This window comes from Gracilinanus agilis, chromosome 1 (assembly GCF_016433145.1).
Source record: "Gracilinanus agilis isolate LMUSP501 chromosome 1, AgileGrace, whole genome shotgun sequence".
Taxonomy (NCBI): Eukaryota; Metazoa; Chordata; class Mammalia; order Didelphimorphia; family Didelphidae; genus Gracilinanus; species Gracilinanus agilis.
In genome coordinates, this window is record NC_058130.1 from 719,678,449 (window position 1) to 719,744,518 (window position 66,070).

At 43.3% G+C, this 66,070-nt stretch overlaps 4 protein-coding genes across 10 annotated transcripts in view; 2 read left to right on the plus strand and 2 right to left on the minus strand.

Moving 5' to 3' along the window:
• The window catches only part of UNC13A (unc-13 homolog A), a gene marked incomplete at its 5' end in the record, with an annotated part of 76,468 nt that extends 68,262 nt beyond the window's left edge, over nt 1-8,206 (plus strand). The window contains 3 exons of the mRNA XM_044685309.1: nt 6,375-6,467; nt 6,608-6,767; nt 7,882-8,206. Coding sequence (XP_044541244.1) covers nt 6,375-6,467; nt 6,608-6,767; nt 7,882-8,206 — 578 coding nt within the window. The remainder of the gene's footprint in view (nt 1-6,374; nt 6,468-6,607; nt 6,768-7,881) is intronic.
• A 24,508-nt stretch (nt 8,207-32,714) lies between these two features.
• On the minus strand, nt 32,715-47,161 carry BORCS8 (BLOC-1 related complex subunit 8). Its single transcript, XM_044658528.1, has 6 exons — nt 46,686-47,161; nt 44,838-44,950; nt 35,695-35,759; nt 34,838-34,945; nt 33,630-33,700; nt 32,715-32,891 (listed from the first exon to the last, which is right to left on the minus strand). Exons 1-5 carry the CDS (start codon nt 46,720-46,722, stop codon nt 33,667-33,669), a joined length of 357 nt encoding a protein of 118 aa, XP_044514463.1. The 5' UTR covers nt 46,723-47,161; the 3' UTR covers nt 32,715-32,891; nt 33,630-33,666.
• Nucleotides 47,162-47,731: 570 nt separating this feature from the next.
• On the plus strand, nt 47,732-60,243 carry RFXANK (regulatory factor X associated ankyrin containing protein). 6 transcript variants are annotated; one of them, XM_044671413.1, is made up of 8 exons: nt 47,732-48,304; nt 48,894-48,977; nt 49,415-49,480; nt 50,269-50,369; nt 51,648-51,773; nt 52,954-53,020; nt 54,101-54,181; nt 59,634-60,243. In XM_044671413.1, the coding sequence occupies exons 1-8, from the start codon at nt 48,097-48,099 to the stop codon at nt 59,672-59,674; spliced, it is 774 nt and encodes a 257-aa protein (XP_044527348.1). In that variant the 5' UTR covers nt 47,732-48,096; the 3' UTR covers nt 59,675-60,243. The 6 variants fall into 6 exon arrangements, with proteins under 6 accessions (XP_044527348.1, XP_044527326.1, XP_044527333.1 ...); XM_044671391.1 differs by lacking the exon at nt 59,634-60,243 and adding an exon at nt 55,660-56,212; XM_044671398.1 differs by lacking the exon at nt 59,634-60,243 and adding an exon at nt 55,660-56,212 and having other exon boundaries at nt 48,897-48,977.
• Nucleotides 56,312-59,681, minus strand: LOC123243227 (nuclear receptor 2C2 associated protein). Of its 2 annotated transcripts, XM_044671451.1 has the most exons (6): nt 59,299-59,681; nt 58,699-58,777; nt 58,518-58,608; nt 57,668-57,773; nt 57,502-57,569; nt 56,312-57,203 (listed from the first exon to the last, which is right to left on the minus strand). In XM_044671451.1, exons 2-6 carry the CDS (start codon nt 58,740-58,742, stop codon nt 57,087-57,089), a joined length of 426 nt encoding a protein of 141 aa, XP_044527386.1. In that variant the 5' UTR covers nt 58,743-58,777; nt 59,299-59,681; the 3' UTR covers nt 56,312-57,086. The 2 variants fall into 2 exon arrangements, with proteins under 2 accessions (XP_044527386.1, XP_044527378.1); XM_044671443.1 differs by lacking the exon at nt 59,299-59,681 and having other exon boundaries at nt 58,699-59,278.
• Nucleotides 60,244-66,070: the final 5,827 nt, after the last annotated feature.

Genomic DNA, 66,070 nt, shown 5'->3' on the forward strand with positions numbered 1-66,070 from the left:
GTGAGTTCCTTGTCAGTGGAGGTATTCAAGCAGGGGATAGATGACCACTTGTCAGAGACACTATGGTTCAGGCAAGAGTTGGAATTGCCTTCCATGGTCCCTTCCAGCTGTGAGGTTCTATGGCTCCATGGATGTTAGTTCATCACAGATTCCCCATGAGCCATCAGCAAGGCAGGGCACAAAGACTATGGCTTAACCTCCAGTGCTGCTTAGGGTGGACAAAAGAGTCTGGGGTTGGGGATTCACATCACTCTCGCAAGGCCTGCCCTTTAGCAGTAAGCATCAGCGTTAAGAGATTTGCTCAAAGGTGAGGAGGCCCTGCAGGGTCTAGTCAAGACACTTCCGAAAAGACTGATTGAAATACCAGACACTAAAGAGCTGGAACTACTGCCCAGCACAGCAGAATGGCCCGTCTGCTGGTTAGTGAATCCACTTCCTTTTTTTCTTCTTTTTTCCTTTTTTAAATTTTTACATTGCATTACAAACATTTATAAGTTACCTTACAAGAGATCTCATGTGACAAAGTAATAAAACAATGGCCTCAACTGAAAGGGCATACACCATTTCATATCTGTAGCATCCCCTCCACCTTTCTCTCTTAAGAAAAAATGGGGGCAACTAGGTGGCTCAGTGGATAGAGCACCAGGCTTAGATTCAAGCATTCCTGGGTTCAAATATGGCCTCAGACACTTCCTAGCTGTGTGATCCTGAGCAAGTCACTTAACCCCCATTGCCTAGCCCTTACCACTCTTCTGACTTGGAACCAATACACAGTATTGATTGTAAGATGGAAGATAACTTGTTTTTTTTTAATAAAATTTTTTTTAAATTAACATTTTCTCTCCACCCTCACATTGGAAAAAGAAAGGAAATACACATTTCATGCAGTAAATTCATGTAGTCAAGCAAAATTTCCTCAAAGACCATGTGTGTATCTATACGTATATCTACACACATACACACACACACACACACACACACACACACACACACATATCTCATTCTGCATCCTAAATCTTTCACCTCTCTTTATGGATGGTTCATCTTCTCATTAGGAAAATCTTGGACAAAGACCAAGGTCAAGGTAACAGATATGGATGACCTTGGCTCTGTTCACCTGACAACCTTTATTCTTCTAGAATTTATCTACCTAGTGCGCCAAAATCTCATGCCTTCTGTGCCCAAGATAGTGCTGAGGAAAATGCCATATTCTTATCTCCAGCTGTCTTTCTCAGCATTGCTTAAAACCAAGAGCTAGAAGAATGTTGGAAATGAAAAAGACTTTGGAACATAGAAAATTGGAAAGAGAAGAGACCCTAGAATGTGGAGCACAGTGTTAGAGCTGGAAGGGACCCTAGAACACAGGAGATCATAAAGAGAAAGGACTTAGAACAAAGACCACAGAATGTTAGAGCTAGAAAATCTGACTTTTACCATGCTGGTGAAGCCATGGCACATGTGCCCCAGAGTGCTGGAGAAATGTGCTCCATTCCCTCTCCACTGCACCTGAGGACAATGTTTACATGCCCCTCCACCCAGCAGCCCAATGTCAGCACTTCCTCCCTCTGTGTCTAGGCTAATACAGGGGCCCACAGGCAGCTTGAAGGTGCAGTTTGGGCATGCAATCTCTAAAAGGTTCACCAATGCTGCCTTAGGACATAGGAAATAGTTCACAGAATGTTAGAGCTGAGAGTTACCTTAAATGAGAACAAAATTTCAGAGCTAGAAGGGACTCTAGAATCCAGAATTTCAGGTCTGAGAGGGAACCGTGGAACACAGAATTTCAACTCTGAAAGAAACTTTAGAATGCTGTTCAAGAACTGACTCAATTAACCTGCATTTTCTGATTTAAAGTCATTTTTATTACTTGTAGCAGAAGAGAAAACCTCCACTATGGACACCATGGTCAGACTCTTCATCCAACCTGAGTAGAGCTCAGATACTTATAATCTTATGAGAACAGAAAAAAAAATGAAGTGAAAGGGATACAAAGTTAGTTAGGAGAGGAAGATACAAAGTTAAGAGACTGATCAATTCAATAAACATTTATCAAGTACCTACTACGTGCCCTGGCACTGTGCTAAATGCAGTGATGAAAGCGTACAAAATTGGGGAAATTGAGGTCATGCACAATAGCGAGGTTCAGCAGATGAGTGATGGGTTTTGGAATATGCTTTTTTTTTCTTTAGTAATTAACAAAAAAGAGGTTTATTAGGCCACAAAGAGTGAAAGATACTCAACAAGGATCAGCATCAGGAGAACACTTCAAGTTAATTGAGCCGAGTAAAGCTCCATTGAATGAGTTAACCGTTGTTATCTACCAGCCAAATCTCAGAGTGCCTGGAGCTCCTCATGGCTGCTAGAAATGCCTTGGTTTGGGAATATGGTGGGGAAAAGGTTATATATTGAAAAAGAGTAGATTACAGCAGGTTAAGAGGGTCCTTTTCATGGTCCTGCCTCCCGAGAGGAAGCACAGTTTACAATGGAAAAGAGAATTTCTCACAGTCCCTCAGGGAAGCCATATCCAACTTGTCCTTAATCCTTTACAGTAATGTCAAGCTTTGTAGAACCAGCAAAATGAGTCAGGCTTCGAAGCTATTCTCTGGCATGGAACATAGAATGCTGCCTAAGAATATAGAGCAGTAAAGCTGGAAGCGATCTTGGGAATTATCCCATCAAACCCTCTCGTTTCACAGTAAGAAAAGTAAGACCAGAGAGAGAACACATGGGTGCAAAGGAGGCACTAGGATTCATGGCCCCGGATTCCCAGGCCAGAGGTCTTCCCGTTACATCATGTGGCCTTCTCTGCCCATTAAAATCCCTCTATCCCAACACGTTCATCCCAACATAACAATTTACAACCAAACAACTCACATTTCTATATTACTGCAAAGTCTGCAAAGCGCTTTCCTCAAAATCGCTCCATGTGGTGGCTAATACACGCGATTTTTATTGTTATTGTTATTCAGCTGTGTCCAACTGTTTACGACCTCCTTTGGGGTTTTCATGACAAAGATACTGGCTCCAGCTCATTTTACAGATGAAGGATGAAGGCAAACAGGGTTAAGTGACTTGACCAGGGTCTTGTAGCTAGTAAGCACTGGAGGCTAGATTTGAACTTCTTTTCCTGATCCCAGGCTGGGTACTCTATTTCCTGTGCCATCCAGCTGCCCCCAAAACAAATGTTATTATCCCCATTTAATAGATAAAGAAACTGAGGCTCTCAGTAATTAAATGACTTATCTAGGATCGATCACAAAACTAGTACGTGTCTGAACCCAAGTCTATTGATTCTAAACTCAAGTGTTTTATCCACTACCCCACAATGCTTTGCACATGACTCTAATTAAACACTGCAAATTAATTCTTTCTTCTTCAACAGAGATGTTATGGCTTCCTGATGAGATTCAGGAAACAGCCAAGTTTTATTAGTAACATATTTGCCTTCAGGAGGCTTTTCCCCAGTCAAACCCAACAAGTATATTATTGGGTGCAGGGTGATCTACTAATAAAGACAAACTCAAAAAGGATCCCTGGCCTCCAGAAGATTATAGTCTTCAGGATAAAGGGAGGGGTGTGTGGAAGGGCACCACAGGTAAACATGTAACTAAATACAAGACAAATGGAGGGAGAAAAGAGGACTAACAATCAGGGCAGTGCAGAAAGTCTTGGAGGATAGAGCTCTTGGGTTGAACCTTGAGTGAAGCTTGGGATGCTAAGAGATGGAGGGGAGGAGGCATTGCAGGTGTGGGATGTACAAAGGTACAGAAGCAGGAAATGGGAGGCCAGGTCTTTGGGAATGAGAAAAGTGAGCAGGCTCAGTGGCGGGGGCATAGAGTGTATGAAGGGAGAGTAATGTCAAATAAACTTGGAAAGTAGATGAGAGCCAGACTGTCTAGGGCTTTAAGTACCTGGCCGAAAAGTTGATATTTTAATAATAATAATAATAACAACTCTATTTGCATGGTTCTTTATCCACATTGTTTCATTTGAACCTTGCAACAAGCCTGTAAAGCAAGAAGTGGTTGGTTTTTTTTAATCTTCATTTTACAGATGAAGAAAGTGAGAAAAGTTACTTGATGTGCCCAGTTAGATACCTAGGAAGTGTCTGAGGCAGGATTTGAACTCTTGTCTTCCAACCTCTAGATTCAATATACTAAAGGTATCATAATGCAAAGCCCCCAACACTTCCATGAGCAGCCCAAACCATATTAAAATGGAATAGGGAAATATTTAACAAAATAGATAAAAATACAACAGGTCATAGATAATGTTAACATGTGGTTTTCTGTTAATATACTGTCAATTAATATAAAGTTTAGCAGCCCCATTTCTATTTGAATTTGACACCACTGTACCACCCAGTTGTTGCACATCCTAAGGGCAACAAGGAGCCACTGAAAATTCTGTCTCAGACCTTTAGTAACTATGTTCTCCTGAGAGATTCATTGAACCACTTTCCACCTCAGTTTTCTCATGTGTAAAATGGGGACAATAACAACACCTACCACACTATTGTGAGGTTCCACTGAGATACTGACAACATATTTTGGTACCTTAAAATATTATATACGTGTAAACCATTACAAATCATTAATTAGAACAATTGGCATTTATATTTTGCTTTAAATTACAAAAAGCACTTTACATACATTATTTCCAACAGCAACTTGAAAATGATCTGGGGGGCTTTAGTGGACCACAGGTTCAATATGAGGCAATGGTGTGCTGTGGAATGTGAGTCAACACTGTAATATGGCAGCCAAAAAGGCTTACTTGATCTCAGGCTGCTTGAAGAGATCTGTGGCTTCCAGGAGTCAAGAAATGAAAGTCCTTTCATGCTCTTCCTGGGTCACACCACATCTGGCATACCATGTTCAGGTTAGGATGCCACAGTTTAGGAAGAACATTGAAGGGACAGCTAGGGAGCACATTGGCTAGAGAGAGTGCCAGACCTGGAGTTGGGAGGACCTGGGCTCAAATGTAGCTTCAGACGCTTCTTAGTTGTGTGATCTTGGGCAAGTCACAACCCCAGTTGCCTAGCCTTTGATATTCTTCTGTCTTAAAACTGATACTAAAAAAATAAAAAAGGAAGAGCACTGCTAAGCTGGAGAGTGTCCAGAGGAAGGCAACAGGATGGTGAAGGATGTCATGTGAAGAAAGGTTGAAGAGCTGAGGCTATTTAACTTGAAGAATAGAAGATGTGGAAGGACACGGAAATGTCTTCAAGTTCTCAAAGGGCTGCCATGTGGAAGAGGGATTCTGCTTGGCTGCAGAGGGCAGAAGTAAAAGTAACGGGTGGTGTTGGGAAGAAATAAAAGTAGGATGGATGAAAGGGGCCAGAGGAGAAAACTTTATACTAGTTAGAGCTCTCTAAAATGAAAACAGCCATCATCATTAGGAACAAGTAGGTTTGACAGTTCAGTTCAGCAAGTTTTTACTGAGCATTTACTATGGGCTGGATGCTAGGGGGAACAAGGGCAAAATGAAGCAGCCCCTACCTTCAAGGAACTTACATTCTATTGCACGGCTTTCCCTAAGGATATTGTCTCTTCAAATAATTTATTCTTTTAAAAAATAAACCCTTACTTTCTGTCTTAGAATCAATATTGAATATTGGTTCCAAGGCAGAAGAACAAACAGTCAGGGTTACATAATGGGAGTTACGTGCCCACGGTCACCCAAGCCAGGAAGTGTCCGAGGCTAGATTTGTACCGAGGACATCCCGTCTCTGTGCCTGGCTCTCTATCCACAGAGCCACCTAGCTGCCCCCAAAACACTTTTTCTAGTGACCAGGTACTGAGACTATTCTAAGCAAAGTAAGAAAGAGGATGACAACTATTTAAAATAAGGACCACCAATGTCCGATCTTGTCACAAAGATGCTGGCTGACCATTCATTTGTTGGGCAAACTGTAGTGAGGATGTCTTTCCTGGTAGTTGTCAGGGCCTCAGACATCTCTCCCAGGTCTAAAATTTGGTGATCTCATTTAAACCCTACTACAAACCCTGTGAGATACAGATCTGATTATCCTAATTGCTGATGGAGAAACTGAGACCTAGAGAGGTTAATGGGTGCTCAGTAAGTGTTGGAGATGGGGTTTGAAGAAAGGGAGCTAGAGCTGCCTGTCTGACTTGAAGTTCATTATTCTCTGTCTCCAGGGTTCCTATACCAGGACTCTTCCTGCTCCCACTTCATTGCCTCCTTTCCCCATCCTCCCCTAAATGACCTGTCCCATTAGTGTTGTTGACCTGAAGCCGCCAGCATGGGAATGGGCTGTTGTGGGTGTGTATGTGTGTGCGGAGAACACTGCTTGTGGTCTCCAAGTAGAGGACAGAGCTCATACCCACTGTCTCCTACCCTACCACCATCAGGATCAGGAGTGGATGACCCTGTCGGTGAGGTTTCTGTCCATGTGGAGCTCTTCACCCACCCAGGTACTGGGGAACACAAGGTTACAGTGAAAGGTAAGTGTGGGCCAGAAGGCTGGGCTTGAGCCTTCCTCTAGACCACTCAGCCAGTTCCACTGGGGCCCCAGATTGAGTGGGAAATAGGACCTGGTACCTCTGACTAGAGCCTGACTTGCCCTCTCCTTTCTCTGGAACAGTTGTGGCAGCCAATGACCTCAAGTGGCAAACGTCAGGCATCTTTCGGCCTTTCATCGAGGTCAATATCATTGGGCCCCAGCTTAGTGACAAGAAAAGGAAATTTGCCACCAAGTCCAAGAACAACAGCTGGGCTCCCAAGTACAACGAGACCTTCCAGTTGTGAGTAGGGCTGGGCCTGGGAGGAAACGTACAAGTATTTAACAAGTCCTAGTGACATCTAGTTACCTAGCAACCTACTACTTACATAGGTAGTCTATATATTGGTGACAACTAGTTACCTAGCAACCTACTAGTTACATAGGTAGTCTATATATTGGTGACCACTAGTTAGCTAGAAACCTACTAGTTACATAGGTAGCCTATATATTGGTGACATCTAGTTACCTAGCAACCTACTAGTTACATAGGTAGCCTATATATTGGTGACAAATAGTTACCTAGCAACTTACTAGTTACATAGGTAGCATATATATTGGTGACCACTAGTTAGCTAGCAACTTACTAGTTACATAGGTAGTCTATATATTGGTGACAACTAGTTACCTAGCAACCTACTAGTTACATAGGTAGTCTATATCCTAGTAACGTATTAGCTAACAACTAGTAAAGGGGTAAAGGGCTGCCTGGGGTAACAATATATTCACAACTGAAGAAGGGTAACAATATATGTAAGCGCCAACCACGTTCCACGTTCCACTCGCAAGGAGCAGCCCTGTGGGAAACACCTGCAAAGGTAGGACCCTGCCCAAAAGTACCACATGCACAAGTGCATGTCCAGACGCACAGTCCCCGCATCGGTATCTGCCGAGAACGAACACTTGCACAAACACTAGAGAAACATGTGTATGGGTACAAAACCCTGCCCGGGAAGAGCGGTGCCACCTTCACAGACAGAACATCTGCAGAGGAGCAGCAAACCTGTTTAAGGGGCACAAGAATAGCAGTGGCACACAGGGGCAACATCTGTACAAATAGACACATTTGCACAGTGTAACATCTGCAGGGAAGTCCCATTTTTAATGCACTAATAACAGCCCAAAAGAGAGGGCATGGCAGAGTGACTAGATTATGGGTTTGGGGTCCAGGAGAACTGGGTTCAAATCCCCACTTCTGTGGATCTGGGGAAAGGTGCCTCCACCAGTCCTCTAGGGCTTATCTTCTAAGTCCCAGGCTGGTTGGGGGAGGGAGCTGCCCAAGACAGGTGCGCGGGGCGGGGCTGTCTGGGCGGCTGCGGGGCGGGCTCTCACTCAGGCCCCTCTCCCCTACCCCCCAGCACGCTGAGCGCAGACGCGGGCCCCGAGTGCTACGAGCTGCAGGTGTGTGTCAAGGATTACTGCTTCGCCCGCGAGGACCGCACGGTGGGCCTGGCCGTGCTCCAGCTCAAGGAGCTGCTGCAGCGCGGGAGCTGCGCCTGCTGGCTGCCCCTGGGCCGCCGCATCCACATGGACGACACCGGCCTCACCGTCCTGCGTATCCTCTCTCAGCGTAGCAACGATGAGGTGGCCAAGGAATTCGTCAAGCTCAAATCGGACACCCGCTCTGCTGAGGAGGGCGGCGCCGGACCCGGACCCGGGTCTGGGCAGGGGCCTGGGCCCTAGGGAGCTAGGCTGGGCTGATAGGGAGGGGCCCCGAGGCTGTCTTGGCCTGGTCGGCGCGGGGAAGCTCTCTCTCTCTTCGGGCGCTGGGCAGCCCGGGAGGCCCCTCCTCCCGTCGGGCGGGGTCCTGGCCTCAGTCCTGTCCATCGGGGAGAGGTGGGGTGGGGGAGGGCCCTCTGCTCCTGCCACCCCCTCTAGCGGGTAGGGGAGCTGAAGGAGAAGAGGCGCTCCTCACTTCATCCCACCCCAGGGAACTGAGGGGCAAGAGCCATTGTTTCCCGGCATACTCCATTCACTCTGCCCCGCTGAGCAGAACCTCGTTAATGAACGGAGGGAGATGGGGAGATTGGGTTCTATCTTGAGCTCCCGGAGACTTTACCTGCTTCGAGATCGGGAAGGTCGGAGTCCCGCCCCCCCCCGGGGGGGCTTGTGGGACAGACCGGGTAGGTGAACATGTTCCATGGGAGGAAGGGGGGGAGGGGGCAGCCCTAGGATATTCCCCTCTCCCGGGGAGCCATATCCACACTCGCAGAAAAGCCATACAGGTCGTCTGCCCTATTATCACCACCAGACATACCCCCTACCCCCAAGCCTGTAGCTGGGGGAAGAGGAGCAGGGCAATTACCCAGGGAGGACCTCAGAGCCCTTTTGTGGGGCTGGGGACAGTGAGTCAGGACTCTAAGCAGGGGCCCGAGGCCCTAGCCATTCAGGGATGGGGGGAGGGAGGGTACTCAGAGGCTGGGCCTTTGAAAGGCAAGCTGGGAAGAGGGTTTGGGGAGGGATCCCCAGATTTGGTGTTTGCAAAAAAAAAAAAAGTGACGTTTTAAAAGCACACAAACCCTCAGGCACCCAATTCCATTCAGGGTTCTGAGGGAAACTGGGCCAGGGCTGGTGGGGGTTGAAGGGGAGCACTGGATGGTCTGTTCTCTATAGAAATTGACAAAGCTCCCCCTCTAATCCCCAAGAGCTTCTGGGTCCAGGCCCAGAATGGCTTTCCTGGGCCAGAGGAATAAACCCAGGTTGGGCCCCCTTTTCCCCCTCCGCATTGCCTCCTGGATGCCCCTGTTCCCAGCCTCTTTACCATCAAGGACAGGGGATCCAGGAAGAAAGGAGGGACCCTTCTAGACCTTTGAACCCTAGAACCTTGTGATGACAACCATCCCATTTCCACCACCATTCCCTACTGGGCTCCAAGGGGCTGCACCTCAGACTCTTGCTTCCAGCTGCTGCTAAAAGTCCCCAGTGGGGTCCTTCCCCTCAACTTTGGAGGACTTCCACTGTTCCCTCCATCAGCCTCATCTATCACCTGGAGGACAGGCAAGAAGGGGAGACTGGCACCAGACTACAAGCTCCCCAGAAGCCTCTATCTTCTCCTCTACCCACCCCATTCAGTCTTTCCTCTTCCCCCACCATTGAGCCAGGGGGGCCTAGGAAGTATGGAAAGGCTTTGCAGGGGAAGAGAGGGAGAATACAATCCTCTTTGCTCCTGAAGGGCCCTTAAACTTACCCAGGGAGCAGATACTTCCTGTCCAATCATCTCCTACCACTTCCCATTAGAACTGCCCCCAAAACGTTAATATTCCTCATTCCCCCCCCAAAAAATATAATGTGTCAGGAGTGAAGCTGCCTGGCCTCACTGTCCCCAGCCACTAAATCCATGCCTCCACCTTTCTTTCTCCTCTCCCTCCAACTAGGGTCTCCTCTGCCTTCTAAGCGTTGGTCCTCAGCATGGGCCCCTGAAACAAAAAGCAAGAGGCTGTGCGCCTGTGGGCAGGGGCACCCATCTCTGAGCATGTCCTTTTGTCACCATAGGTGCCCATCTGTGTGTACTCATCTGTGCATGTGTATGGGAGACCGTGTGTATCTGTCTATGTCCATGCTTTACTGTGTTTGTACCCATTTGCCTCTGTGTGTGTGTGCCCTTTTCTGTGCATTTGTATTCCCCTCCCTCCCCTCTGTGTGTGGCTGTCTGTACGAATGAGCATGTCTGGGTGTGCATGAGCATTTGCCAGCACATGAGTTTGTGTGCCCATCTTGCATGTGTGTGCACGTGTCTAAACACCTAGCTGCATGTGTGTGCCTGTCTGTGTGAATGAGCAAGTGTGCACCTGTCTATCTTCCTGTCTCGCCAGACTGTCTCAGAGGACCTCCGTGGAAAGGAGAGGTGAGGGGAACCCAGACAATAGGGTGGGGGGAATCAAAAACTCACCTTGTATCAGGGGAGGGAGAGAAGAGGCAATGGAGGCACAGCAAGGATGAGGCTCTAAGCTGGAAAGAAGCAGGAAGAAGGTAAGAGAATGAATCATAGAATGTGAGTTGGGAAGACTCTTGGAACCTAGAATTGCAGAGCTAGAAAGGACCCTAGAATGCAGAATGTGGCTAGTCCAGCCTCCTCATTTTGCCAACAAGGCAACCAAGGCCTAGAGAGGAGAAGAAAAGTCACTCCAGGGTCCCAATCAGCCCTGCTGAGCTCAGGGAAGGTGTAAGGCTCCCTCATCTTTCATCACATGAGGCCTGGATGAAGGCAGCTCCAGGCAGTCTGTGCCCTCCTTTGGGAGCAGGAAGGCACTTGGGGCATACTAAGCCTGAGTCAGGCAGACCTCAGTTTACCCAATGGGAATCACCCATAGAAGTCAATCCTATCTTCAGCACAGGAGGGAAGCTCACTTATAAAATACTTCACTTTTCCCACATCATTCCAATGAAGCCTTTCAGTGAACCCCATTGTCTATTTAACCAGTTTGCTCAAAGGAGGGTCTACCTACTGGGAAGCAACTACCCAAAGATATTTGCTGATGGGTGATCCTGAAAGGGTCAAAATTGCTCCCTCACAGTCTCCTGGGCCTCAAACTGGAAGCCATCTGCCTTCTGCCTGGATCAAGGGAGGGAAGAACGCCACATGTTTGCAGGAACCCAAAGGCAGGCAGACAAAAGCCTAAGACGAGAGACAGAAAGACAGGCAGAAAAGAGAGCCAGATCAACAGAGATTAGATTCTCCTCCTACCCAGAGGAGAGGTTCAAAGCCTGGAAAATCAAATCAGGAGAGATGTCCTCTCTTCCTTCTATCCCTTCCTAACTAAAAGGTGGGGATATTCCTAAGGCCAGTTGTTCTGTCTCCCACCAGGGCCAAGGATCAGAAATGCAATATGCAAAAAAAAAAGGGTGGGGGGACATTAGAGCTGCAAGGCACCTTAAAAGCCATCTAGCTTAATTCCCTCATTTTATAGATGGGAAACCTAAGGGGCAGAGAGGCAAGAGAACTTGGCCAAGGTCATACAGTGAGCCAGTAACAGAAGAGAGGACTGTGTTGCAGTGGTAACATTCAAATCCTGGTTCTGCTATTCACTGCTCATGTTAACGAGTGATTTATCTAACATTTCTTGGCCTCAGTTTCCTCATCTGGTAAAATGTGAGAGTGGGATTAGGTTCCCTCCAGCAATAAAATTATGATCTTATGAGTGGTACCTAGGGTTCCAGAATCTTGAAACTGAGACAGCACAAAAGAGAGCTGAGGGGAGAGCAGAGGATCTGGAAGGACCAAAGGGCTGGGGGGAAGCGCCATAGATAAGCAGATGCACCAAGGGATCATATATGGGAAAGTCCCAGTTTTCTGTTACCACAAGATCATGCCCCGCCCCTTTCTTCAACATCCATTCCTTTTTCTAATACTTGCCAAGGACCAAAGTTGTAGGACATTGCACCTGTTTTCCATTCATCTTTGCCTTTTAGAGAAGAGCATTTACTCTGTCAGATGAGGAAACTTTCCCTCCCTCAACCCCATTCCCACCCACTTCCAGCCACTGCCCCTCTGTAACAAGCATTTAGTTTGCTGCCTTCAGTAACAGGATCTTAAAAGCTGGAATCAGCTCTAGTTCAAACACCTCTTTTTACAGAGGGGGGACATTTCAGCCCAAGGATAAGGGACTTGTCCAAGGTCACACTTTGAGCCAGGGTACAGAGCTGGGACTGGAACCCAGGTCTACAGATGCCCAGCCCAGGGCTCTTTGAACTGCTTCCTTCCTTCCCCAATGCCTCTCAGCCCTTTCCCTAACAACTCGGGCCCCCTGACGAGCAGAGAAGGCTTTATTGGGGGGGAGGGTGTGCTCCCACCCCACTATACCCCAACCGTTTGTCCCAAGAACAACTCCATAAACAAGTGTTTTGTCCCTGCTACAGGACTTCTCTGGCATGTGGTTGCGAAAGAAACATCTTCCACCTGGGACAGCAATGATGCCCTGGGTTCCTCTGTAAATATATGAACCAGAACAAAAGTGTTAAATCGATCATGGATGCATGAAATTGAGATGTTTTGCACTATTTTGACTTTTTGGTCTCTGTAAAAATATTTTATTATTAACGGACATTAAAAAAAAAGCACACCCTCTCAGCTCTCAAAATCCTTGACTCCTCCTTTCCTTCCCCTACCTCCTTCATAACAGAAATAGATCTTCAAATGTTATAGCTGGAAGAATTCTCAAATCTGATCTAGAATGTTTAAAAAAAAAAAAAAAAAAAAAAAAAAAGGATCCATGAAGTTCACCAGGACAACATGTTGAGTCTCCGCCAATCCCTGCTGGGTATTCCACCTTTCTTTCTCCTGGACTTCTCACAGCTGATTATTATTTCTGAGGTTCAGCGAGAGCCCTCAGCTGAGATAGCTCCTCTTACCCATAACAGTAATGGGTTCTGTCATCTCTCTTTTAATCTAGAGCTCACAGGCTAAGTTTCAACTCTTTCAATGAGAAAGAAAGGACTTTCACACACCCAATCATCTCTCCACAAGGACAGTGAGGTCCATCAGCCTTCATGGGGCAAAGCTCTTTTGTAACCTAAAACATGAAGTTAGTCCATTAGAATCCAGGAAGGAGTGGTTATTTTGTCTTTTTCTACTCTTCTGTTCTACTCCCAGGATTGAAATCTCTTCTAAGTTTCTATCTGACTCAGAGTTAAAAAATCCTTGTAATTTCTATTTAGCCCTTCATGTGGACCTAGTGTCAGCTCTTGAGTCCTTGCATCTACTTCCTGTTCCTTCTCTCCAATGCAGGATGGAGAAAACCCAAAGGTCACTTGTTCAAAGTGGCCTGTCTGCTGGGAGATAAGGAGATTAATTCCTGACTATTTTACTGTGTTGGCAAATCTATGGAATGCATGCCAGAGGGGGATGCTCCCCTCCCCCTCTCCAACATGCCTGAGGGCATTTTTCACTTTACTCACCCAGCAGCCTAATGGGATCATTTCTTCCCTCTCCTGTCTAAGTGCAATTTACATGTAGTGTGAGGATACAGTTTGGTCTCTAAAAGGTTCGCCACTACTGCTCTAGGGCAATATTCTCTACAAAATCAAAAACTTAAAAATACATATTATTAATAAAATTTATAAAATCTCTGAGGTCCCAGTTAATCCTTTGTTTGCTAGGCTAGAAATGAGGTTTCCTGGTGAATTAGATTCTATGTAGTCAATTACCCAGTGACATTCCCCCTTAATCCACATTTTCTTTAACAAAGATTAACTCAGGATGTATAAAAAATTATCCTAATCTATTAAAAAATTTAAAGCAGAAAAGCAAGCAAAATGAAACCATCAAAATTTAATATAGAAAAGTATATTTTAAAAATCAAAGAAGCATTAAATAAGCAATGCCAACCCATTGCATAGGCCAATAAAACAGAAAGGAGAAGCAGAGAATGGAGTAGATTTACCATTGTTTTAGCTCTTTATTCAAATACTGAAGATATAGTTCAGGCACATCCTCCTACATTTTTTTTCATGAGAATAATATCATTTATTAATAGGGGCATGAGGTCTATTAATAAAGGGTGGTCAATCATGTATAGCCTCTACACCAAAATGCCTATTAGATTTAATTTTTCCCGAATTTTTAAACTGTTTAGTTACAGATAGAAACAATTTTTTTTAATTTTTTTTTTAACCCTTGTACTTCGGTGTATTGTCTCATAGGTGGAAGATTGGTAAGGGTGGGCAATGGGGGTCAAGTGACTTGCCCAGGGTCACACAGCTGGGAAGTGGCTGAGGCCGGGTTTGAACCTAGGACCTTCTCTAGGCCTGACTCTTACTCCACTGAGCTACCCAGCTGCCCCCTTAGAAACAATTTTTGATAAAATTTTTGACATTTTAAAATTCAGATTTTCTCCCTCCATCCCCTTACTCCCCCCAGAGGGGGTGAATAGTCTGATATAGGCTTTATACCCATACTTACATATAATCCTATTTCCAGATTGCTCATGTCATGATAGAAGACACGTATCATACATACAATAGGAATCTCATGAAGGAAATGTAAAGGGTGAAACAGATTGTATGGTTGGACTGGATAATAATATTTAAAGGTTTGGTTGCCAAGGAATTGAATTACCCAATTCCAAAATAGAAGATCCAAGTCAGGATGACTTTTATGGTGGTTTATTTTCAATTAGGAATGGAAAAGGGAGGGGGAGGGTAGGAGGGGGAGGGAGAGACAGAGAGACAGAGAGAGAGAGAAAGAGAGTTACTCTAGCCTGGTCCAGAGACTTTAACCAGGAAGGGCTTCAGAGGTCCAACAAAGGGGGCACAGAAGTTAATAAGTTAATTAAATAAGGCTTCTAGCCACGAGGCCTCCTCTAAGAAGAGAGGCCTCTTTTGAGGCTAGGGCCTCCAGAAACACCAAGGAAAAGGAAAGGGAGACAGCCTAACTTACCCACGTGACAATTCAAAGGAAAGCAGTCTGAGGTCTCAACCTGAGCTCCTTCAAGGCCAGGTTCAAAAGGCAAACTCCCCTTCACAGGAAGTTACCTTCATATTTAAAAGATAGTTTGTTTCACCACTTCCTGCGTCCACCCTCCAGTTCTATGTGGATGAATGACAGTCTCAACCTTATTTCGGACTGCCCAGGGGGCAGTCACTAGTTTTTGATTTGTCACTTACTAGCACATGTGGGTCATAGACCTCCCCCTCCCCACTTAATTCTAAGCTGGGTGGGGTGACATATTCCTGGTGGCTAAAGTCTAAAGAATGAATAAGGGTGAGCTAATTCCATTTACACAGAAGTATGATGGAAGATGGCATGCTTTGATCTGCACTCAGACTTCAATAGTTCTGTGGCTGTGGAGAGCATTTTCTTCATGAGTCATTGAAGTTATTTTGGGGATTTGCTTTGCTGATAATGACTTATTCCTTCACAGATGATCATTGTATAATATCTCTATTACTGTCTATATTCTGCTAGATTTTAATACTGAGTCAGAAGTCAAGGGAGGAAAAGGTGCCAGCCCCTACAAAGGTTAAGAGTCCTGGAAAGCAGACTCTGCCACTGCTATTCAATGTTGCTGGGGTTTCCACTCTCTTAACCCCCTATGCTAACTCTTTGGATTCCTTCCTACATTGCTCAGAGAACATTTTATTTTATTTTATTTTTTAAACTCTTACTTTCCTTTTTAGCATCAATATTGTGTATTGGTTCCAAGGCAGAAGAGTGGTAAGGACTAGGCACTGGGCGTTAAGTGACTTGCTCAGGGTCACACAACTAGGAAGTGTCTGAGGTCAGATTTGAACCTAGGACCTCCCGTCTCTTGGCCTGGCTCTCAATCCACTGAGCCACCCAGCTGCCCCCTCAGAAATTCTAGCTACCAGTTTCAAGTCCATGATAGTTATGTCTTTTTCTAGGATGGGAAAACTATAATCCCTAGGGTTTTTAGCAAATTAGTTCCCTCACGAGGCTTGTCCGAATGATTCTTATATAGATATATTGTATACGAGTCATAAACAAATGAAATTCAAGGTAACCTTGAAAGGGGGAAGCACACACAGCTAGAAGATACTAAGAAAAGCCTCCCACAGCAAGATGAGTCTTGAAGAAAGCTAGGAATTGATCTTCCAGGAGGCAGCAGTGAGGAGGGAGAGAATTCCAGGCACATGGGAGCAATCAGTGATGGCATGTGAGGAACAACAGAAGCATCAGTAAGGACAGGTCATAGAGTGCATGTAAAACAGCAACATGTCAGAAAGAAAGGAAGAGCCCAAGTCACGAAAAGCTTTAAATGCCCCAAAGAAGAATTTATATTTGATTCCCGTAGTCACAGGAGTGATACTGAGAGCATTATGAAAAATGTAATGGATCATCTTTATTTACATTAAATTTAGGGAAGGTTGACACAGTCAGATAAAAACTTTAGGAAAACACTTTGGCTGTAGTGTGGAGAATAGACTGGAATGGAAATAGGGAGGCAGGGAGTCCAATTAGAATTATTGAACTGCAGGTAAGCAACTCAGTGGATATAGAGCCAGGGATGGTAGACTATGGTTCAAATCTGGTCTCAGACATTTCCTGGCTCTGTGACCCTAGACAAATCACTTGATCTCAGTTGCCTAACCCTTACCACTCTTCTGCATTGGAACTAATACTTACTATCAATTCTAAGACAGAAGGTTGGGTTTTTAAAGGTTATTGCAACAGTTTAAGCAAGAGGTAATAATGACTAAAACTCAATTATGATGTGAGTGTAGAGAAAAGGATATGTGCAAGAGATATTATAAAGAAATTATAAGATTTGGCAACTGATTAGATGTGTGGTGCAAAAAAGATCGAAGAATCAAGGCTGATACCAAGGTTATAACTAGAGGATGATGGTATCCTCAAAACTAATAGGGAAGTGCAGAAAAGAGGTGGGTTTTAGTAGAAAGATAATGAATTCTGTATTGGACATGTTGAATTTGAGCTGCCTATGGGACATCCAGTTTCAAAAGTCCAAAAGACATTCAGTAATGTGGGGTTGTAGTTTAGGAAAGAGATTAGGTCAGATATGGAGATTTGGGAATCATCCATGTGAGTTAATGCACACAACAAGTACTTAATAAATACTTGTTGATTGAATGACTGATGAGATTAACAAGTATAAAGTACAGAAATGGGCAGCCATTTTCTGTAGATACAAAAAAGCAGTTTGCCACTTTGGAACTCAGAACCTGGCAAAGCAGTCCTGGGCATGTGCCAAGGTGACAGTTAGGGACAGGTCCACAGACCCCTCGGGGTCTCATTTTTACTCCTTGAATAAGGGAGGCAGGAGGTGACAGACTGGGCCCCAGGAGGTGGGAAGTTTTGATATAGGCAGGTAGGCAGGGACAGCCTTTATTGCTAGCCATATCAAACACCTTTTTTTTTTTTTTTAAACCCTTAACTTCTGTGTATTGGCTCCTAGGTGGAAGAGTGGTAAGGGTGGGCAATGAGGGTCAAGTGACTTGCCCAGGGTCACACAGCTGGGAAGTGTCTGAGGCCAGATTTGAACCTAGGACCTCTGGTCTCTAGGCCTGACTCTCAATCCACTGAGCTACCCAACTGCCCCTTTTATTGGCATAGCCAATAAGCTTTATTTCCAATCAAGATTATTCAGCAAACAACAAGAATTACAACAGCATCTGACCCAGCGATTTCATAGCCCTGGGTTCAGTAACAAACAGCTTCAGAGTCAGAGGGAGACCCCCAAGGTCCCTTTGAACTCTGCATCTTAGGGAATATCTTCATTTTAAATATTTATTTAGACTTATAATACTTTAGGCAAAAATTATTCAGGGTTTCCATCACCCACTCTCCTTCTCCCAATTTACCTACCCATCAATTTACCAAATAAACCCAATTTAATATCTGAGCCTATAGTGATCCTTAAAAGTCAAACAACTTACTTTGATGACAATATCTGTAATTGTGTAGTCAGATCCTGATAACATCTTAAACTGGTCATAGCCACTTCAAGCTAGTGCTAGCCTTATAAATAACCAAAGGTTTCAGGAAATCAACATTCAACTTCCTGGTTACCTTCTACCCAACTGACCACCAGAAACTGGTTGCTAAGGCCTTGTGGTTAGCTAAAGAATTCTCACTCTTAAAGAAAGCTTAGCCCAGCTTGTGTGGGAATCAAATCTTATTCTCATATCAAGCTGTGCTTTGGGCTTCTCCTGAGTTTTCCTCAATATACTACCTTAGCCCCTTACTGGTCATAATACAAGTGAAAAAGTCTATAGAGAAGAGAGAAGAGGCTAAAGGAGAGCATTGAAGGACATCTAGAATTATTGGACATGACCTTGATCAGTGGTTCCCAAACTTTTTTGGCCTACTGCCCCCTTTCCAGAAAAAAATATTACTTAGCCCCCTGGAAATTAATTTTTAAAAATTTTAATAGCAATTAATAGGAAAGATAAATGTACCTGTGGCCATTACTGCTCCCCTGGATCATTGCAGCACCCACCAGGGGGCAGTGGTGCCCACTTTGGGAATCACTGACTTAGATGATCAGCCAATAAAGGAAACTCAAAAGGAGCAGTCATGCAAGAAGCAGCAGAACCAGGAGAGAGCAGAAACAAGAAAGACCATAATGGAGAGTATATCCTGAAGCAGGAGATCAGTGGTGCAGAGGAATCAAGAAGGATGAGAAGTGAGTTTAGCACTTGAATGTAAATGTAAGGTACACTTTTATAGGTGCTCCTATCATAAGGATGAAAAGAGCAGTAAAAGTGTTTTTGTTTAAAGGATATATATATATATATATTCATTGTCAAAGAATGCAAGACATTACTGCTATTGTATATGAACATTGTCCTACTTAATATAAGTAAAGAAATAACTTTAATATAAATGCTAAAATGTATATGTGAAGAAACAAAGCTTTCAGAAGGGATCTGGACAGTTTCATAGAGAAAATATAATGTAGGATAGATGTGAGGAGTCCATCAATAATATGGAGTGAGGCCTCACTTCTAGGAGTACAGTTTACCATTATGGAGGCAGAGAAATATACTTTGTTTCTTAAAAATTAAAAAAAATGTGAGAATATTGAAACACTGTTAAGATTAAAAATTTTCTGGGGACTGCATATTAATTTATAATTATTTATTAAATAGTGAAAAGCAGGTCAGAGAAAGAAAAGGCACATAGCCACATGTCTGGTTGCACACCTTCTTCCCTTTGCTAACTTGAGCTCACAGTTCACCTTGCACCTCTGTTCACTCCCAGTGCTTGGCCAGAAGGACTGACAGAGAGCTCATAGCCCTCTCCCCAAACCCCATGATAACACTTTTTGTGGGTCTCCCTGATTGGACAGACTTGATCTCAGTCCAGGTTAAAGGCCAGTCTTCAAGATACCAGAAGTCACACAGGTCAAGAGGCAAGCATCTTCCAGGATGCCAGGGAGCTAGGAGGCTTCTGATGTCCTCCCAAAGTACTCATGCATTCCTCTCTTCTATATCAGGCCTTGTTCTTAATCAAATTGAGGGATGAGGACTGAACAAAAAACAAATTCCCTAGAGAATAGGTTTTCAAATTCAATATGAAATTTTCCTTTTAACACCTCAAGAAATTATCTTAGGGTACCTGTAACAATTAAATTTAGGTTTGGCTCAATATGAGAGTTATAAAAGTGGTCACCATTCATAAAACATTAGCCCTAAGTCAAAATAACTGTTAGCAGCTTTTATTTACAACAGGGTAGAGATAGTGAAAGTGGGAAATATCGGAAGAAGACAAAGCCTAGTCTAGCCTACCAGCCCTAAGTCCTGCTCCGTGGAAGTCCAGCTCAGCCCCCAGCAGGGGCTCCCTCAAGTCCCAATTTCCATGGGGAAGTCCCAGTGGTGTATTCAGCAGGGGTTCCACCAATGCAGATCTTTTTCCATGTCACTTCCTGTCTCTCCTCTTCTTCACAGGAACCAATTGCCTAGCACTGCCTCAGTGCTTGTAGCCCTGGGGGTGTGAACTAGTGACTTTCGAGCTCTCTTACCTAATGGTTAGCTAGCTGCTAAGTAGGGATACTTTAAGTTTGTATAAATGGAGGTTTTGAACCTTGGACTTCATCCCCCATAAGTCCCTTAGTTTTCCCCAAATTCCCTTTAATCTCTCCTGTGCCTCCATGTTTGCATGATCACGTTATTGTTTTATAGTTGGCTGTAACTCCTCCCCCTCTCTCTTTTGTTCCTGGGAACAAGCTGGTTAGTACTTTTAGTTAGTCTCTTTTGTTAGTTTATTATTAATAAAATATTCATAAATATAATATTTAATATTTTGCACATTGATTTTAATCTCCACAATTATGGCTCACCATGATGGGATAGAATTCTCAAATATTTTTTTTTAAAACAGATTTTCAGTATAGTTAGTAAGTTTGCCTGAGAGCTGAGAACTGGGGTTTCCCTTTCTTGCCCTATGCGCCTATGTTTTTTTTTCCTTCAGTGGCCACTCAGCCCACCTGCTTTCACCCCATCTCGGCCACTGCAGACTCTGCCCCACCCACCAGCCTGCCTGCTTTCGCTACCACTGCCTTTTCACACCCATCTGCTTAAGCTAGCATTCCTCACCCAGCCTGCAGCTTCCAATCCAAACTGCCTTTTTTCAATGGACAGGTAAGAACCCCAATCCTTTCCCCCACCCCACATGGGTTTTTCAGCCTGCACTAGCCATTTAAAAAAAATTTTTTTAAGAACAATTTTCCATGGTTACATGACTCATGTTCTTACTTTCCCCGTTCCCCCCCACCCTCCCACCCATAGGCTATGCACATTTCCACTGGTTTTAACATGTGTCATCAATCAAGACCTATTTCCATATTATTGATAGTTGCATTGGTGTTGGTCTACATTCCCAATCATGTCCGCATCATCACATCTGTTCAAGCAGTTGTTTTACTTCTGTTTCCACTCCTGTAGTTCTTCCTCTGAATGTGGGTAGCGTTCTTTTCCATAAATTCCTCAGAATTGTTCTGGGTCATTGCATTGCGACTAGTACAGAAGTCCATTACATTTGATTTTACCACAGTGTATCAATCTCTGTGTACAATGTTCTCCTGGTTCTGCTCCTTTCACTCTGCATCAATTCCTGGAGGTCTTTCCAGTTCACATGGAATTCCTCCAGTTTATTATTCCTTTGAGCACAATAGTATTCCATTACCAGCATATACCACAATTTGTTCAGCCATTCCCCAATTGAAGGGCATACCCTCATTTTCCAGTTTTTTGCCACCACAAAAAGCATGGTTATAAATATTTTTGTACAAATCTGTTTATCTATGATCTCTTTGAGGTACAAACCCAGCAATGCTATGGCTGGATTAAAGGGCAGGCAGTCTTTTAGTGCTCTTTGAGCATAGTTCCAAATTGTCAGCCAGAATGGTTGGATCAGTTCACAACTACACCAGTGTGTGTTTGGAATTCAGGGAGGTGCCATTTAAAAGTATCTTACAAACTTCCTGTGGACATATGGGGAACTTTGAGACTACATTCCTTGTGATCCAATGGGTTTCCAACGGGAACCAATGTATAGCGAAGCTTAAATTTGGAGGGTGGGCTTGAGACGGGTCTCTTTTGCTACCTGAGCAGGTTCATTGGAGTATGAAAGAGACAAGATGGAAGGAGATAGGTACTGGTGGGCATTTTGAATAGATTTCTTACAGGCGTGTGGTCAATTTATCTCTATCAGCATAGCTTTAATTAAAATACTATTTTCCCTTATAATATCGGCCTTCATCATTTTTAAAAATAACACCACCAATGCATTAATGTCCCAATTTTGCCATATCCCCTCCAACATTTATTACTCTCCCCTGTTGTCATTTTAGCCAATCTGCTAGGTGTGAGGTGGTATCTCAGAGTTGTTTTGATTTGCATTTCTCTAATTATTAGAGATTTAGAACACTTTCTCATGTGCTTATTGATAGTTTTGATTTCTTTATCTGAAAACTGCCTGTTCACGTCCCTTGCCCATTTATCAATTGGGGAATGGCTTAATTTTTTACACAATTGATTTAGCTCCTTGTATATTTGAGTAATTAGACCTCTGTCAGAGTTTTTTGTTATAAAGATTTTTTTCCCAGTTTGTTGTTTCCCTTCTGATTTTTGGTTGCATTGTTTTTGTTTGTACAAAACCTTTTTAATTTAATGTAATCAAAATTATTTATTTTGAAATTTTTTCTAACTCTTGCTTAGTTTTAAAATCTTTCCTTTCTCAGATATCTGACAAGTATACTATTCTGTGTTCACTTAATTTACTTATGGTTTCCTTCTTTATATTCACGTCATTCACCCATTCTGAATTTATCTTGGTGTAGGGTGTGAGATGTTGATCTAAACCTAATCTCTCCCATAATCCTAGAGAATCAACTAAAAAGCTGGTTGAAATAATCAATTTTAGCAAAGTTGCAGGATATAAAATAAATGCACATAAATCATCAGCATTTCTATATATTTCCAACACATCACAGCAGCAAGAGTTAGAAAGAGAAACACCATTTAAAATCACCCTAGACAACATAAAATACTTAGGAATCTATCTAGGGAGGATCAGTGGAATAGACTTGGGGTAAGTGACATCAGCAAGACAGCTTATGATAAACCCAAAGAGCCTAACTTTGGGGACAAAGATCCACTATTTGACAAAAACTGCTGGGAAAATTGGAAAACAACTAGCCATTTTTTTAAGCCAAAGTCTTAAACTGATCCTGGACTCCTGGTTGAGAGAGACTTGCAACTCAGGATTCTTCCTCCCTCCCCCCCAACAGGAAGGGGACTTCTCTGCATTTTTTTTTCCTTTTGGGGATTTTGTCTCTACCTTTTGGGCAGTTCTCTCATAAGCAAATACCCTATTGTTCTCCAGCAAAATTTTGCCTTTTTGTGTTTAATCTGTAAACAAACTTCCATTCGGTTTTGGTTTTTTTTTTTTTTAATAATGCTGTTTCAAAGAGTGCTTGAAAGTCTGAAACAGCAGTTTGAGTTGGTAAAGTTATTCTATAAAAATAATTTGCATTCACAGTAGTTTATGGCCAAGTTTAAAAAGGAAATTGGATCTCATTTTTTTGGGTGAGAAACCTTTTGCTGATTCCAAGTTATATATTTTTATTTTTAAAACATTCTTTTATTTTCCCCCCTTGAATGTGCAATACAGTTTTGAGTTTCTTTTTTCTCTCATTTTTGTACTTGAATGCATTATCAATATTAATCTTTTTTAAATTTGCAGTAATTTGTTATAATAGTAATGCATACCCAATCATTATCAATATTAATCTTTTTTTAAATTTGCAGTAATTCGTTATAATAGTAATGCATACCCAAAAGGCTTTAAACTATAGAATAATGCCATTGATTGTTTAAAAATAATTATGGGATTTTGCTTAATAATTCTGATTCCAGAAGAAGATGATATAAAGAGCCATTGCACAGTGCCAAAGAAGCACAAAGCTAACCTGCATAATTTTGAGCCAAGACAAGAAGGTTGAACTTGTTTGGGGTTCGAGGTTGTCGCGCTTAACATATGTTAAGATGCAGAACTTCCTCTGAACTACATTCTATCCAAGCACCTCATCCTGGCTACCATTCTGGCTCCTATAATCTAGTCCTTTTTCTGTCTTTTATAAGTATGGCAAACTTTCTATAGTCCTGGCTACTGATTGGATAAGCGCACAATTACTTAAATCACTTTAATTGGGCCCTGATTCAAGGACTTGTTATAGTTTTATTTTTTTCTTTACTTAGATTTTTTTAGACATAAGACTTTAATATTTTATATTTCACCCACAAGTTATTTTTTTCTCTTTTATGTGAATTTTTTTTGATGTTTTTGATTTCTTTTGCAATTGATTCATATACCATATAACTCAACCATGTATCCCTGAGTGATCCCTGTTTGTTATTATTTTCCTCAGGGGGGACTTTGTTATTGTTGTGAACTTTGATTTGAATTTAGGAAATTTTAGGATAAGAAATTTGCTACTTCCCAGAATCCATCCAGCAAAACCGTTTGGAGAAGACACCATGAAGATGCCTACAGAGACCACACACTGCATCAAGAAGATCCAGAAATGAACTTTGGGATGTGAATTTGAACTTTGGGGGCTGAAAGCATTTATTTTGAATGTATACTTTTATGCCAAAGGGGACTGCCCCCAAATTAGCCTTTTGTTAATGTAGCAATCCACAAATTATTGCATTTTATAAGTTGATTATGTTTGTATGATCCATTGGGGAGACTAGTCTTCCAAAGGATCACGGGGGGGGTATGTATAAATGGAGATTTTGAACCTTGGACTTCATCCCCCATAAGTCCCTTAGTTTTCCCCAAATTCCCTTTAATCTCTCCTATGCCTCCACATTTTTGTGGTCACATTATTGTTTTATAGTTGGCTGTAACTCCTCCCTTTCTTTTGTTCTTGGGAAGAAGCTGGTTAGTACTTTTAGTTAGTCTCTTTTGTTAGTTTATTATTAATAAAATATTCATAAATATAATATTTAATATTTTGCACATTGATTTTAATCTCCACAAGTTCTTGATTTAACTAAAAAATGACAAAAGGGGAGTTAATTCTATCTTCACATACCAAGAAAAAGAGGTGCCAACTGGTGTTAAATTCTCACAGTTTGAATGACACCAGAGATACACTGACTAGCTCAAGACTTTCAAGTTGAGGCATGATTTATATATACATATTTTATGGCCAAAGAGGATAAAAGGAAAGAAACAAGTAATTATTAAGCATATGTAACTATGAGCCAGGAACACCAGTGTTTTATAAATATTGTTTATAAGATCCTCACAACCACCCTGGGAAGTAAGTGCTAATATTATTTCCAGTGATATCACTACCACCACCACCATCACCACTCCCCACAAACACACACAGAGTTAATAAGTGTCTGAGGCTAGATTTGAACTCTGGTCTTCCTGAATCCAGGTCCAGCACTGTATCCACTAGCTGCCTCTAAAATTAAGAAAATAAGGAATCATATAAACAGTTAGAGACTGGGGTGTAGTTTCTTTAAAAAAGTATCAGTTTGATAGGGGAAACTTGGGAGAGTAGAAGATGAGTAATTATGAGTCAGGAGGATCTCATTTCAGACATTAAACACTTCCAGAAAGGCAAAAGACATCACTCATGATAGCAATAGGAGGGGGCAGCTAGGTGGCTCGGTGGATTGAGAATCAGGCCTAGAAGCAGAAGTCCTAGGTTCAAATCTGGCCTCAGACACTTCCTAGCTGTGTGGTCCTGAGCAAGTCATTTAACTCCCATTGCCTAGCCCTTACTGCTCTTCTGCCTTGGAACCAATACACAATATTGATACTAAGATGAAAGGTAAGGGTTTAAAAAAAAAAAAAAAGATGGCAACAGGAGAGGAACAGGAACCTCAGGGAGGACTTTGGACACAGGGAGATGAAAAAACTTCTCTTTTGGAGCTGTGGCATTCCCTTGAGTGATCAGAGAGAACTTAAGTTAATGAGCAAGAGTTCCAGGGACAGTGGGATTGTTGATCCTCATTACTCTGCAGCTGGGAAAACCATCTCTTCTCTACTTAACAAATAGCCTTTGTAAGCTCTTTCAAGGAACAGACAGGTTAAAAATCTTTATCAACACCCAGAGTTGGAGATCTTTGTATAAAGGCTAGTTCTATGCCACTACCTCTAGCAGCCTGAAAAAAGAAAAGAGGTGGGGTTAGGGAATGGTGTAGTATCCTGATGAGTTGGCTTAAAGGGTGAGCTGGAACTGTGTTGCTATTAGCTCTGTACTATCTCTGAACAGCATGGACTCCTGGAGAGAGTATAACTGGCTGGTTTGGTTTGGTTTTGGTTTGGTCAGGAATGACCAGTGGGATGAACTTTGCAGTATTTTAGCTTAGAGAAAAACTGCTGTTCACATTAAGATGTTTTCTAAAGGTCCCCTGAAGGGTGATGGTTCATTGAAAGAGCTTATAAAGTGATTCAATAAACCCAAAGATCCAAACTTTTAGGCAAAGAACTCACTCTGGCATAAAGAACGGGAAAAACTAGAAAACAGTATGGCAGAAAGTAGGCATAGACCAACATTTCACACTATACAACTGAATGAAGTCAAAATGGATACTTGATCTAGAAATAAAGGGTGGCACCATAAACAAATTAGGAGAATACGGAAAAGTTTACCTGCCAGGCTTATGGATAAGGGAAGAACTTATGACCAAACAAGACATCAAGAACATTATGAAAAATGAAATGGGTAATTTTTATTACATTAAATTAAAAAGGTTCCGTATAAAACAAAACCAGTGCAATCAATATTAGAAGGGAAAAAACAAATTTAGGGGAAACATTCATAGCAAATGTCTCTGACAAAGGCCTCATTTCTCAAATATGTAGAGAACCAACTCAAATCTATAAGAACACAAAGCATTCCCCAATTGAAAAATGGTCAAAGGATATTAACAGGTAGTTAATTTCCAGGGGGCTAAGTAACTATCTTTAGTCATATGTAAAGTTTCCAAATCACCATTGATTAGAGAAATGAAAACTAAAACAATTCTGAGGTACTACCTTAGACCTATCAGATCAGTTAACATGATCACAAAGGAAAATGATAAATATGGGAGGGGGTGTGGGGAAATTGGGACACAAATGCACTGTTGGGGGAACTATGACCTGATACAACTATTCTGGAGAGCAATATGAAATCAGACTCAAAGAGTCATAAAACTATGCATATGCCCTTTGACCCTGCAATACCACTACTGGGTCTGTATCCCAAAGAGATCAGAGAAAATGGAAAAGAATCTACCTGTACAAAAAAATTTTTAGCAGCACTTTTTGTAGTGGCAACGAAATGGAAACTGAGGGGTTGTCCATCACTTGGGAATGGCTAAACAAGTGGTATATGATTGTAATGGAATATTATTGTGCCATAAGAAATGATGAATAGGATGATTCAGAAAAACCTAGAAAAATTTATAAGAACTGATGCAAAGTGAAGTGAGCAGAACAAGGAGAACAACGTATACAGTAAAAGAAATATTACATGATGATCATCTGTGCAGGACTAAAAAGCAAGTTCCCAAGATATCCACAAGGGACCCATGATATAAAATGCTATCCACAGCCAAAGAAGGATCTGTTGGAATCTGATTGCAAAGCATACCATCTTCTACTTTCTTTCATGAGTTTTTTTTTCTTTCTTTTTTTTTAAACCCTTAACTTCTGTGTGGAAGAGTGGTAAGGGTAGGCAATGAGGGTCAAGTGACTTGCCCAGGGTCACACAGCTGGGAAATGTCTGAGGCCGGATCCGAAACCAGGACCTCCCGTCTCTAGGCCTGGCTCTCAATCCACTGAGCTACCCAGCTGCCCCATGAGTTTTTTATTGTATGTGTGTTATGTGTCCTCTGTCATGACATGAGCAATATGGAAATACGTATTGCATGAAAGCACTGTATAACCTACATCAAATTCTTTCCTCAGGAAGCAGAGGGGAAAGGAGGAAGAAAATTTGAATTGAAAAATGTCAAAAAACAATTGTCAAAAATTATTTCTACAAGTAACCAAAAAATTAGTGAATTTTTTTAAAAAAAGAAAGAGCTTATAAAGGCTCTGTTCACATAAAAGTTTCTCTAACTGAAGAGAGGTGCTGATTTTTTTTTAACCCTTAACTCTGTGTTGCTCATAGGTGGAAGAGCTGTAAGGGTGGGCAATGGGGGTCAAGTGACTTGCCCAGGGTCACACAGCTGGGAAGTGTCTGAGGCCGGCTTTTAACCTAGGACCTCCCATCTCTAGGTCTGGCTCTCAATCCACTGAGCTACCCAGCTGCCCGAGGTGATGATTTTTAACAATCAGTGAGGGGCAGGAGGTGGCTCAGTGTCTAAGAGGGCCAGGCCTGGAGTCAGGAGGACCTAGCCTCAGACAATTCTATGTGACCCTGGGCAAGTCACTTAATTCCAATTGTCTAGCTTTTGCCACTCTTCTACCTTGGAATCAATATGTGTATGGATTCTAAGACATTAGGTAAAGGTTAAAAAGAAGTCAAGCAGTAAGAATAGCAGTTTTATGTGATGCAGAGGTTCCTGAATGGACCAAAGTATTGAAGCCTACAGTCTAGAGTTGTAAAATACTCTACGTATGTGTTTTCCTAGAAGTGCGTTTTGTTAAAAAGGAGGAATGAATTGGGGGAGAGAGAGATCACACACACTCACTCACAGACGTCTGTGAGTGCTGTCTCTCCCCACCTGACAGGCTTTGCTGGACTGAGCCTGTCAGCTGTCTCCTTTTAACAGCTGCCCAGGGAGGGAACCACTGAGAAGTTGTATGTGTAGTCAACTTCTCTAGTTCCTCAACCTGGGTTTGGAATGAATATTGATATGGACTATTGGTGCACTGATTGGATAACGCTATGGATCTGACTGTGTGACTGTCTTCCCCTTCCCAAGGGCTTTAGATATATTCACCACTCAGGAAAGGTACTTCAATCTTTAACTTTGTAACAAACAACTATATTTAATTCTGGCTTAACAGAGTTGGGAACAAGGGAAAGGATGGAGGATTTGGGAATCCTATTGCTAATTATCTAGATAAATGACCAAAGCTACAGAGATTGCTGGATCAGGCAGAGACTGGAGATTCTTTGCCCTCTCACTAACTCTGGCTTGACATAGCTGAAGCCAAGCCAAAGATTAGGGAAGGCTGTTGATAATCTTCTTGAATGACAGTAATACTGCTCTCTCACAGCTCTTCTGATGATGGTTATAATAGCTCTCTAGCTCTCTCAGGAAAGGCAGCTGAATTGTAGATATAGGGCCTACCCTCCCTTTTCTGAACCTCCCACCTCCCAAGATTGCTCTGTCTTGTGCTGTTTTGTGCATATTTATCCCAAATAAAGCTTGTATACATATATTTGTTTGCTTATTGATTCCCCCATTAGACCGTGAAGGCAGGGACTGAGTTTACCTCTTTTTTTCTATCCCCAGCACTTAACAAAGACCCCAGTATATGGCAAGTAGAATGAGCTAAATATACAGAAAGGGTGGTGGTGTTTACATCCCATTTTGTGACTAGATCCCATCTAACAGACATGTAAGGGGTTAGATAAACTTGGTGGGACCGTATGTAGAAACTTGAGACTTGGGTAATATCAAGGAGAATGTGACCCTAGCTGTTGGAGTAGGGGAATGTTTATACTACTATTTTTTCTGTATCTTTTTATTATACAAAGGAAGTATCCTTTGTAAAAGCTAATTAGTGTTAATTGGTTTAAAAAATGTTGCGCTTCAGCTAAGGGGGTTTAGCAGGGCTTGGGGAGAGGGAAAGAACATGAAACATCTAACTGGGAAAATATTCAAAATTTAAAAATTTAAAATTTAAAAAATGCCGTGCTAATCACTGGTGACTAATTAGCATCAACATAACTAAGACAGAGATATAATTAGCCATATGCTAGGAGTCAAGACCTGTCCCAAGACACCTTAGCACCTATAGAAGTTTTCTGGCTCCTGGTTGGACATTAAACAAAATAGTAAATCACCTCCAAGATGGTAGTAATGTTTTTCTTTCTCCTTCTTAGGACAAAAAAACTATACACACAAGCTCCTAAAGGAGTTATTCCTCCCTTCTTTTACCTTTCTTATTCATTTTGAATTGCTATCATTTTAGCAGTGATCAAATAAGGCTTATAAAGCACTTTTCAACCCTTAAAAAGTGCTATATAAATGCTATTATTTTAACACTATTATACCCATGATGTCAAATTTACTTCCCCCCCCCCCCCCCCCGAGTTAAGATGTCCAGGTCACCTTGCTTTTTTGCCCTATTCTGTGAATTTGTGACAGATAAATGAGCTCATGTATTTTACTGCTGGTTCCTTCATTGGACTTTGTCTCCTGAGAATTCCTGGGCAGCTTTACTGCTATTCTTCCATTGTAGCTATTCACTATGGTATATCTGCAGTTTTCTTCCTTTCCTTTTTAGTTTAAAAGCTTTTCAATTAGGTTTGTGAGATTCCATCCAAATATATTTTAAGCAATGTTTGCTAAGTACACTTCAACCATGGGTAAGATTATTTCTAAATTTTAAGTTGTGGCCCAAAATCCAAATCTCATTCCCAAACACCATTTTCTTAACAAGATATTCGTTTCCCAAATATGCCCTTGTTCTGCTTTGCCTTTGACTGGCAGTGGTAAGGAAAACATCCATGTGGCCCTATAGTTTTTTTTTGTTTTTTTTGTTTTTTAATTTTAAACCCTTAACTTCTGTGTATTGACTTATAGGTGGAAGATTGGTAAGGGTAGGCAATGGGGGTCAAGTGACTTGCCCAGGGTCACACAGCTGGGAAGTGTCTGAGGCCGGATTTGAACCTAGGACCTCCCGTCTCTAGGCCTGGCTCTCAATCTACTGAGCTACCCAGCTGCCCTGGCCCTATAGTTTTCATGAAGTTTGTGGCCAAAGACTTCATAATTTTTAGCAAAGCTTTCTAGATTCCTTTTAGAAGTGCCATCATTCCCAGTGGGTAGTAATCATGGGATTTAACAAGTTGGGAGAACTCCCCCAGGAGGAAAGCAATTTCTATTGCTTATGCAAGAAAGATAGAACTTGCCTTGGCACCTCTCAGTGGGAAACACCAAACACCATAGCTCATCTCTTCTTTCTCTATCAAGTGGGACCAGCAGATACATACCATCATTTTTTAAAGGGCAAAAAGTTGTTTCTTTATAAATTAGTTTAGTACAATTCAATCCAACAGGCATTTAACAATTGTATAGTAGTGGCAGCTAACATTTATATAGCATTTACTATGTGCCAGGGATCATGCTAACTGCTTTACAAATACTATCTCTTGGGGGCAGCTGGGTAGCTCAGTGGATTGAGAGCCAGGCCTAGAGATGGGAGGTCCTAGGTTCAAATCTGGCCTCAGAAACTTCCCAGCTGTGTGACCCTGAGCAAGTCACTTGACCCCCATTGCCTACCCTTACCATTCTTCTGCCTTGGAGCCAATATACAGTATTGACTCCAAGACAGAAGGTAAAGGTTTAAAAAAAAACAAACAAAAAAAAACACAAAAAAAACAAAAACCAAATACTATCCCTTTTAATTCTTACAATAGTTGGTGCTAAATCTCATTTTACAGATGAGGAAACTGAAGCAGAGAAAGGTTAAGTGACTTACCCAGGATCACACAGCTAGTTAAGTGTCTGAGGCCAGATCTGTAAATACCTACAATATGCAACACTGTGATGGCCACTGGGATTACAAAGACAAAAATGAAAACCAGTTTTAGCCTGAAGGAGCTCCCATTTTAAGGGGAAGGGTACACTAGATAATTACAACTGTAACTGGGCCTGGCCAATGGTGCCCCATTCTTAGAGCAGCACTGAGCTCAATCTGCTGCCAGCCTACAAAAGGCTAGGGAACTTGCTTCTGGAAAGGCATGATGATAGTAAATGGAAAGGGCTAGCTCACATGTGGTTATTCTGATAGTTGTCAATCCCCTTTGCCATGTCAAGAAGATTCTTTCATTGGCTAATCCAGAATGGAGAATACTTTCATAATACATCACCTCTCAGAGTTTTCTCTTTTCTGCCTGGCTAGGGTTCAAGCAAGGAGAATGAGCTACTATATTCTGGGTCAGGGAGAGGCTTTGGGCCCTCTTTGATTGGAGCCGGCAAGAAATGCAATTGCTGAGAGCATAGCAGTGGGTTCCTGCTTTCAGCTGCCTATCTTTCCACTCTGGGTAGCATGTGGCCTACGACATAGGCCTCTGTTTTTGCCTCTTTTCACTTTACTGTATTGTATTGGAGATACCTTTTGGACTTTAAAAGGTTGGAACACTAAGTACCACAAGTCCAGGAGCTATAAACAATGGAGGGATTCACAGAAGTGGACCACACTGTTCAGTGACAGAACAGGTGACCTCCTTAAGTGGTATAATTACTGAATCACAGGATGAAAGTTGGAAGGCCCCTTAACCTCCCCCACCCCCTATTTCTTCCCCCCATTAATTTACAGATGAAACTGAAGCACACAGTATAGACAACTACTAAGGGGTGAGACTTGGTACACTAACCCAGTGTTCTCTCCATTAAACAAAGCTGTCATCTCCAAGGTCATGGGCCAGTAACCCTTAAAGTGGAGGCTAGTGGCCACTTGAATTCACTATAAAGAAAATTATTGCTTTGGAGGAGCTAACCTGGTTGACCCTTGAGGTCCCTTTCATTTGATAAGGCTCCCAAACTTGTGGTCCCATCCCCGCCTTGTTTGGTCTATACATGTTTTTTCTCATCCCCAAGTCACAGGCTGAGCAGCAGCTTTCTCTGGTACATGACCTTGAGCTTCTTCTGCTCTTGGGTCCCCATCTACTTAGTAGAGCAGGGTCACATGCTCCCCATTTAGCCTGGTACTCAATGCCCCTGTACCAGTCCCTTCACGAGTTAGCCGTGTCCCTGTATCTCTGTGGAATAAAGTGAAAAGAATACTACACAGAAGGTGAGACCACCTAGGTTCTAGGTGTATTTCCCCTTGGTGTATGAATCATGATGCAATTCCCCTTGTCTTGGGCCTACTTACACGACATCCTTCAGAGCTCCTTCTCTGATATTGTATAAAAAAGTAATCAACACTTCCCAGATGAGCCTTTGGGTTCAAGAAACTTTATGTACTCCTTGGTGGACCCTGGGATGGGAAACTACCCCTAAGGAGACATTAGTCTTGGCAATTTAGTGATAAGAATCAGGAGATGTGCTCCTGAGACAGAGAGGCACAGTCACAAGGCTTTCAGAAATGTCTTCTGTTCATATTGGGGACCAATTTGACACACACCCAGTTGAGGGAACAGGAACCTCTGAGTCAGGGGGGTTGAAACAAGTGCTGGTAAGATATGGGGAACTTTTCTCTTCCTTGGCACTTCTGATTCCTGAGCCTGGCTGGTCTTCAGGGGGCCTTTGCTACCTGGAACACATGGGTTACCTGGTGAGACTGGGCAAAGTTATGACAGACCAAGAGAAAGAACAGCTGGAGAGCCAGCAGTAGTGGTAGCAGCAGCAATAGCAGCAGCAATGGCAGTGGCAGCAGCAGGTTATGTTGAAAGAGCAAAGCTTTGAAAACCCAGTACTATAATTTAATGCCTGGATGTTCAACAGCAAGTTTTTTTGCTTTTTGGCCCAAATTCCCTAATTTGTAAAACAAGGATAATATTAACATTACATTAGTGGGAGGAAAGTACCAAAGTGATGTGGAGAATTACCAAGACTCTCATCTCAGACTTGCTCTCCTTGTGCCAGCTCTAACTCTCACGATCCTAAGTTATGGTAGCAGCAGTCCAGAGCCCAGGCATCAGAAACAGACTCGGGACCCAATCCTGGCTCTGCCTCTTATTGTGTGCCCTGGAGCAAGTCTCTTCTTCCTCAGGGATTAGGCTGGACCACATGATCTCTGAGGTCTCTTTTAGCTCTCCCATTCTACATCTTAAGATTCTAGGTCTGACATGGCTACATCTGGCTATGTTCTATGGGCCCTCTCACCCTGACACTTTATGTTCTAAGAGCCCTATGACTAGATTTGACATCCATGTAGGGCGCTTCGGTTAGGTTAGAAAAGTGGGGTTTCCATCTGGAAAAAGAAAGCAGCAAGACTAGCCCCAGAGCAGCAGGATAGATACATCATTCCCTCCCGCCTCTCTACACTGACCTGGGAAGGTGGAGAAAAGATTTGCCTCATCCAGAAATCAGGTCAAGGAAGGAGGCTTCGGGTCAGCTGGGCTGTAACAAAACACTACCATCACAAAGGCCAAAAATAAAAAAAAAAAAACAACAAAGCTCAATCTCTCTTCCTCCCCTCCTAGGAAGGAATCAGGAAGGAGACAAGTCCAAATTCAAAGCTGCTACAAGAGCCCTGTATACCAAGAGCTTAATGAGGTAGATAAATATGAACTGTGGACACAGCAACCCATCTGTGACTTCAGCAGAAGCAGAGATAAGTGCTAGGCAACTCTGGGTCAGGCACTTGTCCTAAGCCTTAGTTTCTACATTTGTAAAATGAGGGGATTATATAGGATGATCTTCAAAATTCTCTTTCCACTGACATTCCGTGATTCTGTTACTATCACCTCAGGAACCAACTTGGCCCAGAGTCTGGGCCTTAAGCAAGCCAGGCTTGAGCAGTGCTAGAACTAGAACCCGGTCCTCCTGACTTACACTGTTTTTTCCACTACAGTGAATTTGGGAGTCAGGAATCTTAGTTAGAAAGTAGAAGGTATGTCTAAATCCTGTAAAAACCAAAACTGGGGCACCCAGGCAAGATGGAGTTAAGAGACATTCAGAACAAAAACAAGGCTTCTAATTGGTGCCAGCAGACACTTTTTATTTGACCCCCTCAAACTGGCCTTCTGAGAAGAAACAGGAAGGAACCTTAGTCCTTAGTCTTAGTCCTTTAGCAACTTGTGTCAAGAGGGAACAAATGGGACTATGCCATTAGGAAGTTAGGGAGTATTTCATGCCTCCTGAAACCACCAATCCAGAAAAGGTTCCCAGAAGCACCAAAAATAGGGGCTGTCATAGGTTTAAAACATAACTTATACAAATAATCTAGCAGGATGAAGAACAAAAAATAAGGGCTACTTATTAGCCAAAAATACTCTTCCAGACATATGAAAATAAGTTATTTTCATTTCTGTATCTGAAAACTCTACCTGTATTCTTGCCCAAGAAAGATAAGCCACATGAAGACTAATAGAAGCAATGTGAGATTTTATGCATTGCTCTGGGCAGTTCTGTTCTTAATTCAACTAGCTTATGGGTCCATGCAGTCTTGCCCAAGATATTCCTGGTGGCAGGGGCTCTTTAAAGTGGAGCCAGTGGTTTAGAATATACAGCACGATGTCAGCTCTCAGGAGCTACCTTCGACCCTGAGAAGAATTCATCTGGTCTTTGATGCTGATGGCCTGTTTCAGCAAGCCCTCAATGCTTCGGAAATAAACACTGCTATCCATCAAGTTCTTCACAGCACTAAAAAACAGGGAGAGATGGAGGGGAGAACAAGAAAGGCAGTTACTAGAATCTGTCTGGCCCACAACTACCAACTCAACTTGTGGGAATGGGTGTGGTAAGAATCGTGTCAGTGCTTGGCAAAAGGGCTTAAGGGATAATCCATCCATGCGTCTGGAGGAGGGAGTCTGTAGTATGAAGGTGCAGAATTTGGGACTGTCTCTTCTGGAATGCCTTCCCTGATCCTCCCCTTCACCCCAAGCTGTTTCCCCCCCTCAAATTGTCCCAGAGCACTTTATCAGGCTCTCTTTACCCCTGCTTTGTATTTTATTTGTATTTTGTATTATATTTGTATATTGTATTATATTTAGCTGTGTTGACATATCTCTCCGAATATAAACCCCTTGCAGGAAGGGATTGGGTCACTTGTAAAATCTTTGTAGCCGTAGCATCTAGTCTAGTGACTTACATGTAAAGAGTATTTGTACTGAACTAAAGAAATGTGAGTTGTTAAAACTATATTCAGCCCCACTGTTTATTGAACTTAAAGCCAGAATCCATCTCCAATCCCTGAAGTAAGGCATGGAGCAGAATAAGTCATCACATTGTTGTACACTGAAAACTAAACTGGGTGATAACCTCTGGGGCTAGACACAGACGGCATCCCTTCTGAGGGAAACAGTTATCCCTTCCTCCTCAATGCTAAGATCAAGTTTTGAACTGTTCACAAATGTAGAAAGAAAAGTGAAAATTAAGACTCTTGAGTTTACCTGCAAGCATACTCCACTGTATAGATGGCCCCCTGACTCTGTTCCTCCCAGCTCTGCATGTCAGACTGAAAAGAAATGCTGGAGATTATTCAATGAAAGCTTTTTTTTTTTTCTCTTCCTCCCCACCCCTTTCCTAAGGGATATATAGAGAGAAGGTGTTGATCAACATTTAGATTTTGGATAGAATAAAAATGTGATATAGTGAAAAGAGAATTGGCTCAAGAGCCTGAAGTCTAAGGATCCAGTCCCAGTTCTGCCAATCTCTTGCTACATGACTAATGACTAGACCATGACAGTGAAGTGTGAAACAAGTTATCTCAGTTCTACGACCCCTTCTAGTACCAACATTGCTATAACTGGTTTATGATAAGACATATCGTCTGTTTTGCCCTGGGGTGAGGACATATTGAAGTGTTGTATTACTTTGTTGTGGCTGGCCAAATACTAGAGACAACATACTATGACCTTGGTGACCAGATTATTATAACACTCTTGATCTTCCCTAAATCAGTTATAAACCTCAGGAGGTACAAATTTGCTGAGAGAAGTTGGGAAGCTAAAGTAACAAGGGTCTTATTTTTGCTTAGTTAAAAGCAAAAATGTCTCCCAGTGGACTTCAAATACCATCTGTTTTGAAGGTTTAAAAATCTATCACCTTACTTTCTTGCCCACCAACACCTTTTTCTAGTTCCTGAAGCTTTCAGATGCATAATTAGAAAGGACCATCTTTACATGAAACAGCTTACTTTTTTTTAAACACTTACTTTCTGTCCAAGTAACAAATCTAAGATAGAAAGGTAAGCAAAGGCTAGGAAAATAGGGTTAAATGACTTGCCTAAAGTCATACAACTAGGAAGTGTCTGAGGTCAAATTTGATTCCGGGTGACTCTTATCCACTGTGTACCTAGCTGCTTCCAAAACATTTTTTTAAACCCTTACCTTCTGCCTTAGAATCAATGCTGTGTATTGGTTCCAAGGCAGAAGAGTGGTAAGGGTTAGGCAATGGGGGTCAAGTGACTTGCCCAGGGGTCACACAGCTGGGAAGTGTCTGAGGCTGGATTTGAACCTAGGACCTCCCGTCTCTAGGCCCGACTCTCAATCCACTGAACTACCCAGCTGCCCCCAAATGATAAATTATTTGACCATTCTCAGCTCATCTTATATTACATCAAAGAAAAACTGCAAATCAATGCTGGCGGAGGGGAATAGTCATATGTATGAAATCCTGGATCTTCAAATCAATAATTTATTTACATTTTTATGGTATCTTAAGGTTTCCAAAGTGCTTGTTTGACAATCACCTAAATGAAGTAAGTGGGTGAAGCTAATTCTCTAAAGCTAACTAATGTTACACAGTTATAATAAAATACATATACACACTAATAATAAAATGAAAAATCATTGTTATTACCTAAGAACAACTCTAGCTACCAAGGTCAGTCAAGGGCAGCTGGATTGACAACATACTTGAACAGCCAAATTATAATTCCTGATCGAAGGGTTCATAAGCACTGACCAATCCTGGGATTTGTGGCATGCCTCATGGCAAAGGCCAAGGTCCAAGATAAAACAAGATACTGTTGTAAAGGCAATTTTCTTGTTGTGGCCATATCAGGAACTCACAACTGGGTTAATGAGTGCTCAGCCTTCAATGGAAAAATAGTGGGGTTTCTACCAAATTGACTAGGTTAATCTGGCATTGCTCAACAGACTATCTAGGAAGCTTCCACAGCTTCAAATAGTGACTATTCTGGCATTTCTAATTATTCTTACAACCTATTTTGGAATTTACTTTTCGAAAGCTCTCATCTAAATAGGTAGTGGAAGGATTTGCCAGTCCTCCTGTATTCCAGATAACTTCTCAATCAAGAATCTTCTTCCTTTCATCTTTTAATTCCTTAGCAAACATTTCAGAGACATAAAAAAAATGTGAACTTTTGACTGCAATAGAAATTTGTTATTAACCAAGTTATAAGAGGACTGATTACTTTGATGTAACCGACTGCACTGTTTGTTCTATATGTCTATGATATCAAACAGAAAATCGGAGGCCAGTGAGATTTTCCCTAAACCTAATCCTGTCTTTGAGTCTTCTTTATTCTTTCTCTTCCTTTCTCTATTCCATATTTTGTATTCACAGCTCCCCCACAGTTCAAAAACGTATCCTGGGGCAGCTGGGTAGCTCAGTGGATTGAGAGCCAGCCTAGAGACGGGAGGTCCTAGGTTCAAATCCGGCCTCAGACACTTCCCAGCTGTGTGACCCTGGGCAAGTCACTTGACCCCCAGTGCCTACCCTTACCACTCTTCCACCTATAAGTCAATACACAGAAGTTAAGGGTTTTAAAAAATTAAAAAAAAAAAAAACCTATCCTGACCTTTATGATATGCTGAAACAGGAGTCAATAAAAATGAAAACTAAGAAATAACTTGACCTTGAGGAAGTCACTTCCCTTCTTTGGGGCTCAGTTTCTACAACTACATTTTTAGAGAAGGTTGAACAACATGACTTTCAAGATGCTCAGTCTCCAGGTCTGAAGGCCTTCCTGTCTTCCAGACCCTTTCAGACTAGATAAAAAGGCCAGTCCTTCCAGGGAATTTTCTTGGACCTGCTCAGCTAGAAGTGAACTAATCCTCCTTGAAATTCCCAGAATCTCTTAAAGAGGATTTAACCCAGCCCACCTTATATTACAATATGCCTAGATGTCAGATAACTGTATCAATAGCATTCCCTTGGATCTACTAGTCTGATAAACCAACCTAAAAAGGGAACAAGATTAATCTGGTGGAGGTTTATTCTGATATTCTAAATTTTCAAGGTCCCCTCTAGCTCTTAAGCAAAGGATAACAGAAAAAGCATAGGACTCTGGAGTCAGGATTTGAACTTGGGTTTCTCTTTACCCAAATACCTAGAAGGGATCTTTAAAAGTTATTGAATCTGGGGCAGTTAAGTGGTTCAGGGGACTGAAAGCCAAGCCTAGAAACAGGAGGTCATAGGTTCAAATCTGGCCTCAGACACTTCTTAACTATGTGCCCCTGGCAAGACACTTAACTCCCAGTGCCTCGCCCTTAATGCTCTTCGAACCAATACACAATATTGATTATAAGATGGGAGCTAAGGTGGTTTTTTTGTTTTGTTTTGTTTTGTTTTGTTTTAAGTAAACTTAAGGACCACAAAGGCTAAATACCAGCAATTCAGAGTTGGGAGTATGATGACCAGCTAACACATTCACACACTCACACACACATTCATTCATTCTCTCTCTCTCTCTCTCTCTCTCTCTCTTCTCCCCCTGTCTCCCCCAACCCCCAATGGTGTACTATCATTCCTAGAAGGACTCTCAGAGATATATGTATGTATGTGTGTGTGTGTGTGTGTGTGTGTGTGTGTGTGTGTGTGAGAGAGAGAGAGAGAGAGAGAGAGAGAGTGAGAAAGTGAGAGAGTGAGAGAGAGAGAGAGAGAGAGAGAGAGAGAGAGAGAGAGAGACACCCATTCATTCATCTTCAGGGCTTTATTCCCATTATCACAAACTGCCAAATAAGATATTTTAAGTAGACTGTCCTAACAATATCTTAAACTTAATATATTCAAATCTGGACTCTTATCTCTTCCCCAAAACATACCCATACTCTTAACTTTCCAATTTCTGTCAAATGTACCATCATCCTTCCAATGTCCAATCAATTGTCAAATCTTGTAGTTACAATCTTCATAACTTCTCTCTGAGCCCTTTTCTCCACTCACACATTTGCAATTTTAGTTCAGGCCCTCATCACCTCTCTCTCACCTATATTAATTTGACAATCTAACTAGTCTCCTTGCCCAAAGGTCTGCAAAGTATTGGGCCAAATCCAGTTTGTTTTTGTATGGCCAGAGAGCTAAGAAAGGTCTCCACTTTTTAAAATGGTTTAAAAAAAGGATAATTTGTTACATGAAAAGTATATGAAATTCTAATTCCAATGTCCATGAATGCAATTTTCTTGGCATACGGCCTAGTGGTTCATTTGGGTTTGGTCTCTGACAGCTTTCCCACTACAACAACAGAACTGACAGTTGTGACCTAGACTACATGTGTCACTAGCATGCCTTGACCTACTGCACTTACATACTACAGGGATGCAATTATTTCTCAAGAGGGTTTCAAGTGCCTCATGCATTAATGAAATGGGACACTAAAAGAAAAAACTACCATTGTATTCCCAACATGTCAAAACAAGAAGAAGGGTGGGAAAAAAAAGGCTTTTTTTCTGTTCAGGCTAATATAATAATTTTTTTTTTTGATGAGAACTTCCCTTAACCACTATCACTGACTACTGAAGGCTTTGGAAATTAGCTTTTCCTACAGACTTGATAATGTTTCTTAATGAATTGAACCCTAAAATCACAAGGCAAAACAAAGCTTCAATGAAAATGTAAATATCAGTGAAGTCGACTCTGTGATAACTAACATTGCTGGAATCATGAGTCAGATAAAGTTGCTTTATCCACTTCCAGTGCTGTCAACATTTTTAAAACAAGAGAAATCTCCATTCCTACACAAATTGGCAGTGAATGTATTTTCTAAGGTCAAATAATGGTTCCAGCAGCATTTTTCAGATCTCAATGCAAATGCAAAAATAATTTCCACATTTCAAAATCCATTTAAACTGCAAATGAGGAGCTTCCATCTAACCTTCAACTGAAAGTGATCAATCTGCAATATAATGACCTGCTAAAAGGCAAACATCAAGAGAAGGATCTAACAGAATTCTATAAATGTCTTCCTAGTGATAAATATGCTCAATTAAAATCACCTGCCCAAGGACTGATATTAGTATTGGCAGTAATTATATGTATAAAAGGACATTTTCAAAGATGAAACAAGCAAAATCTCATTACAGACCAGCATTAACAGATGAACATTTGCAATCAACTTTATTAATATAGAATACTAACTCTGAACCCAAATTAAGTGAAGAATTATTCCCCTGACTCCCCCCCCCCACTCCCATTCACAAAAAAAGTATTCTATTCTTTTCATTCATAGATTTAGGTTACAAAAAACTGAACTCAATCATTCAGTTTAATCACTAAAAAATTTTGTTTTCTCTCTTATTTTTTAAGTACCTATAAAATATCCTCAATTTTGCTTCTTGGTCCACAAAGCATAAAATATTGACTATCTGGCCCTTTACAAAAATGGTTTGTTGACTCCCTGTCCTCCCTACCCTTATTCATCTTCAGGATCCTGCCAAAGTAACGTAGAGACCTTGACCAAGTGCCTCTTTTACAAAGCCTCAGTTGCCTCAACAAATCCTCATCTGGCAAGGACTCTCACGTGGTCCCTGCCCTCCAGATTCACCCTCACTTGTCCACATCCTTCCTAAATATAGCTCATAAATGTGCATAATTCTCCAGATATGGCTTGTCCAATTCAAGGCACAGTATGGCACATATACCCTCTTCTTTCTGAACTCTATAATCTTCAAAGTAGCCTAAGAGTACAGTAGATTTTTAGGACTGCTATTTACTACTAATGATTCTTGGCTCATATTCACTGTTTACCTTCCTCTTTTCTATCCCCATTCTTTACTTATGGGATCAGAGATGAGAGCTGGATCTTTGAGATGAAGAAGTTTTACTATTTCAGAGAGGAGGAAAACGAATAATGGAGGCAGAACCAGAATTTGCCCAGGGCTTCTTACTGCAAATACTATCTTGTGCCCATAGTTACCACATGGCTTCTTTTATATAGATGAAAGGCTCAGGCCTGTGTTCTCTCTATCTATCACACAGGGTGAGTTTCTATTTCTCATACCAAACTAATAAGGGAGCTTCTGAGATTGCACTTACTGGTACCTAGAGATGGAAGATTGTCTGGCCCTTCTTTCCTACCACATTTAAACTTCTATACATATTTTTTCTCCTAATTTTAATCACTAGGGCCATTTGTATTTACAAAGTTTCCACAGATTCCAAAATTCATGTTATTGGTGACTTTACTTGCCACCTCTAATCATGCAGAGGATTCCCTTCAAAACCAAAGATGATAAGCTGAGAGGAGGAAAAAGGAGTTGTTGTACAGAGACCCCCTACATTAAGGGTATTCTGCTTAGCAGGGTCTCTGGCTATTTAAAATGCCTATTCAATTATACTGAGGCTGCTTTTTTCATGCAAACAAATCACCTGACCACCTGAAATAGTCATTTTAGGACTCTGAAATATTCGAATGAAAATATTAAAAAGGCCTTTATGGAGCAGCTAGGAAGCTCAGTAGACAGGGATTCAGGCCTGAAGACAGGAGGTCCTGGGTTCATATCTGGCCTCAGACATTTCCTAGCTGTGTGACCCCAGGCAACACGACATCAATTGCATAGCCCTTACCCTTCTTCTGCCTTAGAACCAATATTTAGTATCAATTCTAAGACAGAAGGTAAGGGTTTAAAAAAAAAAGAGGGGAAAAAAAAGGACTTTACCAGTTAAAATTTTGTACAATAAATAAGGTGGACAAGATTTTCTCTAGAGCAAACGCCCCTAACCTTTTTGATATCATGTACCCCTTTGGTGGTCTGGTGAAACCTAAGGATTCCTCAGATTAATATTCTTAAATAAATAAAATATATGAGGCTATAGATAAAACCAATATTTCAGAAAAACCTGGAAAGACTTATATGAGCTGATGCAAAGTGACATGAACAGAAAAAGAACATTGTACACAATAACAGCAATATTTTAACAATGATCAATTTTGAAAAATTGAGTTACTCTGCTCAATATAATAATTCAAGACAATTCCAAAGGACTCCTGATGAAAAATGCTATCCACCTCAGAGAGAGAACTGATGAGTGCAAAAAGAAATGTTTTTTTTTCATTTTATTTTTCTTGGTTTCTCCTCCCTCAGCATGGCTAATGTCAAAATATATTTTGTATGATTTCATATGTATAATGAGCATCGTATTTCTTTTCTTCTCATTGGGTGGGGGGGAAAGGGAAAGGAAGATAATTTGGAATGGAAAGTCTTTAAAGTTCATCACAAATTAAAACATTCATACCAAAATAATTTTTGAAATCTGGGGGGAAAAAGTACATGAACCTGAGAAGAATCCCTGCTCTTAAGAGAAGGAGGCAGTAAAAAGAACATGTGTCTTGCTTCAGCACAGAAGAAGAGTTTAAATCCCAATTCTGACACTAACTGGTGACCTTAGGTAAGTAACTCTATACCTCAGTTCCCCATCTATAAAGTAGTGAATAGTCACCTAAGGTATCTACAAAGTTGTCAAGAGAATTAAATGGGAATGTACACATACCATTTTGTAAACTTGAAAGTGCTACATTAATATAATCTCTCAGTGCTGGCATTCTATACCTGAAGGTTGCTTCAAGCACCAAACATTCTTTGATACTATAAGACTAACATTTGTGTATACTAATGAGACCCCTGAGAGAGGATTAAAAAACAAAGCACCTCCAAGATTTGGGGGCAATGAGAGAATAAAAAAAGGATGTTTGAAAATGGATTACAGAAATTCTCAAGCAGAAGAGAAAAGAACAAGAGGAAAATTTAACTGAACTTGTATCTAGATAAAACCCCATGAGTCTAATCCAGCTCACAAACTTCAAAAACATTTAGACTTTCCAAGAATACTGTTTTTCTTCCAGATTTATGTTTTGTGTGGATGTCAGATATCTCAGCAGCTGCAGCTCTGGCCCAGGGGACCGATGCATGAACATTTCAATCACATCAGTCTCATGGATTTACTATGAAATTCTGATTTGTGAGGATAGCCAGATGTTCACATCTGGAATATCAGGTAGATTTATTTTATATTAATTGCAACTTAGAGCTAGCTCTTCTACTTATTTTCATTAAACTTGTTGCCAGGCGATAGCACATGTACTAAGCTATGTGACCAGTTCTGTGACAAACACACAAAGAAAGGTAAAAGCCAGGTCCTGCTCTCAAAGAGTTCATGGTCTAATAGGAGAGGCAACATGCAAAATCTTCCTGCCTCCAGATTCCTAAGCTAACATGGCTGATAAGCCTCTTAACCAATCCTCTTTCAGTTGATCCTTTACCCCAATGTCCAGTAATCAACCCTAATATGCAGTCCTGACCATGTTAGTCCCCTACTTACAATACTCTAAAGTAGCTCTCTCTTGTGTCTATGGGACTTCCCTTCTCAACATGTGAGACCCACCAGAAGCTGATGCAAATCTAACTTTCTAGTCTTCTCTCATATTTCTCTCTCCATTCTGTCCTCTAAGAAGTGAAACACAGGGGCAGCTGACAGCACAATGGACAGAGCCAGTCCTGGAATCAGGAGGACCTGAGCTCAAATCTGGCCACAGGCACTTTCTAGATATGTGACTCTGGGCAAGCCACTTTTCCCTGTTTGTTTAGCCCTTGCCCTTCTGTCCTAGAGTTGTTACTAGGACAGAAAATAAGGGTTTAAAAGAAAAAAAGTGAACCACACTATTTTTGCTGCTTCTTCTCCCAATACTGTCAAAGTCTTGAATTCCTCCTTCCTCATCTCAGCTGAAATGCCATTTATTCCTCAAGGCCCAGCTCAAATGCTATCTCTTCCATGAGGTCTTCCTTTCCATTCATAAATGATTTTCCCTCAGAATTTTCATGACATGCTTTGTAACTACACTGTATTTAAATATCCTACAGAACAGAACATGCTATTTTCAGAGAAACACTCCCTAGTACTCAAGTGTTAACTTCATAAAGATCACAGTTAGGTTCTTACCCAGGTCTGTATCAGTCCCAGAAGCATGCAATGTCAGTTGTTAATACATTAACATAAGGACTTTAAAGGTTTCTAAAGCATTTGTACAAGGGTAACCTTAATTTCAGAGATAAGAAGTGAGCAGACTTGCCAATGGCCACAGAGCTAGGAAGCTGAAGTTTTAGAAATTGAGCCTCAGGTCTAACTCTCCAAATGTGTCACTCCTTCCCCTAGACCACAGAGCACAGAAACTCAGAACAATAGGACTTTTTAAAGTCATCTTTGAAGAGAGGGGGGCAATGGGTGTACACAGTGCATATACTTAGATGTTTGATTCATTCCACTGATCCCAGGCTGACAAAAAGGATTCTCAAGCTCAAAAGAAAGTGTCCCTTTAGAAAAAGACTATACCAACCTTTGGCTCTAAGCTCACCTTATGCTGGGCCAAATCAGGCAGAGAGCGCCTCACATGCTCCTGTAGGCGATACAGTGCCACAGATGGCTCGTTGGCCAGGACGTAAACGCTTTCTGTAAATTTGTCTGTAACTGAACCCAAGAAACCAGTAACCATGGTTAAGATGCAGTCTATGTGGAAAAATCCAAAAATAATGAAAATTACCTCCCCTCCAACTATTATATTTCCCCATACATATCAATCATACACCAAGACTAGCTCTAGAGCAGCTAAGTTATTGGAATTCTAAAGGGTAAGGGCTATAGTAGCAACTTATGCAGCCTCAATAGGGAAAAATATCTGAACTTTCCCTCAATGATACTAACTATATTTATTTTGTTCAAATTTATCCAGCCTTAGTTACTCAAGTGTTTTATTACAATTGGCCAGACTAGCTCAACCCAGAAGCCTAAAAAGCCCAAAACAAACAAAAAAGTCCCAGAATTTCAGGGGGCCAGGAAAGAGCAACTGTCCTCTAGGAAGACAAAAGCTCACAACTTAAAATACTTTCTCTTATTCCTATCTTTATAAACTATTCCTATCTTTATAAACCTTAAGGTTTTGATAGAAAAAGGATAAAGGGCAGTAACATATACCTGTGGAGAGACCAACTAGGTATGATTATGTTAGGGAGTGGGGGCTGATGTCAAAAGAGAAAAAAAGACCTTGGGAAATAATTGGGAAGAATTTAAACAAATGTCTTAGAAGAGAGAAATGAGGCAGCTAAGTAGTGAAGTAGATAGTGCACTAGGTTTTGAGTTAGAAAACTAAACTCAAATCCAGACTTACTAGATGTGTGACTCTGGGCAAGTCACTTACTCAGTTTCCTCAACAGTAAAATGAGAATCATAATAGCACCTACCTCAAAAAGTTGTTGTAAAGATCAAGCCATTTGATCTTTTTTGCATAATACAATTATGCATAAGTATAATAAAATTATAATTTAATAATGATAAAATTATAAAATTATGCATATTGCATAATATTTGCAATGCCTGACACATATTGGAAACTTAATGTTTACTCCACTACTATTCCAGATAAGCACCACCTCCCCCATTCCCCCTTTTTGGTAGAAGGAATGTCTGGAGAGAAGAATCAGGTTTGGGAGAGGTGGAGTTGGAAATATCTAACAGTCATCATAGATTTTATGCTGGAAATAACATCTACCTGGTCCAAACTCATATGTGTCTTTTGGAGAGGGGAGTAGTTAGAGGAGTGAAAAGAAGAACTGGAAGTGAGTGGAGAAGAGCAGCTAGTTTAAGTGACAGATTCCACCATTGCTCTGACACATCTTAGGTCAATCAATCTCCTTCCTCTCTCTGGGTCTCAGATTCTCTATCAATAAAATGAATGCACTGAGCTAGATGATCTAAGATCCATTCCAGTACTTATAAGACAGAGGGGGAAAAGATCGATGGGCTGGAAGACAACTGTCCTGGGTCCTCCAGGAACACTGAGGCCTGGATCTGGAGCATCAAAAGGGCCCTCAGAGCCCAAGAGTACAAGGGGTTCTTCATCCTGCTTATGTCCGCACCCTTTTGGATACAGGCCTGGGGAAGGTATCCTTCCCAGAGAGTTTAAAATGCATAACATAAAACGCTTTAGGAATTCAAAGGTCAGCGAAAATAAGGATCGATTTTTTTCCCCCATCCAAGTCCACGGATTCTTTAAAGTCTACATTTAGAGGACCCGAGATTATTCAAAGGGGCACCCCCGGACCCAGAGAGGAAGAGACACTTGCCCAGGGTCACACAGCAGCGTCTCCAGCCTGTTCCGACTTTTCACCTCCTCCCTCCCGGCCCCCAGTACCCGCCCCGCCGCCACCTTTCTTCCCCTTGAGCTGCATCTCCGCCTCCTCCATGGCGCCTCCGCGGAGCCGGCGGTTTGCGGCCGTTGGTGGCGGTTGGTGGCGACGGGAAGTTGGGGGGGCCAGGGTGAAGTTGCTGCGCTTCGACCGATCCCAGCAGAAACTCGTCGCCTCGCCACTCCGGTTCCGCTTCCGGTCTAGCGGACTCCACTCTCTCCTCCTCGCCCTTCCCCGGTCTCAGCCCCGGGCAGTAGAAAGGACCAGTCCAAGAGCGTGGCTTCTACCCGCGACTGGGCGAAGGGCAAGAGAGATTTCCTTCCTGGGCTTAGGTGGGACCGACACTCCTCGAGAGGATCAACTGAGAGAGCTTGTACACAGAGAGGGAAGAGGGATTCACCTCGGACCTCGTGAACCGTTTCCCAGTTCCCCCTACGCCCACAGGCCTCCCCTAGATCCCCGCGAGAGTTAACGCAAGAAAACAAACCCCTCGAGTGGGTGACATGAAAATGGGAGACACCGTCCCTTTAAATTGCACAGGCCCAGAGATCCCGCCCAGCCCTTAGCTGATTGGTCCCAGCGGGAGGGGCTCGGACGGTGCGCGGGCGCACTGGAAGCGCTCCGGACTAAACCAGAATCCTGGCTCCGCCCAACCCTCCTCCTCCTCCCCTTAGTCCCCTGGGGGGGGGGGCCGAAGCTGAGCCCTTAAAGGGCCAGCGCGCCTCTCCCCTTCATTGAGCTCTGCGCAGCTGCTCCCAGGCCGGGGAGGGGCGTCCCCCCACCCCCGCCGTGCTCAGGTGCATTATGGGAGGCCCCCCGCCGGGTTAGGGGAAGGGGGCGAGGGGGCGGAGCGCTGCAGTTTGGTAAAGTTAACTTTCGGTTCGGGCCCTGGAAATTTGGACCTCGGGGTGGGGGAGAGGAAGATCCCGGCTCCAGGGCAGAGGAGCCGGAGTAGGGGGGAAGCTGGTCAGCCCCCTGGCCGCCTCGTGGAAAGAGTCCAGCGCACTGAGCCCCCGGGGCGCGGCGCGCTCTGACGTGGGCGGCGGCTGGGGTGCGAGCGGTGTCCAGAACGAAGGGGAAAGGCGGGGGGACCGAGGAGGTGGCTCTCCTCCTCCCCCGAACCCCCATAGCAAAATGCAGGCCCTGTCATTTCTTCCAACCAGGCCCCTAGGATTTGCTTGACCTCATTTTTCTTATGAGTTGGATGGCATTTGGCAGATGTAGGAAACTGAAGCCCAGAGAGGGAAAGGGACTCGCTCAAGGTCACTCAGCGATCCAGGACTAAAGTTTCTTAAAGGAACAAGCCCTAGGAACTGGGAGCATCCTTTCTAGCCGAGTGGGAGAAAAGAAAACTGGAGGTTTGGGGGGCAGGGCAGAGGTAAAGGCCCCCTAATTTCTTGATTTCATCCGACCTCCCCAGAAGTGCCCTCCATGGAGCCAGAAGGGGCCGTGGCCAACCTAGCTTCCCAGGGCCCTGGCCAACTCCAGGAGCCCCCCATCCTCCCTGCCTTTGGCTCGCAGCCCGAAGACCCTGGCCAGGACAGCTCCGATGGTTCGGATACAGTATTATTGCCCCTGTATCCTTCTACTCCAGACTCCGGGAGTCCCGACCTAGATGGGGTCCTCACTGCACCTCATAGTAAGGCCTTTCTGGGGGAGAGTTCTGGGATGGGGGAAAAGCATCAGATTACAGTCTCTCTAGGAGAGATAGGTACTATATCTGTTATTAGGCCCCATTTTACAGATGAAGAAACTACATGAGGTTCAGAGGAGTTATTTTGACTTGGCCAAAGTCAAGAGCTTCATCTTGCCTTCTGCTAGATATCTTTCCCAGCCTTCCTCTTTCATGTTACCTTTATCTATCCAGCGTATTTTCTCAAATGAGATAGTTGTAAAATGTTTAGCACAGTGCCTGGCACAGAGTAGGCCTAGGCACTCATCATTTGTGCCCTTCCCTCTCCCCTTTATATGTACTTGGTATTTACATGTTGTCTCCCCCATTTGAGTAGACACTCCTTGAGAACAGGGAGTAGTTTTGCCTTCTTTTGGATCCCATGCCTGGCATATAATAAATGCTTGTTGACTGACAGATGGACACAGAACTGGGATCCAAACCCAGGCCTTCTGACTGCCAGTCCAATTGGACTTTAGAAATCTAAATTATTTTTTCTTCTCCCAGGGAAAAGAAAGCTCACAGTTTTCTCCTGACTTCTCCTTTCCTAACCCAGCAGGCAGTTCCTTGAAGCACTCTACCACCCTGACCAACCGGCAGAGAGGGAATGAGATTTCAGCACTGCCTGCCACACTGGACTGTGAGTATATCCCTGTAGACCAAAGATTGGACTCTGGGAAAGGGTTGTTAGTCTGGAGGGAAAGCCCTTCTGGAAGGAGTCAGACTCATTCCTAGAATTTTCAGCAAGCAGGACCCTTAGAATGTAGAACATAGAATATAAAAACTGGAATGGGGTGCCTTTGAGAGTGTCTAATCCAACTTCTGAAATGTAAAGATAAGGAAACTGAGGCTCAGTGATGGAAGGGGACATAGAGTAAGCCACACAGCACATTAGTGACAAACCAGAAATCTATTCTCTTGATTTTTAGCCCCAGGGACTTTCCTGTTTTATTGTCTTAGAAGTTTCAGAAGTTACCTCCCACCCCTAACATGAAATAGACACTTTCCCTCCCATTTCAGCACCTGAAATCTTCCTATAATCTGTGCCTTTTTCCCTCTTCCCTGTGTAAACAATAGCCCTGTCCATCCACCAGCTCGCTGCTCAGGGAGAACTGACCCAGCTGAAAGAATACCTTCTAAAAGGTATGTGACTCTTGTCTCCTATCTGACCCTTGCAATCCTCTCCCCTTTCCCCAGGAGCTCAAGCTTGAGCTATATACATTCATAAGATCCCTAAGCCCAGGACCTGTGCTCCTCAGTCACTCCAACCTCAGCCTACTTTATCAGAGGTCCAAATGGGGAAGGTCATAGATGGAGTGGGAGCAGAGTAGAACAGCTATTGGAGCAGAAGAGGGACCGAGAGAGCTCAGGCCCAATCTACCTAGGGTTGATACAACTCAGGTAACTTTGTTCTGTTTCAAGGCCATGACTGCCACCTCCTCTGCCCCAAGTTAGAGAACTTGGAGTGCTGAGCTAGAAGGATCCTTAGAACCCAAACATTTCCCAAGCAGTCCTCATCCTGCCCCCTTCGTTTTCTAGATGCTCAGAGAGCCCCATAGTGAGTAAGGGGGAGGCCCAAGACCAGGATCTAGGTCTTCCAGTTTCCATCCACTTGTTCTCTGCACCTCACCCAGGCCCTCAGGTGGCTTCCTCATTCCATCCATTCCTTTGGCCATGGAGAAAAGTTTCAATTCAACCCATCCTCACAGTTGAGGCCAAAGCTCAGAGACCACCGACTAGAGGGACCCTGGAGCTTCTTTGTCACCTCTGTACAATGACCCCCTTTCAGAGCAAGACTTAAGCCCTTGGGCTCCCTGGACTGTCTTGTTGCCACACACATTTGCACCCAGGAGAGCTGGGGGAGGCTCTGCCCCTCCTAGCCTTAGGGCCAGCTTAGTGGTAGGCACAGCCAGTTCTTCCCATCCTACCAGGTGACAACTTGGTGAACAAACCTGATGATCGAGGCTTCACCCCGCTGATCTGGGCATCTGCTTTTGGAGAGATCGAGACTGTTCGTTTCTTGCTGGAGTGGGTAAGAGGGTGAGGGAGGCTGTTGGGTGGCAAGATCTTGGGGATGTTTTTCTTTTTATCCCACATTCCCCTGCTCAGTTAAGGAAAATTAGTTGCTCAAGCATAGGATGGGGAGATGCAGCTGTTTAATAATAGCTGGCATTCATGCAGTGCTTTAAGATTTGCAAAAAGTATGTTAACTCGTTGAATTTTTATAACAAAGTTATAAGGTAGATGCTATTATCCCCACTTTATAGATGAGAAAACTGAGGCTGAGAGATTAATTTGTCTTGCCTGGGGCACACAGCTAGTGAGTATCTGAGGCAGGATTTAAACTCAGATCATATGAACAACTAAGTTGTGGGGATGCTCTTCCTTGGTGACAATCAGATTTGTGACTTGGCAAACAGAAAGCTAATGTAATCTTAGACCATGCACATATATGCAGTAAATGTCTCATGTCTTGAAGGAAAGAGGTGATGTCCACTATTTCCTGCCCTGAAATATTTTATTTAGTTCATCTGATCATTTGTAGTCATTCAACCCCCAATGCTAAGCTTTTTTTTTTTTTAACTCTTACCTTCTGTCTTAGAATCACTATTGTGTATTGGTTCCAAGGCAGAAGAGCAATAAGGACTAGACAATGGGGGTTAAGTGACTTGCCCAGGGTCACATAGCTAGGAAGTGTCTGAGGTCATATTTGAACCCAAGATCTCCTGTCTCTGGGCCTGGCTAAGCCACCTAGCTGCCCCCATCTAATGCTTTTTAAATATTGTATCATGTGGAAATTGGAGCATCCTCCAGAGGAAAATAGAGGACTTCAGACCATATGGAGGATGTTAATCTTGCAGAAGAGACTTTTTAGGAGAGACATGATTCCTGTCTCTAAATAACTGAAGGGATGAGCAAGGTCAAAGCAGAGAAAAATAGATAGAAGTGATAGGGAGACAGATTGGGGAGAGCTCCAAAACAAGAATGAATTAACATTTGGGAAAGACCTTGAGTGCCAAATTGAGGAGTCAGAACTTTAGAGAACAGCAGCAGAGCTAAAGGAAACCTTAGAATCTAACTGCAGCCTGTCCTAGACTGGGAAACAGAGGCCCCTGAAATAATAAGTCCTTACCTTGTCTTCAGAGGGGGCAGAATAGAATAGAACAATGTCTTTACCAAAATGGTTTTGACAAAATGGATTCAGCTCAACATGAAACAGGACCAGAGTTCTCCATCCTTGTCTCTGTGACTCTCTTGGCTCCCCCCATCCCTTCCTCATCAAGGGCTCACCCACCTTCTTGCCCCACAGGGTGCTAATCCTCACGTCCTGGCCAAGGAACGAGAGAGTGCCCTCTCACTGGCCAGCACTGGTGGCTATACGGACATCGTGGTCATGCTTCTGGAGCGGAATGTGGACATCAATAGCTATGATTGGGTAAGGCTGTTTGGCCCCATCAGGAACCCCTAGTGCAGCTTCCTCCTATATCCACTTGTGTCTGCTGTAGTCATCAGAGGAACCCTCTCTTCCATATTTCATCACCTGGAATGGGCAGAGAGGGAGAGTGGTTCTGAAGCAAGGGGAGCTGAGTTCAAATTCTAGCTTTGCTATTTACCTCCTAGGTGAACTTGAGCCAGTTCCTTAACCTCATTCTCTTTGCCCATTTTGACCCTCTAATTTTATAGATAATCTCATAGATCCCCTCCAGTTCTCAATCCTGTGATGGTCAGTAGTCAGGCAGAGACCTGGCAGGTCCAAGAGGCTTTGGAGATTGATTTTCAGTAATCTCCCACCAATGTGTCCTTGGTGCTAAGTTTTGCCCAGGGCTTTACTGGACTCACAGAGCCTCTCTACAGCCCTTCATAGTAGTTGCTCTAGGGGTTAATATTCCTTTTGTACCAATAAGGAGCCTGAAATTTCTCCAGTCAGAGCTAATGTGTCAGGCAGGATTCTCTGGTCTCCCAAGGCCAGTGCTCCTCTCACTGTCCCATAGCCTTTCCCAGTGGAGGTAGAGCAGTGATAAATGGACTTGGCTTGTATTAGTGGGGTTGGGAGAAGATAATGAGGCTCTTTGGCTAGAGGATGGACCCTGTGGTGTTATGGAAAAGCCACTAAGTTGAGGGAGAAGAGCTGAATTTAAATCCTGCCTCTGCCACTGATTTGTTGGGATCTTGGGTAAATTACTGCCCTTCTCACTTTCTCTACCTATAAAGTGAGAGGTTGGACTAAATCAGTTTCTCAACGTTGGGTATTTCAATAGAATTAATGTCCTTTGTAGTCTCTTGTATTTTATTTCATGCATTTAAAATTATTTTGAGTTCTTAGACCTTGCCAAGCTGCCAACATGGTCCATGACCCAGAAAAAGCTAAGAACCCCTGGCCTTAGTGAGCTATTTTAGCACCAACTTTCTAGAGCTTTCTTACATGGATGAGGTCTTTAGGAAGCTGAAAGGCTCTGGGAGTTCATTACTATATATTTGGGAAGCTGAATCAACAGCATACCTTTAGGGTTCCTACTGCCTGCCTGGCCCTAGGGATAGCCAAAGTTCATATTGTCCAGCAAGAGAGGCCTTTCCCAAATGATAAACTATTCTCACCCTTGCCCCTCCTCCTCCAGAATGGTGGGACACCGCTGCTCTACGCTGTGAGGGGGAACCATGTGAAGTGTGTGGAAGCTCTGCTGGGTAGGTGGGGTCATGGAGTGGAACTTGTGGCCCCCGGTGTTACATGGGTGGGTGGAAGAGGGGAGCCTCTGCTAGTTCACACTGCAATTCCCACCTCCTTCTCTCCTCTTACTGGACTAGGAGACTTCCTATCAGTTTTCCATTATTTCATGGACAGCCTTCATAGGCAATGAGTTTGCTAAAATAACAACAGAGGCATCAGATGTGCAGCCCACAACGTTCCCAAATGTGGCCCAAACCAGATTAAAATGTAATTGGGAAATATTTAACAAAATAACTAAAAGTATAGGTATCCTTCCACATTGCAGCTTTTCCCAGTCAGTTTCAATGTATTGAAAGTTGGCATGAAAAATTAAATGGGAATTTTGGAGGAGTTTTAAGGAAGCTGGAGATGATATACAAAAAACACAGAAAAAAAGTTTAGGAACTCAGAAATGCATAAAATATATGTATAGTATTGTATAATAGCAACATATTTTATCTTTTCATACCACAAATATACACAATTTCTTTTTAAAAGTAAGTAAAAAGTTAAAGTTTGCAAAAAGAAAAAAAAGCCAGCAAAATTTTTTTGTGGATTTTCTGGCTTGTAGGGACACTGTAAACCTATTCCTATAACGTGGAAGGGATACTATACAATAAAACGTAGACATTATATTTTAAAACTAAGTCAATACATAACCTGCAAGGATCCTTGTGTACAAATTCTCATGTCTCCCCCCACTTCTGTTTGAGTTTGACTAGTCAAAATCACTTAGCTGAATTTCTTGATTTGTGGAGATCTAAATAACTCCACTCATTTTGGGGCAGTTTTTCTCAGCCTGTGACCAGCTTATCTCTGCTGAGCAATCAGGGGCTGATTTCAGGATCCCAGATCAGGCCCCTGTTGATCCACAAAAGCATTTATTAAGTGCCTGTAATGTGCCAGACACTGAGCTGTGTACCAGGAATAGAATGGTGAAAGTGAGGTGGTCCTTGCCTGGGAATCCAAGTTGGGAGGAGGGTATGACTGCCCTCCAACCTCCAATGGGAGCTGAGCCTTTCCTCTACCCACTCCCCCTTTTCTGCTTTGGTTTTCAGCCAGAGGAGCTGACCTAACAACAGAAGCAGATTCAGGCTACACCCCAATGGACCTGGCTGTGGCTTTGGGACACAAGAAGGGTATGTACATTTCAATGTATAAAGGGGCAGCCATTCTCTTTGGCCAATGATAGGAGCAAACTCTCACCCCCAAGACAGTCAGTGAGGGGCAATTGGGTGGCTCATGGATTGAGATGGAGGCCCAGAGATGGGAGGTCCTGGGTTCAAATCTGGCCTTAGACACTTCCTAGTTGGGTGACCCTGGGCAAGTCCCTTTAACCCCCATTACCTAGCCCTTACCACTCTTCTGCCTTAGAACTAATACACAGTATTGATTCTAAGACAGAAAGGGCTTTAAAAAAAAAAAAAAAAAGGGCAGTCAGTGATATTCAGAATTCACCCCCCCCCCAACCAATCCAGTTCAATTCAACAAGCATTTATTTATTCAGCACCTACTATGTGCCAAGCCTTGTGTAGGGAGCAAGGCCAAAGACAAAAGTCCCTATCCTCAAGGAGCTCACATTCTACTGAGTGAAGACAATACATATACAAATAAATACAAAATATATACAAAATAGTTTGTGGTGGGGAGTACTTTTTGATCTCTGGGAGGCAGGTATTGCTAGTATCATCCCCATTTCATGTTGAGGAAACTGAGACTCACAGAAACTAAGTTTCCAATCACAGAGCTGGTAAGAGGCAGTTTAGAACTGGTTTAGGTAGGATGACTTGAGTTTGAATCCTGCCTCAGACATGAACTAGCTATGTGACCCTAGTTAAATCTCTGGCTCTGCCTGTTTTCTTATCTATAAAATGAAAGCTAGCTTTAAATCTTTGACTCTAAGTCCAGCACTAAAGCCCCAAGACTCTGCTTCTCAGTAGTCTTGTTGATAAGATGCTGTAGGGGAGAGGACAGTGGTTTCAGAATCAGGAGAAATGGGTTCCAGCCCCACCTCTCTAACACTTATCGGTTCTGTAGCCCCAGACAAGCCTTCCCCCCAATTCTGAATTTAATCCTAATTCCTAGCCTCACCCTTTTCCTCAGTTGTGTAAAATAGGTATCCTACTACATGCACTAACCCAACCCCATAGGGTTGCCAGGAAGTGAGCACTTTCCCAGCCTAAATATAAAAGTTTTTGTCAGGGCCTCTGTTGGTACCCCAGGGGCTCTAGCCAGTGCTGAGGTTCCATCTAGGCCCAGCCCCTCCTTGGAGTGACTGACCTCTTCTCCCTATTTGAATCAATTTCACCAAAAGATCAGAGATCAAACTCTAGCTCCCAGAAAAAAATGTGTATTCTTGGGGAGCTCTGTGTTCCTGTCTCTGGGGAGATCAGCACCAAGCTGTGAGGCTTCTACTTTATCATCCTCGTTTTAAAGATAAGGAAACTTGGCCTCAAGAGTAGTAGGGCCTTGCTGACTTATGTCAGAGTTGGGATTAAGTCAGTTCCAAGCCCCTGGCCCTCGGTGTTCCCCAGTATCACCTCTTTGTGTTAGTAGGGCTGGCAGAGGGGGCTTTAGGTTCTGAGTTATCTCTCACTCCCTTCTTTCTGGGCTTCAGTCCAACAGGTGATGGAGAACCATATCCTTAAGCTTTTTCAGAACAAGCTGCTTCCAGAGACAGAGTGAAGGGCGCCAACTCCTGCCTAGGACATTGGACTTTGGTCCTTTGCCTTCCATCTGGTGCTCAGGAAGGCCAGTCCACTAACAAGCCAGTTCTTTAATACCTATGCCAGGGAGGACAGATCCAAGAGGAGGTCTACCTCTTCCTATGGCTGAAGGCTGTATACCTTTCCCTAGCCACCTACAGAGCTTTGGGGGAGACCACATCCAAGAACTTGGTGCCCAATGGTCATGTTGTCCAGTGGGACATGAGGGGCAACCCTGAATGGGAACAAGGCAGCTTCTCTCCTTCCCAGGATCAGGGGAGGGACTGTGTTACTGGCTAATGACTTGCCCTGGCTGGAAATGTGGCTCCCACTCCACCCAGACAAGCTAGCTCCTCTGCTACCCTAGCAGCAGCCGCCCTACAGGTAGTCCCTCCCTCCCTGCCTCCCCCTGAGCCCATGAAATGGGAACGGTAATCAATAAAGCCAGCTGCTACTCCAACACAATCAGGGCCAACATAGGCTGTTCCTCCCCATCCTTAAAGCAACCAGGCGAGAACATTTGAAACCCTATCTTGGGAAAAACTGGCTGAAAAGAAAATGCATAATTTTAGCCTAGAAAAGAGGTGAAATGGCTGCCACACTCAAAAGCTGAGGGGCCTTCCTGGAAAGGGATTAGGCTTCCTTTCTTTTGTTTCAGGAAACAGAATTAGGGGTGGCAGTTAGAAGGAGGGCAGATTTCTACTATATATGGAAGAACTTTATAACAATCAGAGCCATCTGATGATGGAACAGGTAAGGGCTATTTAAACAGAGGCTAAGTGATCCTGATTTAGTTTTTTTTTTCTTCTCTTTTTAAATTAGGAAGCATTTATTTTCTCCCCAACCCCTTAGAGGGAAAATAAATGCTTGTAACAAATGTGCATAGTAGGCAAAACAGATTCCCACACTGTCCAGGCTGGAAAAAAAACCACTCATTTTGCTTGTCGCATCTCACCTATCAGGTCAGTAGCAGTTTCACCTTCAAATCTCTAGAATCTCAGGTAGTATATTGATCAGAATTCTTAAGTCCTTCAAACTGTCTTTACAATGTTGCTAGTGTAGAAGTTGTTTTCTAATTAAGCCTGGCTTCCAGTGAAGATTAAACCTCTGAGGCTCCTTTCTGGGATTCTCTTCCCAAATCCTTGGAGGGAGAAGATGGGTGGTGACCAAGCTGGCTCACTTAAGCCAGAACTCTTGTCTACTTCCTGGCCATCCCAAACTCCCAAAGATAGTTTGATAGGCCCAAACCCAAGCCCAACTTCTGCTCTGTCCTTCAAGTAGACTTTCCTAGGAGGTCCTGCCTGATCTTGGAAGCAGGCTGGACTGATGAAGAAACTGCTCACAGCTTCTCCCCAAGAACTCGAAGGTGGTAGATGATGATTCGGCCAAAAAAGTCAGTGCTGTTTTCGAAAGTTACCTTCAGCTTGTCCAGTGTGACATCTGCCACTGGGAAGGTGTAACTAAAGAGTGGTCAAGGGAAAAAGGACAGACCTAGGTGTACCCACCCTCACATTGGACCATTTTCAACATGCTCAATATTCATAGCAGGCAGAAGGACACCTCTTGGCAGGAGCAGAGAGGTCATTGCCAGGGGGCTTCCTCACATATGGATAGACATTCTTTTCCTTCTTTTCTCCCCATCTCCCACCAGGGCTTCCTGTGATACCTCCATGTCCCAGAGCCTGCCATACCCATCCTCCCCAGCCTCATTTCCATGAACCACTCTTCCCCCTTCCACAGAGCACAAAGGATATCTGGAGGGAATTGTTGTCTTGAGGGTAGAAATCCCCAATCTTCTCTAGGGACTCACTCTTCCTACCACCTGTTGTGAAGAAAGGGAAAGGAAAAGGCTCAGCTCTAAAGCCCTAACAATGGAGGCCAAGGCCAAAACATTTCTCTTTCCCCTCAACCCCTTGTTACCTTCCAAGCGGCCCTGGCGGCTTGCAAACCCACCCTGGAATTGGATCTGTACCTGAGACACTCGGACAGATTGTGGGAATTCCAGCATCACCCACTGGGAGGAGCCCTGAGATCAGACAGCCAAAGAGAATGGGATTAGACTCAAGTAATAACCAGCACCCCAGGAACCCCACCACAAGGCTCAGTGGGGATGGGGAGAGCCCAGGTCTCAGCTTGCAGTACGGAGATACTAAGTACACCAGGTTCCTGAGCAGAGCTGTTCTTTAGAGCTGTGGGGCACAAGGTGTCAGAGGGTCCCATGGGAATGCCCCTGAATGACCTTTAGTTTCAGTAAAAAGTAACAAAAGCCAGGGGAGGCTACTCAGTGTGAAGAGAGAAAACTAGGCCCTTGTGTTAGCAGAGAGAGGGTGGGTAGGAGCTAGAAGAGGCCTTGAAAGTCCAACTTCCACATTTTATGGGTAAAGAAATGGAAGGCCAGAGAGACTGACTTGCCCACTGTCACCCAGCTAAAAAACCAGCAGAGGTGGGATTTGACCCCCAGGTTCCAGGTCTAAATCCAGCAGTAAAAACAAGTTGATAGTCTAAGCCAGGGGTCAGCAACCTTTTTGGCCATGAGAGCCATAAACGCCACATTTTTTAAAATGTAATTTCGTAAGAGCCGTACAGTGCTCACAGTGCCACTCCTGTAACAGTGCCTGAAAAAAAAAATGGACTTTATGGCTCCTGCAGAAAGAGCCATATCTGGCCCTCAAAAGAGCCAGATATGGCTTGAGAGCCAAGCATTGCCGACCCCTGGTCTAAGCCTTCTGGTATAGAAGTCCGATTTCTGAAGGCCCCACCCCCATGTCACCTGGTCAGAATTCCAACAAGTCTCCTCCTGCTCGTCAAAGAGGTGCTTCTTTCCAAACTGCTTCACATCCCGATTGAGCACAGAGCTCACTCTGTGGAGACACCAGGGGTGGGAGGCCATGAGGCTTATCAGTCAGCTCCAGGCCCTGGAACCCTGATCTGGCTGGGGGCCCTGCTCTCACCTGCTCACAGTCTGGCTGCAGACCAAAGGCATGGGGGTGGCCATAGCGGAGGAGCCCTCTGCTGCTCACCTGTTGTCAGCTGCAGGAAAGGGCAAAAACAGCAGATTCAGTCACTGGGCCTCAGGCAAATCACAGCGTCTGTCTCGGTTTTCTCAAAACTGTAAAATGGGGCTAATAGCGATTGGGAGAGTGGCTGGCCCGTATTAGGTGCTTAGTAAATGTCTCTTCCCTCCTACCCACCCAAGGGGACCTGGGGAAGAAGACATTAGAAGGCACCGTCACAGAAACCAGTGTGAGTAAAGAGCCCCAACACCGGGCCTCTTGGAGGGGGAAATCTCTCTTCAGCCCCTGCATTTAACAGGGGAAACCGAGGCCCAAAGCAGGGGAATAGCTTGCCCACAGAGCTAGGCCTCCCCCCTGCCGGGGATCTAGACACTGCCCGCTGCTTCCCCGCTCCCCGAAAGGCTCTTCTCCCTTCCAGTCTCCGATGACTCGGGCAGAGGAGGAGCTTAAATTTTAAAAGGACTAGAAGAAGGGAGCGCCCAAGCTCGGTCACGTGGAGATGGTAGGCGCCCCTTTTCTCCCAGCCGCCTGGCTGACCGGAGGAGGCCGGCGCGAGCCAGCGAATGCACGTGGGGATCCCGTTCAGGCCAGCTCCGGGGCCGGAGGTGCGCAGGGCGCAGGCGCAGGCCAGCGGGGCAGGCACCGAGAAGCAAGGAAAGGATAGGTAGGGGGATGTGGAGCGCGGGAACGGTGAGGCAGGAAGTGCTTCCTGGTGCAGGCCCGGGGTACTGGGCGGGGACGAGTGAGCCTCGCCCCACCCCAGACCTTAAAGAGCTCGGGCCGCTGGAGCGACCCCGCCCCGTCCCATCTTGTCCAGTCCCGGGCCTCCGCCCTCTGGGCTGTGGGTTTGAGCAGCCTTGTGACTCTTGCAGAGGGTCCTTTCCCAGAGGCCTGTGGGACCAACGACTTCTAACCCCAGGATTGGCAAGAATCACCCCAATTCCAGTGGCGCCCCGTTACCTCCAGGACCACAATCTTCCGTTTGGTTTTTAAAGCTATTCACCACCTGGTCCCGCCCCGTCTACCTTCCTACCTCCAGACGCCGCTTCCAGCTCAGTGCCCTGGGCTCCCGGCTGTTCCTCCCACGCGATACTCCATCCCAGGCTCCCGACGCTCTCTCCCCAAGCCTGGAATGCTCTCCTGCTGGTGTCTTCAAGTCAGCTAAAAATCGCACTCTTAAAAAAAAAAAAAAAAAAAAAAACACCATAAAACAAAAAACGCCTTTCTGTTATTCTAGCGCCTTCGCTCCGAAATCGTCCTCGGTTTATCCCGTACCATAGTTTGCATGTTGTCTCCCCCGTGAGACCGAGACTGGCTTTTGCCATTTGCTTTGCATCCCCAGCGCTTAGCAGAGTGCCTGGCAAGTAGAAAGTCTTAATGTGTGCGAGGTGACTGACCCATTCCTGCTGGGCTCAGTAATGGCCCCCACCCACCCTGGAGAAATGCTTTTGAAAATCTTGTGTTACTAAGGATCTTCCAGGGGAAGCTAGCTAAAGGATTGGGGGTGCTCCTGTACTCTTGGGGCCTGGGATTCTCTTCCTGACCCAAGCTGCTTCCAGCAGGGCTCTGATAGGAACTCATCCTGCCTCAGTTAAAAATCCTTGGTGATAGGGAGCTGAGTAGCGACTTTTCACTTGGGACAACTTTCATCTTTGGAAAGTTTTTCTTTGCCTGAAACCTCAAACGTGCTGGGCAAATTCCACCCACCTGCACCTAGTTATGCCCTCTGGAGCCAACCAGAACAAATCTAGTTCCTCTTTCAAATGGCAATCTTTCCCTCATTCCCCCTGCCAATCCTGAGCCTTTTCTTCAAACTAAACCTCAACCCTCTCACCAAGACTTCCTCCTGTTGCATGGTCTCCAATCTTTTAACCTTCTGATTGTCCTTCTCAGGATATGTTCTAGTTTGACAATGTTCTTCCCAAAAAATTGGTATCTAGACTAGGTGGTGAGATGGATAGAGGCTCAAGAAGGCCTGAGTTCAAATCCAATTTCAAGATATATAGTATCTATGATATATTTGCTGGGAAAATCCCTTGACTTCCCTCAGCCTGTTTCCTCATCTGTAAAAGTCAGATAATAATAGCACCTATTTCCCAGGGTTGTTGTGATGATAAAATGAGGTAACATGTAGAAAATACTTTAAAGAACTATGTAAATGCTAGCTATTAATATCAGGGTGTTAAAATGTGATCTGATCAGGGCAGAAAAAAAAAAAAGAACTATTACCTCCCTTGTTTTAATATACTTTACCTTAGAATTGCAACCTAAAATTCCTTTAGCTTATTTTGGCTAATAATTCTTCCTAGTTCAGGTCATCAGCACTTGACAAATGTTATGGGGCCATAGGGAAAATCTCGTTTTCAGGCTGGAATTTAGGAAAGCCAAGAACAATGGATCAGGTAATCATTATAGTTTTGTTCCTTGTTACCTATATAACCTCATAAAAGTCCCTTCCCCTCTTTGGGGCCTTAATTTCCTCATCTGAAAAGTAAGTTTATGAGTTTAATTAATTTTCTCCAAAGTCCCTTCAGGCTCTCAATTTTATGACTATAATGGCCCATCTTTCTAGCCTACCTAGATCTCTTTGGAAATTGACTCTGGCTTCCAATATGTTTGCTTTCCTTCCCCACTTTGTGTCATCTGCAGATCTTATAACATACCATCTATCCCTTTATCCAAGTTACTGAAAAAAAAAAATGGTGAAAGGCAAAAGACTAGGCACAGATCACTGGGAGTACTTTCCTGGAGAGACTCCTACAAGTTAAAATCAACCCATTAGATACTTTTTTGGTCTTGCCATTCAACCAGGATCTAGTCCATCAAAAATGTTCTCTCATCTAACCTTATGTTTTTTCATCCAAAAGAACAACATAAAAGATACTGAGAGAAGCAGAACAATGGAAGTGAACAGAGAACTCAGAAATAAAACTGTATACTCCTCCATATTTGATTCTCTAACCCACTCCCTACACCAGCTGTTCTAAAACCTTCTCTTCTCTCACCAAGCTTCCCACACTCCCACAGCTGAGGACCTCACCTCAGACTTTACTGAGAAAATAGAGAACATTTAAGAATTCATTATTTAACAAAAACTACTGGGAAAACCAGAAAGCAAACTGGCAGAAACTAGGCATAGATCAACATTCATATCATATACCAAAATAAACTCAAAATGGTACATGACTTAGACATAAAGGGTGATATCATAAGCAAAGGGAAGCAGTGAAGAAACTGTCTGTCAGATCTATGGAGAGAAGGGTTCATGATTCAAGCAAGAGATAAAGAGGTTCACAGGAGGTAAAATAGAAATTGATTCAGGCTGACCGTGTCCCACTAAACTCTGCCAAATAACTGGATTGCTTAGATTTACAATTATGAGAAGACTCTATACATATGAATAACCTGGGTTGTTAGTTGGGGGTCCCTGCAGTTTCCCAGTCACCCAGGGCTAGGTTCAAAAATGCTCCATTTCTACAATTATTGCCTTCCTTAGAGTCTGCCCAGAAAGAGCTAAATTTGACAGAAAGTTGCCCTGGAGTGTTTAACATATCATTAGTATCCCATTTACATTGTTGTTTGCTCCCTCAGTGGCCAGAGTGAATCATGGGTAAAGCCACATGGACCAAAGTGGACCATGGGTAAAGTGATGTCAGTTTCTTAGGAATGGCAGGGCACTAATTGCCCAAACAAATGACCCTTTCTTTAGTAACTAATCAAGATAAAAAGCATTTCATTCAGCAAATTTTAGTAAATATTGAAGTATTTCCTGTGCCCCTAGGTGCATTGTGCTGAATTATACAAAAATAAAAGAGAGAGAGCCTTGAGTTCTACTTAGAGAGAGAACTTGAGTTCTGCTGAGGAGATATGTAGCATGTTCACAGATAAGTAAGTACAGGATACATAAAAATATGTTGGAATGGTCCTAACAACTATCAGAGAAGCCCTCTTCAGGGACCTCAAAAGGAACTAGGTATTCATTAACGTGCAAATGAGGAAGGTCAGTATTCCAGGCAAGGGGAATAACTTATGCCAGAGGTACAGAGGTAGATGATGGAATGCCACAGGTGAGGAATGGCAAGTGGTCCACTTTGGCTGATTGTATGGCCTGGGAAGGGGAGTGATGTGTAATCAACCTGGAAACAGTCTAGAACCTAATTGTGATGGGTTTTAAATGTTAAACAAAGGAGCTTGTATTTTATCCTACTGTTTTGTGTAATAGGCTAAGAGCAGATACAAAGATGAAATTAAATATAGCCCCAATTTTTTTTATTCCCGTGTTTTTCATTAATCATAGATCAGAATATGTGATAGTTTTTAAATATCCCTTTTCCTTTGTTATTTACCCACCTTATAGCACCCCTCCAAAAACTTAAAAATCCTTAAAAATAAAATTTAGCTTATCATCCCCAACAAAAGTTTTGGAGCCAACTGCTGGAATGGAATGGACAATCTTCATTCAGAAATAGAAGGTATTTTATTGTTATATCTCAGAGAGAGCTACAGTCATATCCTTTGTTTTAGTTAGTTTACCCACATAACCATTCATTTAATGCTAAATTATCTTTGAATTATTAATACATCAACAAATATTATCTGTATTCATGAAAAGAATACCTTCCCTTACTTACTTGCTTACTACTACTAGGTACACTATACTAGCTAGCTAGCTAGCTATAGCCACTCTACTACTATACTCCTATAATAAAGGCTGTTTCCTCAACATGGAGTCAGTCTGAGCTGTCAGTTCTTTGAACAAGACTCTAATTTCATCATTCCTACATCAACCAAAACAATTTGGAACTATACCCCAAAGAGCTATAAAAGTACATACCTTTTAACCTAGCAATACCACTACTAGATATTTATCTTAAAGGGATCAGAGAAAAAATATTATATTTATAGAAACTCTTTTTATGGTGGCAAAGAATTGGAATCTGAGGGGATACCCACCAATTAGGGAATGCCCAAACAATTCATTGTATATTAATGTGATGGCATGCTATTATGTTATAAGAAATGATGAAGGGGATGATTTCCAAAAAGTCTGGGAAGACCTATATGAACTGATGCAAAGTGAAGTGAGAAAACCTAACAGAACAAATCTATACAGTCTTAGCAATAGGATAAAGATAATCAACTGTGAAAAACTTTGTAACTCTAATCATTACAATGAGTTACAACCATAATGTCAAAGGACTTATGTTTTAAAAAGTTATCTATCTCCAAAAAAAGAGAATTAATGGACTTGAAGTGCAGATTGAAACATATTTTTTCTTTCACTTTTCTTGTTTTTTTTTCTTTTTCCAGAACATGACTAATGTGGAAACTGCATAACTTTCTACATATACTGGGTATCATAGTTCTTGCCTGGTCAGTGAGTAGGGGAGGGAAAGGAAGAAGGGAGAAAATGTTGAAGTGATAAAAAACAAAACAAAACAAAACACAGTCCCTCTTCTCCCCTTCATCTCTCAATGCTATGACATTATCCCTATTCTCTCCTCCTTCACTCCAGTCTCTAATAAGTAGTAACCCTCTTCCTTCTCAAGGCAAAGGCCACATTGTTTGCCCTCCATCATATCTCCTCCATTCTCTCCAGAATATTACACACACACACACACACACACACACACACACACACACACACACACACACACAATTTCAGTTTCTTCCTATCTACTGTCTCTTTTCTTACTATCTACAAACATGCCCAAATCTTCCCCATCCTTAAAAAAAATCCTTCTGTCTACTCAAGTCTTTAACTTTTCCTCACCTTCTCAGTCAACACCTTTGAAAGAACTATGTAAACTCATTGGTTCCATTTTCCTTTCTCATACTCATTTCTCAATCCTTTGCCATCTGGCTTCCAGTCTGATCATTCCAATCTGATCAACTGATACATAAATAACCAGGGCCATACAAGATATATACAGAAGGATTGGATGGTAATCTCAGAGGGGGAAAGCATCAATAGCTGGAAGAACCAGGAAAGGTATTTAACAGAAGTAAGAATTTGAGGAGAATCTGAAGGAAAACAAGGGAAACAGGCAGAAGTGAGGGAGGAAAACACCCAGTCCTGGCTCATGGGGGAATGGCCACAAAAAGACAAAGAGATAGGAGATGGAGTGTTGTGTTTGAGAAATAACAGAGAGACCTGTGTAGCCAGATCGCAGAGTGTATAGAGGGAGTGTAAAGTATAAGAAAAGAAGCAGGAAGGGGCCAGATGGGAAAATGCTTTAAATGCCAAGCAGAGATTTTCTATTTAATCCTGGAGGTAATAAGGAGCCACTAAAGTTTGTTCAATAAGGAGGTGTGACATGATGATACTTGTGCTTTAGGAAAACACTTTGGCATGTGTGAAAGTTGGATTGGAGCAAGGAGAGACTTGAGGCAAGGGGACCAATTAGAAAGTTATTTCAAGAGCAGCTAGGTGGCACAGTGGAGAGAGCCACGCCTGGTGACTGGAAGTCCTGGGTTCAAATGTGACCTCAGAAACTTAAGCCACTTAACTCCAATTGCTTAGCCTTGGAACCAAAAGGTAAAGGGGAGGAGGAAGAGGAGACTAGAATCCCTGTTTCTACGCAACTGGAGCCTCTCGGGTGAATTCCTAGGCAATCAAAGAGACTGGGTCTCTACAGCCCATCTCTCCCTACCCCAAGCTCTCCCGAAGTGGAGGAAATTGTCTCCAAGAGTACGTTGTCTTCAGTTCTGCCCAAAGAAAGCCAGGGATAGGGCCGTGCTCCGGCCACCAGGGGGCGAGGGCAGACCACGTTGCGCTGCTGCAGGACCCGCTCTCCAGGCGCTGGTTCAGCCAAAGCTCGATCCTCCTACAAACCCAGAGAAACCCAGTCGTTCCCCGTTTTGTCCAGCCAGCCCTCGCAGCTCCAGGGGAGACGGGATCAGAGCAAAGGGAGATTCACCCCTCTCGCGGGCAGCTGCCACTTCTGCTCACCTCCCTGCCTGCCCGGTGCCTGTAGGGCTCCACAGCGCGCTCCTCCGCCTCGTTACCGGGTGCCATCCCTCCCCTTCCTCCAGCCCCCGGGGGCAGCTGGCAAGAAGGCTGGAGCTCGGAGCTCGCCGGGGCGGGGATGGGGGGCGTCGTTGGCTGGGGACTTCGGCGCCAGCCTCTGATTTATATACCCCGTGAGACGGAAACCTCTTTTCCTGGAGAAGAAAGGAATCGGGGCGGAGAGGACGGGGGATGGGAGGGCTAAAGGAAAGGTCAGACCAGGTTTAGCGGGAGAGGGTCAGATCCCGAGGGGGGGGGGGGGGGGGGCGGGGGAAGTAAAAATTCCCGCCATTCCCCCGG

Excerpts from the sequence above, each read along its gene's own strand:
- LOC123243227 (XM_044671451.1), bottom strand. The coding sequence starts at position 58,742 with ATGGCCACCCCCATGCCTTTGGTCTGCAGCCAGACTGTGAGCAG. Across the intron at positions 57,570-57,667 it reads CCGCCAGGGCCGCTTGGAAG|GTGGTAGGAAGAGTGAGTCC; the intron begins GTAACAAGGGGT and ends TCTTCACAACAG. Across the intron at positions 57,204-57,501 it reads AAGACAACAATTCCCTCCAG|ACCTTCCCAGTGGCAGATGT; the intron begins ATATCCTTTGTG and ends CTCTTTAGTTAC.
- BORCS8 (XM_044658528.1), bottom strand. The coding sequence starts at position 46,722 with ATGGAGGAGGCGGAGATGCAGCTCAAGGGGAAGAAAG. Across the intron at positions 44,951-46,685 it reads GCAGCTCAAGGGGAAGAAAG|TTACAGACAAATTTACAGAA; the intron begins GTGGCGGCGGGG and ends TCTTGGGTTCAG. Across the intron at positions 33,701-34,837 it reads AATTCTTCTCAGGGTCGAAG|CCCAGCTGACCCGAAGCCTC; the intron begins GTAGCTCCTGAG and ends GTTTTGTTACAG.
- RFXANK (XM_044671406.1), top strand. The coding sequence starts at position 48,097 with ATGGAGCCAGAAGGGGCCGTGGCCAACCTAGCTTCCCAGGGCCCTGGC. Across the intron at positions 48,286-48,862 it reads GGAGTCCCGACCTAGATGGG|TTTTCTCCTGACTTCTCCTT; the intron begins GTCCTCACTGCA and ends GAAAGCTCACAG. Across the intron at positions 53,021-54,100 it reads GTGTGTGGAAGCTCTGCTGG|CCAGAGGAGCTGACCTAACA; the intron begins GTAGGTGGGGTC and ends TTTGGTTTTCAG.